This window comes from Aythya marila, assembly GCF_965140915.1.
Source record: "Aythya marila genome assembly, chromosome: 16".
NCBI classification, from domain to species: domain Eukaryota; kingdom Metazoa; phylum Chordata; class Aves; order Anseriformes; family Anatidae; genus Aythya; species Aythya marila.
Window position 1 is genome coordinate 10785690 of NC_139057.1, and position 72089 is coordinate 10857778.

Here is a 72089-nt window from a genome sequence, read left to right on the forward strand (position 1 = left end):
AATGCCACAGAAAGTGTCCCTGTCTGGAAAAAGCTGAACTGCCTGCTGCTGCACTGAGGAAAACCCCAGCTCTAACAGAAGGCTCTGTCAACACAGCGCCATATCGTTAGCTCCAAGTTTACACACTTGAGTTGACACCTCTGCCTTGTCCTACAGATGTTCCACTGCATTTCGGATTGAGCCTCTAACAATACAGCTGTTTGAACACATGTGCATTTTCCACTCAACAAACCACAAGAATATGGCAACAGGGTTACAACGTCTGACTCCTAGGGCGAGAATGAGAGAAGCTGAAAAGGTGTTTCTTGGGAAATCTGTGTATTTTCTTCTGTAGTTTCTTTCTTTCCTGTTTTATTCACTGACTGTGCTACACTCAGGCCATGGGGAAGGTAAAGCCTGATTGATATTGCAAGTGACAACTGGGGCCTTGAAACCATTTCCTCAGTTCATCTTCGGGAGGCGTTAAGCCCACAGCGTTTTGCTGGTTCTACAGAAGTCGAGTTATTTTGACTTGTATTTGCAAAAACCCACTTTATTCCAATTTCTGTTAATCCACTGTTACTTGTGAATAAATTAGAGTCTGCCCCAATAAAGAGGCTTAAAAAGGAATTATCAGATGTACTCAGAAGGGAAGGAGTTTATAACACTTTCCACTTCTGCCATTAAAACTGTTTAATGCCCTTTCTGGTAACAGTAAGGTACCGTAGTTGGGGAGTTTCAGAAGAATGAGTTTCTAAAGCAAAGGGAGATGCACAATGGACTTTTTGAGGAATGGGAGGCCTCTGCTACCATTATTCTCTCATTGCCATGGGCATTTAATCCCGGCACCTTCAGTTATCTGACTCCTGACTCCTGATTTACACCAGTTGGTGTAAGGCGTGTTGCCTTTCTTTTTCATCCTATCAACATCTGGTTTTTGAAAAACAGATGTGCACAAATCAATCTGATTAATGTGTTGGATTTTGCAATTACTGCAGGATAAATCAGCAATGCACTAAAATCAAGCTGATGTCAAATTTATGCTCCTACATCTTCAGTGTTCAACCTGACTTGAATTATATTTTTGCTTTGCAAAACTTCTTTAGGTACAAATGGGCCAGAATATAATCCCCCTTGCCGGGAACATTACAGATGATCCAATGTGGACTTACCACTAACTAAATGCATCCATTTGGGGCTGCAACTTCAGACAACTACCAAAGAACAAAAAATGCTATATCTTTAAAAAGGCTGGAGGCTATCTCATCTGTTAACAGGGCAGAAAAATCCCTTTCTCATAAAGTTACTCATGCTTCTTAGATATTAATTGCAGTTGTCATAGCAAAATACAGTCTGACTCCAAGGAGGTACACCTTTGTTAAAGAAAAGAGGGATACAATTGATTTTCTGGCAGAGAATCAGTCCTCGTGCTCTGCAAATCAGCTAGAAATCCCATAACTGCATGTTGCTATTTTCTTTGAAGGTCCCGCTGCTCCAGGAGATGGAGGCAGTATAGGAATTAAAATGAAAAGAGTTTTATTAGCAGATCAGGATGTGACTTATTTTGCCATCCATGTGAGGGGCAAGGTGAGGGGGAAAATCCACATGGCTCCTCTGCTGCTCACTCGAGCCTGTACTAAGGTGCTATTTGCATTGCTCTGTGTTTTGAAAAGACATGTACATGGACAGATGTTGTGTTCATCTCTTTTCTCCCATGAGGAAAGTCCATTTTGTACAAAGCCCATCTCCTCACCAACACCTGGGTGGGAGCTGGAAGCCCCCTGAGCACAAGTCCAGCCCAGCTGATGTTAACCTGACACATGTGCAGCAGTTACTCATTGTAGGTCCAGTGCTGGTACCAATTGCTAGCACTGGGATAAACACATTCTTTGTCCTTGATATATTTATACAGAAGAGTGAATAAGGTGAGGAAAAAAAAATAAGGAAGACATTTTTGTTTTTCTTAATCATTCTGCCACAGACGCCCTTTATATCCTGTAAATACAGTCCCTACAAACAAATTTCAAATCCACATCCAAACATGCATTTTCCCCAAATTTGGGGGTGTTTTAACTGAAATCCTTTACCTTTTTTTTTTTTTTTTTTTTTTTCCCCAGCTGAAACATAATAAATGTGCTCTATAAAGAATGAGTTCAGCCAACATCTGGAGGCAGATAAAAATCCTCCAAACTACTGTTCCACAATCTTAGGGATCATTAGTGCTGCAGAACGTCTATACAGAATATTTATCTTAAGCATGTAATAAAATGAAATCTACTGTTCCAGATTCAGAACAACCTCTGATGAAAAGAAATGCCTCACATCACCATTAAGTTAGAGCTTTTCTAGCCAGAAAGAATCTTTTCTCTAGCCAAAGCACAGCAACTTGTAGTTACAAAAACTTAATGCTAAACACAGGGGGGAAATTTATTATTTTAATTGTGAGACTTCATCACTGGTTAGTTTAATGTGTTTTTCCCCCTTTTTCTTTTAATCACCCTCCCCCTCTCCTTGGGATGGTTTATCGCTTGTAAATTATTTGTCACATCGTTGTAATTCTATCCAGATCCTTAACTTTCTAATCATGCATCTTTTATGGGGTCTCTTTTAAAGAAGCACTATAATTACTTGCCAAGGGTCCCTGTAAATTTTATCAGGCTGTAAAATATTATACTTTAATTATTTGAAAAAAAATAAATTGGAAATGTTCCCTCTGAAAGGCTATACGATCGATATTGCAAGGAGCAAGGTACCTTCTGCAGTTTTGCATTTGTTCCTGATGTACACCTCAACAGTCTTCAAAATTCTTTCACTTCACTCAGTGTCAGAGGAAAGTATTAATGGACAAACTTTCATTAATCTGAATAAATTGCTGAATGCATGTTTTAGCCATTGTAAAATACCCTAGGAGGATGGCAAAGGATTCACTCCTCTTGTTTTTGTTGGAGGCATAGAAACTCAGCTATCCTCTGCTTGGAGAATGAGGTGTGTCCTTAAGAGCAGAACTGTAATGCAGAATAAGGTGCAGACACAAAAATCACTTTAATATTTTTATAGGAAATGGGACTTTTTACAAGGGAAAATCCACTGTTTCTATGCATATTCTGAAACTATCATCTTGTCAAGTGTTAGTTTTATTTCTATACATGTAGAAATACTAATAACTTTTCTACTAATAATAACTGTACTAGCAGAAGGCATTTGAAACTCATTTCCGCCAACCTCTGCTACAATGACTAACATCACACTTTGCAGAGCAGTCCTATTCAATTCCATGACGCTGCTTTCTAGCAAGGTATGAGGAAGTTAGCTACCTGGGAGAGACCTGAAGCAACCTCTAGAACAGGGTTTACCAGGTACTGTTCCAAAAATAGGTTTGCAGTTAACTTAAATCCATATGTGTATCAGCTGTAAAATTATGTATTGTACTCATCACCATGTAATTGAATGTGCACAGTAGCTAAGCTCTGGCATGTTTCTGGTAAGTGTGTATTTCTTTTAAGTAGCATAACAGAAATGTGAGGAAGTTAAATGATGTAATCATGGAGCACAGTAAGCTGAAAGTGTAAGTAAGTTACAGACCTCACCTGAGCTCCTTGCTCTTGGGGAACACTGTGGGATGTACTTAAGAAGAAGGACACGCTGCTCTGTCTGTACAGCCCCTCATATCCTAAGAGGAATCCTGAGAAGATCCTAGGAGATCTTATCCTGCATATCTAGTGGTTTTCAAGGAATCTCACTTTGCAATACCCACTACTTTTTTTCCTAACAGCACCTGGTAAGACTTGCCAACACTCAGACAGCTCAGGTAAAGGAGCTGTTAGATTCGTGCACAATAAACTGGCAGTCCTGCTGTTTCACAGGTTTTCTGTAAATGCCAACAAAAAGTACTTTTCCTGAATGGTCTTTCTATAAAAGCACAGTGCTGCTAATAAACAGTCCTTGTTCTACCCAGCACCAGCTTTCACAGCAGGCTTTGGCTTCACAGTGACCAGTGGTGTTGGCGTACATTATATTTTAACATGGTGTACATTGCATTTTAACATGGAGACAGCTCTGTGCATCGATACACGTGTGAAGGTTGCCCATTCGCTGCACAGAGCTGTCACAGCTGTACACACGTTGTCTTAACAGTGGCAGCAATGTGCTATATCACACACCGGCACCCAGCAGAACGTAAGCTTCATTCATCATTCAGGCCAAGTCAACCAGTGATCTTTAGGATTGTTAATGAAGGAGACAGGTATTTACAGAGGCTGTTGACCATCAGAAACTGTTCAATAAATATCTCTTAATAACCATGAACAGATAAATATAAAGTTGGCTCAAGCTACTCTATGTTGTTGCTATTTTTAATAGCATAATGCTGACAGAAGGCAGTGGTAAGAGTGGTAACTGTATTTAAATGTGGATATAGTTATAGATGGATGAATTATTCATTGCAGGGGTTCAGATAATGTAACCTTTCTACCTTTTGGTAGACTGTCCACAAAGAGATGTGTTTGTTCTATATTAATCTGTGTATTGATACAGCCAAATAAAGAAACTGTAACAACAGGTAGCCTGAAAAGCATAAAATACATCCACTTGTGATTAACCAGGCAGGCTGCAGATGTTTGAAAATCAGTATAAAGCTGATTTCCACAGATGGACATCTGGTCCTAGAGGGTCCTTGGGGACATTGCTGCTGCTGTGTTAGCTCAGGGGTCAGGCTCATGCTCCAAACCCGCTTCCCAAACCCTTAAGTTGTTTACCTTGCTGCTTTGAATATTTACACCCCTGCTCATGTCTGGAGGGAGCGAACTGTCTCACTGACTTGGAAACTCACATGTCCTCCTTCAGAGCCACCCCTCCAGGCATGGCAGGTACTGCAGCCTGAACCCAAAGGGGTTCGAACCCGGGGATTAAAACCAATAAACAAAAAGAAGACAGTGTACACAGAGCTATTCTGCATCCCAAAGGAGACCAAAACCATGGGAATATGGCACTTTGCGGAGCCTGCAAAGTTGCCACTGCCTGCTCCAGTTGGTGCAAGCCCCTTCACAACCACTTCAGCACTGCTCTTTTAATCCCCATTCAAAACAGCTGCTTCCCTTTGATTCCTCCTCGCTGGGGCCAGCATTTATAATGCAGCCTGCATCTATCCTCCCCTCCTTGACTAAATCTCCTGTTTTTACCTGGAGAGCCTGGGAGCCCCGCTATTTTGCACCACTTACCTGCCTGCAGCCATGCGGCAGCGGCACGGAGCTGTGCTCCTGGTGGGACAGGTGGGAGTAAAGGCTGCTGGGGCACCGCGGCAGGCGTGCTGGAGGGCAGGCAGTGGCTGGAAAGCAAGCAGGCTCCCAGCTCGGGGGCTACAAGGTATCCTGCGGGCTGGCTGACAGCTACAAGTAAGCTCCGCTGAGCAAGAGGGGAAGGAGAGGCATTCTGCATGTAAACTTCACAGCCAGGGATTTGGGGACTTGTTCCTGTCTCCTGGCATGCCAATGGTACCCATCACCACAACCCTTTTCTGTAACAGAAGGAACAGCAGAAGGAATTAAGTAAAGGAGCAGAAATAAATGTTGTTTGTCTCTTTGGTGCATGTTTTTTTTTTTTTTTTTTCTGATTTGTTGCTTGCACATTTCGGCAATTACTTTGGAGGTGGTTAGCAAACTGCATTCATTTCTGGAAAGTTTTGCGATCAGTATCTACAAAACTGAGAATTGAGAGAGAGAAATATAAAGCATGTCCTCGAATGTTATTGCTATAGGCACACAAAATGAAGTCTTAAAAGCAGTAGAAAAATAAATCCACGACTTAACTTTTTTTCCTCTTTCCTTTTCCCTTCCATCCATGACTACAAAAGCATCTTAGCCTCTGGTGTGAAATCACCATACCCCAGAGCATCTCCTTTACTAGGATATCTCCCCTACAGAATAAAGATCCTATATTTTGCTTTGAAGATCATCAGGCCAGGAAGACTACTGCCAGCACGACACCCCTAGGACTCAGCCTGACATTTGTCACCAGGATATGCAGGGCACATGGCTGGAGTGCACAGGATTATCGCCAGCAATACCGAAATGCTAATTGGTTACTGGGGCAAGCTGTAACAGGTGAAATGAGAAACAAAACAGAAGCTGTTTCTCTAAGGCTTTTACAGTAAAAAGCATGGATAAGCTTGAGTAGTTAGAACCAATATCACTCAGATATTCCCTTTGATCCCATATTCCTGCATGTCCATTATGAAACCATCAATATCTCCCGAAGGTCAGAGGGAAGGTGGAGGTTCTCTGAGGATCAGCCAAATTCTACCTTTGCATCTCTCACAGCTTGTCTTTCCAATATTTATCTTCATCAGTGATTCCGATTCCACAAACAAGGACAAATTGCAGCAAACTCGAGGCAGCTTGGGGAAAGAGAAGGTAGAGAAGGTTGTTACGGAGGACACTGTCTCAGGTCTGTGCCAGGCTGCCTGGCCACAGGTTTCCTGTAAGGCTGCACCTCTAAGTACTGTATTTGCCTCCGGCAGTTTTCCTCCACATAATGCTACAGAGAAATATTCAATCAACAGACACTTATACACATCAAGTTAGGACTCAGTGAACATAAAAATCATTCCATCTCTGGGCACAAAACCGCTCAGAAGTTACTAAGAGGACAAGGATGGGCATAAAGGCCATGAGGCCTCCCATGCCTATTCTTGGCCCACTGAATTACATAGGAACTTTCTCAGTTTGTTTGGGATGGAGAGCAGCATGCAGGTGTGCAGGCTGTTTCCTTAGATATCTACCAGGATCCATAGTTTTAAGAAAACATCAGTAGTGCCTTGCCAATGATTCCCACAGCGAGGCTGTCACAGTGATTATTTGCCAACATAGGTGGGTGGAGGAGGTAATAGCCCACATGTGCTGTGCAATTAGCTCATAATTAAAAGCCTTAAATCCAGCAGAAAATGTGATAAGTTGGAAATGTGGGACTGTGGAAAAAGTGTTTGTGCCTGGTAAACTCCAGGCACAAAATATATGTATATATATATATATTTTTGCCAATCCTAAAAAATCCCAAATCCTAAAATCCTAAATTGCCAATCCTAAATGGCTAATCCTAAAAAATCCTAAAAAATCCACAATTTTTGGCCAATCCTAAAATCAATGAGACAAGACAACTAGTTTGCGTATCTTATTTACATGAGATCATTGAGTCCTTCTGCTTGTTTCACTGGAAACAGCAGAGTTTGTGCCATGGTAAGTCTATCATGTCTGTTCCAGCTTTCATGCTGCTAGTGCTGCCATTTTAAGGACAAGAAAATCCTTATCTGAGAACTTTCCCTGAATAGAAGGAAAGTGGCACAGACAGTCAAAGTCGCATGAAGACACTAGTGGCAGCTTGTTCCCTACTCCCATGGCAAACTTGGCATCACAAATGAGGTGCCTAAATTCGGGTGCCACACACCTCTGGCAGAAGCTAGCAGTGGATTTGGGGTCACATGAACTGCCAGGGGAATCTGGTCCTGGAAGTTCTGAGCTTTCAGACCCATTGGATGGCCTGATTCCCCAAGGAGCAGCATCTTTCTCATGCAAAAAAACTGCCAGTGCTGGGGAGGAACAGAGCTGAGAGTGTGCTGTTGCCATAGCAGGGGCAGGGGAATCTATGGAAACCCCTGAAAGGATATTGCTCTATGTCAATTCAAAACAGCATAGCCAAAGACAGTGCCAGGGCACTTACAAGGCACGCTGTGAAGCCAGGATAATTTCAATCCATTTAGCAAAGTGCTCCCAGTCCTCACTTCAGAACAGGTAAAAGGAAAATATAGTAAATATTGAACAAACATAGTTAATCTGTATCCACAGCACTTTACCCAGGAAAAAGCTAAAACCATCTGACTGCTGTCCAATCCTGGTTTACTATTCTCCTCTCAGGCAGAATGACATTTTTATTTTTTTTGACTGCTGCTGTGTGATGGTTAGCTGCCCTCATTCCTTTCCATATACAGGCTCACAACTAATCTGTAGGGCACAGGTGAAAATCATCGAATCATGGGATTGTCGATACCATGGCAATGGCAGACATTTTAGTATCATGATATATATCTGTGAGTAATCACACACTTTCCTCCTCAGTTAGGGTGGAAAAGTTCTCTTGAGAATTGCTTGCTCTCCCGATAAAGTATGCAGGATTTGTACTCTAAGGGACAAAGCAGAAGTCCAATCAATCACTGAAATCAGGAAAAAAATGAGTAAGGTTCTTTAAATTTGTCCTCGAACAAGAAGAGATCCAGGACTCAAATCCTAAAATTTTGCTTGGTACTGTATTATGCTGTGTTCTCTGTTACATTAATTTAAATGTCATCAGGTGTAGCTAAATTTGTTCCTGAAATTTGCAGCAGGGGGAGTGGGGATGAATTTTGCTTTCAAGGCTAATATATATTTTATATATATATATATATATAATATATATAATACTAGTGACAGGACCCACGGGAACGGGGTTAAGCTGAGGCAGGGGAAATTTAGGCTGGATGTCAGGAGGGGGTTCTTCACAGAGAGGGTGGTTGCACACTGGAACAGGCTCCCCAGGGAAGTGGTCACTGCACCGAGCCTGTCTGAATTTAAGAAGAGATTGGACTGTGAACTTAGGCACATGGTCTGAACTTTTGGGTAGACCTGTGCGGTGTCAAGAGTTGGACTTGATGATCCTTAAGGGTCCCTTCCAACTCAGGATATTCTATGATTCTATGATTCTATGATATTTATCAATCTGTTTTTGTCTTTCACCACTTACATCACCACAGTAGTCAAAAGCATCATAAAATACATGACCAGAAGTGTTCTGTTGAATATATCATGAAAAAAAAAAAAAAAAAGAAGAAAGAAAAAAGAAAAGAACAACTTCAAAAGGACCCCAATGGCTTGCAATGATTGCAAATCCTTTGTTTTCCAGAGAAAATGCTTCATTTCTCATTTTCCATTGAACTCGGGCATTTGGGACATGATCATCTTTCCAGTTCTCTTTTCTGGGGAAATCCTCATTGGATATAAATAGCTACAGCGCTCAAATGACTCCAGCACTCTCAAGTGAAGAAATTACTCTTGTATAGGAACCAACTGGTTATGCAAGGTTTGTTGGCCATTTCAAGCCACCTGCTGTTGTGCATGCTGGAGGCAGCTTTCATCCATCGTGAGCTACAAAGACATTTGAACCCACTGAAGATTTATTGTAGTTTGGGACCAACAGGGCCATTTTGATCACCAACTCTGAGCTTTTGTGTTTTAATCTTCTTAAACCCTGGGGCCAAGTAGGTTAGCCTGCTGAAAGCAGGGCACTAGGGAGTCTTGAGTGTGTGAAGGAATGATTACCAAGCATCAGCTAACCTCAGCTAGATAAACTGAGAGTCTTCCATGTATCTTCAGAGCAAATCTTGAACTTGCCCTTCTAATCGAGTAAGATAATGCTTAACAACTGCTCTGCCAGTATGTCTGCTACAGTATATGTCAGCTCTGTACAGTTCACAGAGGGCAGTCCCTTGCTTTGGGGGTGTTTTGTTGTTGTTGTTTTTCCTTTTCTTTGTTCCAGAGCCAAGTATGAGCAGAGGCAGCAGCAGACCTGCCTTGGTTCCATTCTGAAGCTGCAAGTAGCCGTGAGCTCTTCCTGAGGCAACTCAATCAAGGTTAGAGCTGGGTGGAAGAGCATCAGGTGAACATTAAGCGAGCTGTTTAAAGGTCTAATAGGGTAAGTAAGCCTCCGAGCAGAAAGACTGAAGAGGAGGGACACATCCCTTCAAGTCAGGCAGAGGTAAGGGGGAAAGCCTCTGGGAGCTGCAGAGGTTGTACTCTGAAGTTGTATCTAGGTTTACATTTGCAGAGTAAAATTCAGGCTGTGTTTCTGTTTGAAGTGTGAACTGTGGGTGTCTGAAGTGCTCCTTCTGAAAAAGCCACCCTCAGTAAGGGGAAAAAGGCAGCAAATATTGCCTGTGACAGGATGTTTGAAATGAACACAGTTGGCTGTACTACACTTAGCTCATAAAAGCAACTTTCAAGAACATGTTGACCATTGGACAGCCCTACCCAAATCAGGTCAGGTCATACAGACTACACTCTTACTACAATAGCCTTCATCTGCCCTGCCCTTACACAATGCCAGCATGAGCAGAGGAGAGCTTTGAATGTGAATCGAGAAAAATTGATGAACATTTGTCTGCTCTAGAGTCTGAGGGGAGGAAACACTCCTGACTCTGCTTGAAAGAAAATGGCATTTTGTTTCTTAGTTCTCCTGAAGCTGAGATGGCCATTAATGGAAGGAAGTACTTGTGTATCATACAACCAGAGGAACTATGATGCTGTCAGTCAGCCTGTTATTCTGGACGATCAGTGTCTCCAGACAAAATTTAATGAAAGACATTTAATAATTACCAGTAAGTAGAATGTATGTTGCACTAAGGCAAACCATAGAGAGCTCCATTTTCAATCAAGTCAAACACTGTGCAGCTACTTAGATCAACAAAGACAAAACATAAAACAAGTGCTTTTTACAAATGTGCTGAATGCAAATAAAACCTTCTACATTTCTTTCAGGCCTATGTGTAAAACACATTACATGATACCAGACACAATTTTTTGTGAATGCTACTCGTTATCTCATGTAATTTAGAGGCACTTCAGGGGCAGCTCACCCTTTCAAGAACATCAAGACACTGTGAGTACCATCAAGCTAGGAAATGATCTTTCTTTCTGTAGGGATGATTTTTTTCAAGCTGGTCAAAAACAAAGATACTATCCTGGATTGGAAGGAAAGCTCTCTCCCTTCCCTCCCCATTTCTCCAAAGGAAAGGAAGAGCTGAAAATTGCACTTGGAAGACATTCAATTGAGCAGACGGTCAGCCATTCTCATGAACCATTTGGATCTGATTTTTAGAACCATGCCAAAATGTACCTTATGCAAAATGAGTAAGAAGAATAGCACTGCAGCAGAGGAATAATGCAGCAATCCGTACAGACAAGTCAGGAACAACCAGCCATTAGGTGAAAGGCCAATATAATTTAGCAACTCACAAGTTCGTAAATGGTAGATTTACAGAAATTTAATCCCCTTCTACTCATCAGGGGATTTCACTACCAACCAGAAATAGCTAATTACAAATAGGAGCAATGAATTTAATAAATAAATAAAACACACTTCAGAAAAGCCCTTTGAATCCTTCAAAAAAGTAAAAGCACTAATTAAAAAAATATGTTTCTCTAAGAAACAGCCACAGGTTTACAGGGTGGGAATTGGCTAACTTATTAGAGTCTGCTCTGTGTGTCTGGCCACTGGTTGGCAACCACAGTCCTTTACTCTATAAAAACTCTTTCAGTAACACTTTGAAATACTTGCCCAATCATGTTTAGTTCACTTGGGAATCATTATAATACCATTAGATGGGATTATATCATTTGGTTTAATGTCAATTGCATTTCCATATTGTGTCCGGTGGTTTTATGATGTGGACAAATATTCCACCAAGGAATAGGCTAAGGCCATCACATTTAAATTCTTTTCCTGAGTCACAGTTGGCAGAAATCCTCATCTCAAGAAATCCAGGCTGTAAAACCCTCCTTGGAAGCAAAGGGGAGACCCAACACAGTTTTACACTATTCAGAAGATTGCTCCAACGGCGCTTTGTGCTCCTAGAGCCTGCTTAACACACCTAAGTGATTGAGTCAAATACAAAAGACATTGTCTATCTCTCCCATCCTATTGACTACAAAGTTCACAGTGAACTATAGATCTAAGATCTTTGCTTAACCCATAGTGGCCAGCCAGAGTGGGGACATGAGCACCAAGACACCTTAGCCCCCTCATATTGGAAGAGGAACACTGTCAGACATCTAAACTACCTGCAAAGCTGCGAACAAGCTGAAGCCCTCAGATGTCTGATCAAACCTGCTTTCAGAACCAGATCATTCAATGCATTCAACAGTAATAAAGCTCTACAGAAATTAAATCATCATCAACAGCAACAAGAAGGATGTCAGACTTCTTGTCATGTGTGATTAGAATGCTTTTGTATTATGGCCCTCATCATTGTTTCAAGAAAATAAGTAAAAACGCATTTTCTTACAAGTGGAGCAAGCAAACCTCAGTTGTATTGGATTGTGTAATACATTTTCAACAACAGTTTTGTTGCTGTCACCTATAATAGAAATTAAATGTATATGTCAATGACCAAGGTAACCAGAATGAAAGTTTTCTTTGTATGGGAAAAGGTGTTCTGTTTTTAAAAAATGTACAGTTCTACTAGAGAAGATTTGTTGTCCAAAGTTGCATATAAGTACTTTTAAGAAAACACATGGCAAAGCACAGGAGACACCTAAAGGGGAAAAAACAAACAAACAAACAAAAATGAAACAATACCAGGGCTTGATACAAATAATCTTAATAATAACAATAATGTTTATTGGGACTATACAGACAAAGAGTCAGCTCTAAAATTCATGCTGTGAGAGATTGGTTTTATTTTTCCTAGAGAAGACTGCATGTTGATGAAACTTGTGTTCCTGATCATGAAATAATCACCACCATTAGAAAGTTAGGTGTTAAAAATAATTAGATCTGGTCCAGAGTCAGCCTGACCATAAAAATGGCTATGAGGCTCTGATTTCAATGTGTGTGCCTGTGTGTCTTTTGGGAAATCTCTGCTCCCTAGCACTTACCGCCCTCAACCAGAGGCAGCATGTGGGCAGGGAGCCCAAGGTACCTGCTGTCTCCCACCCTGAGGTGATGGTGGCAGAAGACAAACCCCCGCAATGAACACTTACCCTCTTTCCCCTGTGCAAAAGCAGAACAGGCCAGAGCGTGGTGGAGGCTTTTCACAAACCTTGAAGGAATGTGATGTCTTCAAGGCCTCTTCTCTTCTACCTGATTTGACTGAACATAAACAGCTGGCTCAAAAGCAGAGAGTAAAGCACAATGGTTGGCCACAAGCACTTAGTCTCTTACAACCCCCATAACAGAAGATTCATTTCCAGAAATACATAAACTGTTTTTCCACAAGACACAGACCAAGAGGGAGGTAGGTGTTCAGAGTGATTATACCTCTGTTGGACATGCAACGAGCTTTGCAGATGGTCCTCTGCCCATGCTATCCCTGCTGTTAACCACACAGCACATGGAAGGGATGAAGAGGGTTTCTCTCAGCTGGAACCTGGACTATGGTGCTGTTCCTGGTGGAGAGCCTCCATGTGTCTGTAGGGAGGCTTAAGCCTCTTTCTAGGCACCAACAAACTTCTGGCCTGGGGAGAGCAAATGAGTCACATCTGCACAGTTCCTTGGCAAACAAGAGCCCTGTAAAACTCTGCTTTCTCTTAGTTAGGAGTTTCTCACAGGGAAGATATATTTTCATGGGAATTTACAATTTTTTGCCCTCAAGAGAAACTTCACCATTTCCCTTAATCAAAAATGGTGTCATTTTTACCACTAAACATCTCACTTCTTCCCATCTGGCCAAAAACACTCCGGTGAGACATGGGCTTGGAAGAACTTGCAAGCCTCAGAGGGCTAGATCCAGCGGACCAGGCTGACTCAGTTCCTTTATGGCTCTAGGCAGTGGACTTGCCTATAAACTCAGATCCCTGTGTGGATGTAACCCCAGCATGTGCAGTTCCTGGCAGATGCAGAGCAGAAGCCAAGAGACAGAGCAACCTTAAACCACACTCTCTTCTTCTAGAATAGCTAAGCAGGATTGAAGTGAAGATTTCGATGGTGTTTGAGCTGTGGTGAAGACAGGTCTGGCTGTGGCAAGCACAGAGCCATATGCTGTCCTGTGACCTAGGTACTGGAAGTGATGGATTTACTGGGGAAAGACCTCAGCTGACCATGGGTGCAGTGTGGAAGAGCCACGCACGCCGTCCATGCAGCACTTCCCAGCAGTGCTGGGTGGCGGCGTACTGGGAGAGCACTGGAACTGGGATGGGACCATCCGTCTTATTTGGGACTTTGGTTTTCCCATAGTTGAATCTCTAGATCTCAAGCACACACAGAATGATGCAGGCTATGCAACCTCGTATGACCCCTGCACAGAGAAACAATTCTTGGGTCTATTTGAGATGTATTTTGCCTGTAGGTCAGGTGATCAGAGGAAGCTACAGGGAGCTCTGAAGAAGAGCTAGTTGAAATTTACCATTAGAAATATTTTTCCATCATTAAAGTAGACGGAAACCTCAAGGAAAAAGATGTCAAGTTTTTAATTACTTCCAAAGAAATCAAACCCTGGTAATTGAAAGTGTTCAATTTGCAGTAGCCAACAAGGGAAACATTTTTCTACTTTTTTAACAACCGAAAAGTGAAAGTTTGCAGCCTGTCAGACAGATATTTTCAGCAATGTCCATCTGGACAGCTTCTTCACTTGCTGAAAACTGGAAAAAAAAATAAAAAAAAAAATCAATGGATTTTTTTTCTTCCTGCAACAAAGAATTTTTTTAATTTGAGCACACTCAAAAAGTTTTGCAGTGGGGGAATATTTTCTTGACTCATCCTGTGTCCTGCATGACAACAGTAAAACACACACTTTCTACTTCCCTCTGAGGTGTTTTGCTGATGCTCCTCACCCTGCCCATTACAATTTCAGCTGCAGCTCCCAATTCCAAACCCAGCTAGATGGCCCTGGGCAGTAGAGGGACCATCTTATTCCACAGTAGGTTACCAGCAAGGATGCCAGTGAGACGGTTATCATTGGAAATGAGGTCTCAATATGCTCTTACATGTACTACCATGTGTTTAAACATGAGAAGTATGCATAATCCACCTTTACCAGCAGGATAAGATGTAGCTCTCCAGCAGCAGGTTTGCTAGGTTAGGCTGTTTGGTAACCCCAACCTTGCGACACTGGCATCAGCATCCGCTGCCCTCTGCCACAGAATGGAGGTGGCAGCTGAGGGAAAGAAACTGAAGGCAAGAAGTGCTTCATCTGCTTGTTCTGATAACCTGAGACAGCCTGGTAGTTCTCCAAAGCCAAAAATTATCAAATGGAGAGACTGAAGTCTCTCCTACCTATCTGAAACAATAGGAAAGGGGAAATTAAATGAGACATGATGGCTTAGAGTCTATTGAATTTATATAGACACTCTTGTTTTCTAGTCCTTTAGGGATATATTCTCCTTTTCTTTTGTTAGAAAATACTATGACATCTCTGATAATTTCTGTTGAAGAGGACATCTCAGAAGCAGAGCCATAAATTCCAGCAGGTTGTGTGAGAGGTGTTCTATCTTTTTGCTTGTGTATTGTTTGTTTTTTCATTTTTCTTTTTTTCCTGAGGTTAAAAACCAGTAATAGTTAATACTGTCATTTTACATGTTCCTTCTGAAGAACAAACCTAATCTTCTTCTTCCTCTGCCTTCCCTTTGTTGTGTTATTTCTGAGAAGTGCTGAATGAAAACTGAAAGTTACGTTTTCTGAAACCATATTCAATATGGACATGCACGTTTTTGCTTGGTTTAAAAATATTCTCATGCTTCTAGACACGTTCAGCTATTGCCTTCTTGAGAGAAGACCTCAGGTTGAGTTTTGGCCCACATAAATGTGAGATGGATCATGAGATGGATGGCAATGCATGCTAGTGGGTATGTGAGAGAGATAAGGTGAAAAGAAGGAGGAGAAGGAAGGTGTGTTTTCATGGACAGAGAGATCTGAATTATGGTGCTGACATGGCTGTATTTAAACGCAGAGGGATGGATAGGTGGCATATTTAATGTAGGGACAATGTGCTTAAGCTCCTCTTTCAACAGTTTCTTCAGGAGACAGAACCTCTGCAACATGGAGCTAAGGGCCAAGTAATGTCAGGGTTTAATTTGGTCTCTGATACTCAATCAGCGCATGCCCTCAGGCAAGTGACTTATCTTTTCTCTATCTAAACGTCTACATCAGTGAAACAGAGTTAAAAGTGCTTTCCACAGAAGTGTCAGTGAGTTTAGCATAACTCATTAATGTCTGCTTGGGGCTTTAAATCCTGCAGCAGAATATGCTCTGTAAGAACTGGTGGGTAACACACTGCAGGGGTGACAGGCAGGAGAAACTGAAGCCCAGCACCCCAATTTTGTGCTCTGTGATGTCTTTTAATATGGTCATAGGCAGATGGTTGGTGTGTAAGCATGGTGCCAAGCCCAGGTCCCCATCAGTGTGATTAGAGGATGCTCCCACTGGGTAAGGTTGTATGGCTGGGAGGGTGCCAGCAATGTCTGACTGAGAAACAAACAACCAATGAATCAGCCCTGATCACTGCATTCAGCTAATGAAAATGTATGTAATTGATATTTTATAACTATATGGAGAAAAGACTTTTTTTAGGCCTTTAATGGTATCGATTGACGGAAGAAAGCCAGATAGATGTCTCTAAGCTGCAGTGCTGTAGGGCTAAAGTGCCTTCGAGTCAGGAAATGTATACTTGTTTAAAATTCACTTCAAATTTTCACATCATTTGCAGCTTTTAATGGCATTTTTGGGCCCTGACAATTAAGCACGTAGCCACTGGAGTCAACTGATAGTCTCATTTCTGATCAAATACTGCTGTCAATCCCCCTCCCCCATATTCTGCATACTGACTGGTATCAAGGTCTGAAAGAGAGTAATTGCCAGGAGACCCTGGGATAGGCTTCAGGGTGCTCTCCTGAAGGGTGGTCTCTGAAACAGAACCATGGTCCTCATTTTTTTACCATGTTCCTCACTGTTCATTTCATATGATACTCTTTGGAGTGGCCCGTTGGGGGGACATTGCTGTTTTAAAATGTATGCAGATATTGATGCTTTATATTTGCCCTTCAAGGTAGAGATTGTCTTTTCTTCTGTGCTTGCACAGTCCATGAACTTTTAGTATCTGATATGATTAGGAATTTTACATCTGTAATCTCCAATGGCAGCAGGAAAGGTATCTGGAACACATGGAATGGGACTATATGGGCAAAGAAATTTGTAGAAATAGTAGTCAATTCTTTTTTATGAAATAGAAAGATTCAAGAGCAGGGGATCTGCACTCACAGGCTGCTGCTGCAGAGAAAAAAGGAAAACCTGGGTTCTCCATTCAGGCAACTCCTTGGAGGCAAGTAAAATGAGCTTAGTGCAGCAAAGGCTGATTAGAAAGATAGTTACTTAAGACAAAGTTACTTAAGACAAAGGGTTTCTGTTGACTTTAACAAGGTTTGGAAAGTCTAACATTACCAGGTTAGGTTTAGGAGTCCAGACATTGGGTTTGGTAGTTGTAAATAAGATTCTTTCTCTGCTGCAGTGGAGCCTCACTTCCCAGGAGTAGAGAGTAGACAGCAGTACACTTTGAAGATCCAGTTTGCAATCTATGCAGTGCATGAATCTGTGATTTGGTTTGTGTGTTCTTTCTCTTTCTTTCTTTCTTCCTCTTTCTTTTTCTTTCTTTCTTTCTTTTTCTTTCTTTCTTTCTTTTTCTTCCTTCCTTCCTTCCTTCCTTCCTTCCTTCCTTCCTTCCTTCCTTCCTTCCTTCCTTCCTTCCTTCCTTCCTTCCTTCCTTCCTTCCTTCCTTCCTTCCTTCCTTCCTTCCTTCCTCCCTCCCTCCCTCCCTCCCTCCCTCCCTCCCTCCCTCCCTCTTTCTTTCTTTCTTTCTTTCTTTCTTTCTTTCTTTCTTTCTTTCTTTCTTTCTTTCTTTCTTTCTTTCTTTCTTTCTTTCTTTCTTTCTTTCTTTCTTTCTTTCTTTCTTTCTTTCTTTCTTTCTTTCTTTCTTTCTTTCTTTCTTTCTTTCTTTTCTTTCCTTCTGATTCTGTTTGTTGTTCATACTGAGGTATTTTTACAGTGATCTTGTTCTTTCCTTTTCTTTTTTTCATTCTCACTCATTGGAGAAATCGATGGAAAATTCACATACAGATTATGTGAGAAAAAAAAAAAAAAAAAGTAAAAAAAAAAAGAGCAAAAGAAAGCAAGTAAAAGGAAGAGCAGTGCATATTTCCTGATTTACTTCTCTATGCAGTCCCACACACATCTTGAGGGGACCTGACTATGACCGCAATGTGAGATTTCATTTTCAATTCTTAAAAATGTAATGGGTGCAATAAGAGAGAAAAGAAATGGGTTGGACATGAGAGGAAAGTGCAGAGTCATTCTTTCTCTTTTTGTGGTCAATGTGTCATACCTTGGTTATGGCTGTGCTTGGGACACTGCTGCAGAAGGAAGATAAAGAAAATCTGATTGGTTTGAGCACTATTGGTAAAACTGTACTGTCACTGCATGCAAGACTCACGCAGATATCAGGTCTTAGAAGGCTGCCTCTAAAAACATAGCTGTGAAAGTGCTACTGTTGTCTTCTCTTCTCCAACTACTTCTGTTTCCAGTTCCTCTAATTTTTATTCCATTTTTATTCATTTGTAGGAGCTGGCTTAGACAATTCAACATTACAGAACAGCATTTATGGAGATTGAAAGTTGTGGTAATTAATAGGGTGAAATTCTATCCCAATTAAATCAGTAGAAAAACTCAACATTTTAGACTGTGGCATTTTTGTGCCATGATTTATTTGTAATCTGGCTGTCTTCTGAAGCTTTGAATACATTAAGGGAAAATATTGGGCTTGTGTGTTTGGACATTAGGAGGGAATAAACAATGACTGCAAGTTTAAAAAGTTATATGGGTACTCACAGGGTTTTGCATTTGTTTAATCCCTGCAGATCTCTAGCCCAATACAGTTTTTCTAAGTTTTTGTGACTGTTCTGCAGTCAGGGTTTTAGGAACTGAGCTGTGTTCTTTCTGACTAGCTGTAGTCATAATTTAGCTCATGAGTGTGCTAATGATAAATGAGACACAACCTAGAGTTCTCCTAAGTTTCCCTGGTTTGCAGGACTAGCCATAAAAAACATTCTTATATTTATGGTGTTTTAGCTGCAGTTCACAGAAATTAGTAAAGAGCTTCCCTGTTGATGTCTATGAGCTTTTGGCTCAGATCCACAAAAATCTGATTCTCCCATTTGAACTGGTATGACTCCATTATGCAATATTTAAGTGCTTGTAACACTAGATCAGAATACATCATAGATACATTGCAAACATGCTTATTTAATCCATGTAATAGAAGAGGATTAATCTATTTTTCCCCAAATAATTTACTAAAGCTAAGGGATTCCTCAAACTCCTGGGACCTGCAAAAAATGGTTCTGCTTTCAGTAATTCTCGTTGGACTCCAGAAAGAGTAAAAGTCTCAAATATTATTTATGAACATCTAATTCCACACTTTTGCCCAACCCCCATACATTCTTCCTGAGGTTGTTACACCTCCAGATACAGACAGAAAGCAAATAACCTTCGGGTAAGTTGCAGATTTCCCATTTGGACTCTGAAATATTTGGTCATTCTGTTTAGCAACAGCAACTTTCTCAGCAATCTTTTTTTTTTTTTTTTTTTTTTTTTTCCTGAGTAGTTGAGATGGGACCATAGGTAAGAAAAATGAATCCAATTAATGAGCAGCAACATTGCTAAATATTATTGCGACCAGTGCAATGCCCGAGTTACCACTTGCAGTAACTCCACATTCCTCACCCTTGCTAAGAAGAGGTTTGCCACCCTTTGACATACAGCACGAGGAAAGAATCAGGAAGGACTCGCATGATTTGCCCATGTTACAAAAGTCAGTAGCAAAAGTCATAAAAACCTCTAGTAATGGAATTTTTTTTCTCTTTTCTCAGACAACTACAGCTTTTCTAATGAGAATTTTTACCTCTCATATCAGTGACAATGTTGATTTTCCACAGTTCAGGGGGAAACTCCAACTTGCCTCTGGCCATGCAATAAATCATCCAATATCACTCTTAAGAATTGATCACCCGTAAGGGGCCATGATCTCATCATTGGCTTGGAGAAAGGAACAGTTGATACAAGGCAAAGCACTCCTTGAGTATGTTGTATAACTTTTTATGTTCATTAAGATGCTTCAGATACAGAACAACACTCTTTGTTCAATATTTATCTTTTCATCTGCCCTGACCTGGCAACTGCAAGCACTTGGAGAAGTTAATCGAAAGCTCACTTCATTTAATTTTAGCTTTCAGATCTAAAACTTCACTTCAGGTAATGGTCCTGAGAACACTTTTGTCCTATCTGCAACAGCTCTGAAACCTGCTCCAGTAACAGCTGGGAATTCATTATTGATCACTGTTGTCTTACTCCAGGAATTCTCCACTGAGATGATTTTACTTATTGAATGGCAGCAGGAACCCCCAGCCGAGGAAGGGGATTATTTCTCTAATATTTCCATTGCCAGAAGGATCTTTCAATCAACACATGCTATATACAGGATTCCCATATTGCCTGTCCTAGAAGACTTTTTTTTTTTTTAATTCCAACTTCCTCACCTGTGTCCATTACTTGCCAATGGGGTCCAAGGGCTGAGCAAGGATTTTAGAGACCTGTATTCAATCCCTGAGCTCTAAGGGCTTTTTATGGAGCTTTTGGGAAATATTTGTGCCTGAACTGACATCTTTGTAAATTGGCAAAAAATATGACATTCTTTTGTGTTATTAATATAGGCCATAAATTTCTTCAAGCAGGGACTGTTTCTAGTAAGATTTATATATACTACTTTGTACAGTACTGTTTGTATCTGCTAGCTGAGAAAAGAATTAGTGGGGGCTTATTGGTATTTTAAAATAAAGGTATTTAAAAATATTTAGCAGCATGCCCAGGATCAGCTGTGACAACTTGCCAATAGTTTCAAACTTCAGGGGTTAAATTCCCCCTGAAACCAGGACACCTGTTCAAAAAAACAAAAAAACAAAAAACAAAAAACACAAACAAAAAAAAAAAAAAAAACAGAAATAAACAAAAATAAACACCTAAGTACTGTTTTTGTGTATAAGCTGAAGAAGCACTGTTTTTGTGCTCCACCTTTTATCTGCCTTACAGAGTTTGATCCTTTCTGTGTTACATCCTTGAATTCTTTTCCACAAGCCCATGGATGGCACACCCTCTATTTCGTGAATGGATTTGGGGTATTTGCAAAAATTGGTAGGGTCCCAGTAATGGATATGAGAGAAATGCACTACTCGTAGGACGCCTTAGATCCATTCTTCTCACCAGTATTGGGAGCTGTGGAAAGTCTCTGCCCTAGGTGCTTTGTCTCTTGGTATTGCCTAAAAATGTAAAGATACAGTATTTAATTCAAATGCTTTATTCATTTCAGTCCAGAAAATATTAAGATTTATATATATGTATTTATCCTTAATTAATCCAAATCTCTACATGTCTTAGTAGAATGAAAGACTAAAAATAACGACCTAAACACTCTCACCCTGCCCCAGGCACTTTTTTTTTTCAATCTTTTTTTTTTTTTTTTTTCTTTTTTTTTTCAAGGGGGTTAATTTTAGACTTGGCATCTTTGCCCCATGAACTTCCCACATGTGGTTAAAGCTACAAGCCAGGTCCTGCCACCAGCCATATTTACCAGAAACAGCAGCAGAAATTTCCAGCAGAACAGTAAAGGGGCTGCAGTTCCTGTTGTTCTGCCAGTATATTTCATCTAAAAATATTATTCATCTTGCCAACCACTTTAATGCAATTGGGGAATGGCAGAGCTGGGAAGTCAGAAGAAAAGCTCTTTGTTAAAAAAAATACAGCTCAGAAGTCACTCTATTTTCTCCCATATTGTCTGTTCTCTCTCTCTTTTTTTTTTTCATGTCCTTCTTTGCTGTTTACCATATCTGTTTCTCAGACTTTTCCCAGTTGTGTTAATTATCAGTCACTAGAATACTAATCATTTAAAATATCTGTATTTTACTTTTAAACAAAACTTTTTACAGCCCTGCAAGAAGAGAGATGATGTAAAAAATGATCCAGCTGAAAGGTCAAAATCCTTCTTAATGTAAGTACGTGGCTTTACAACCTGGGAGTAACCTGGAAATAGTTACAAGGAGCATGGCACACAGGCAGTGCTTAGCTGAGCTGACAGCCAACCACAGCTCCAATCTTTGGCTTTCCTTCGTTTCGTTGACGCTGCCATTTCTTTTCTTTGTAGTTTTCTGTTGCTGAAGCAGAAGCTGGAAGATGATCAGAGAGGAAAACAGAGACACTGAGGTCAAGTGTCCTTGAAGTCTGTTTGTGACTAATACATTAATGAGCTTAGCTGGGGAAAATCCAAACCCAACTTGTTCTGCACCTGAGCATGATCATACTGGAGTGGAGAATCACAGCATTCAAACCAGCCTGATCCTAGCAACAGAGAAAAAAAATCACTTGTAGGTTCTTTTATGATAAATAAATAATAATAATTAAAAAAAGAAGTTTTACATGCTTTTGATGACCCAACAACCTCTTTTACAACAGCAGTAACCCTTTCCAAAAGCTGCCCAGCTTCGGGCTGGCTCCAGATCCCAGGATGACTGGAGTGCCATTTCTGCTGTGACCTTGCTGGGAGGGGACAAGAGGGTGGCAGTGAACTGGGACTGGTGGCTGGCAGCAGGACATGATGCCTTGTGTACCTGCAGGGGCTCAGGATGAGCCTCCTTGCAGTGCCCCAAGAGGATAGTCATGGAGGGGTCTGTGGTGTTCAGGTCAGCTCAGCATGCTTGCTGTGTCCTGTGAAGCTTCGTGGTATTTCTGCAGTAGAAATAACCCTAACCTGCCATCTCCACCAGTGGTTGATGCTCCATGTCCACCAGTGTTCAAGAAGCATGTGGATAATGTCCTTAATAATATGCCCTACCTTTTGGTCAGCCCTGAAGTGGGTAGGCAGCTGGACTTGACCTTTGCAGGTCCCTTCCAACTGAACTGTTCTGTACAGTTCCATTCTCTTTGCTCTCCTACATGGATATGTGAGGATACAAAGACAAAGCAAACAAGGCTAGTTATAAAACAAACTGGGGTTCCAACCATCCAGAGGAAAGTTTCTATCAGTTGAGTTTTAACCTTACACATACTTTCATTCATAATAATTATTTATGACTATTACTACTATTAATTCATTTAATAATCTGAGATAATAGGTTATGCTGACAAGAGCCAAATAAACAATCTCTTAACCCTCCAAATCCAATAGCCTAAAAGTGGCAGGATACTAACCAGATCTAGCACAGACTGATACAGCCATTACAGCCTGAGCACTGTATAGTACAGGGGAGACTTTAAAGAAGGTTTCTGGTGGGAGAACTTGAGGGGTGCTGACATACATTAGTAGGAAAGCTGGGGTGGGCAGGGCTGGCAATGCAGCCTGGTGGATCCAGCCCACCCACTACAACTGCCGTGCAGGGGAGACTTCACCTCTGAAGAAGGTGCAATCGGATCTCTCATCTTCTGGCACGGAGCAAAGGAGAGAGGACTAAAAAATGAGGACGAAGAGGAGGAAATCAGTGATGGGAAATCCACAGCATCCCTATTGCAGGCTTGCAAGGTGAGCCACTTGCTTGCCATCAGCGTGGTGGCATCCGAGGATTGCAGTGAGGTCGCTCAGGTCCCCTCTTGTATCCCACGTCCTTCAGGCTCTGCGGACAGCACTCACCTACACTGTGCTCTCTTATTTGCTATACAATCCAAGATGATTCAGCCATCCTGCTGTTTATTTTTTCTCCCCCTGCTTGTTGTTTTTGGCACTTCTCAAGGCCTTTTAACCCTCCACTTTGCTTTTAGTCAAGGCCTGTGTTGTCTTGGCCAAGTAGCAGTTATGAATGTACACACAGGAATGATTATTGCCTCCTTGTATACCTTTCTAACAGTTATTTATCCAAGGGGTAAACAATATTGGGTCAGATTGTGCAATATCCAACTGGGAAACAAACCAAAACAAAAATCTCAAGTAAAAAAAACATCCCTCTATTGTGTTCTGGTACATCCATCCCAGCTGGAAGAGCTTGTTAAAACCTGAGTAGTGGTAAAGGAGGTGTTACCTTTGAGACATATGATTTGCACAAATGAATCTGTGGGCAGCTTGCTCCATGTCAGGCACCAAACCAAGCTGGTCATGTCTGAGAGCCCAAGGAAGCCACCACCCAAACTGGAAAAAGAAAGACATTACTTTGTCTGGAAGAGCAGCAGCAAACAGAAGGGCCTAAATCCTACTTTCCAGAGGTAGAAATGGACTGGGGAAGGTAATGGAGTTTTAAGAGCAGTGCCATTTCTTTACTGGTTCTGCAGTGGAAGAAGAATGGCCTTGGCTAAACCTCTTGCCCCTCTCTCTTGACAAATCACATTCCTCACTCCCTTCCAGCCAGATCTCAGATCTCTTCTGAAGCAGACCTCCAAATTACAGATAGATGGAGTTTCCCATCCCCAAAGTCTGTTCCTTGGGGCTGACTTGCTCTTTGCTATATGAAGAGGATCTGGTTCTTCATATCAGTTCCTGCTCACCCTAATATTGTTGTGTGAACTGAAAGGGAGGGGAGGGACTGACTCTCCTCTCCAGTAAGGTACTTTACACCCTGGGAGCAGCATCACAGGTTGTTTCTATACAATGTAATGTATTTCATGTCCATATCTGAGCCTTTCTGCTTTGCCAGAGCACTGTAAAGCAGGAGAGCTGGAGCTTGCACTTATTCAAAATTAGGTGTAAAACACAGAATAGAAAGAAAAATAAGTGACTGTACCAGTGTTGCAACTGATGGATTATTTGCTTTCCAGCCTTTGAAAGCATTCCATTGGATTTGGGGAAAGCAGGAAAGGTTTGTGTGTGTGTGTGCCTGTGTCTGTGAGATGGTGCTGGGGTCAGGAGAGCACTGGAGAGAGATGAATTCCCTGACCCTCTTCTCTGGAATCTTAATAACGTGTTAAGTTATTGTGCAGCGGAGGAATGCAATTAGTGCAGCGGCCAAAACCTCCTCCAGCAGGTCATTACTGCATTAGTAAATGGAGGCTGTTAAGGCACCCAGCATCCCTAAACATACCAGAGGGGCTGCTGGCCCAACAGGACCCAGGATTGATGAGAAAACTCCCACTGCTCTCTCCCCTTCTCCATCCACTTTTCATTATTGCTTTTCTGATCAAGCGTACGACCACATCCTTCCCCATCCTCCTCCGGACCTCACTCCCGAGATACACTCCCGGGAGGCCTCTCTGGCAAATCAAATCACAACCCACTGAGAGGTGTCTGTGATAGATGCAACCTCCAGCTGGGGGGAACTCAGCCCTGCCAGCGGGAAGCTTCCCCGGTGAAGGCGAGGGGCAGAAGCGAGGCACGGCAGTGTGCTCTGCCGTGAGCTGGGGAAGCAGAGCCAGGCTGCTGTGTGCCTGGGGCTCACCCGCTCGCTCTTTCAGGCTGCTGTGCTACAGGGAAATTGCTGTTGCTCCTGCAGAGCCATCCTCCGCTGCGAGCACAAAGCCAGACGAGCAGCATGGGCTCATGCCCTTCCTCCAGCCCTGCCAAAACAGCCTTGCTGGGGGCTTGCTGGAGGTGAGGGTTAGCAGTGCTCAGCTTCTCGGGCTCAGGGAAAAGCAGGGAAGAGGTTTTTCTACTGAAGTCACTGGACATAAACTGGCCTTGTGGTTTTCTGGGTCTGACAAATGTTGCCATGCTTTGTGCAGCTCCTGCAGCCTCCTGAATGAGCCTCAGCAGCTCCAGAGAAGCTTGATGAACCCTTTAAGACTGCATAATAAATTGCTTTTACTTCTATATGTTTTAAGCAATTCTGAATATTTTGGCACTGTTCTAGTTAGAAGAAATGTAACTTGGCTGCTTTTTTCCATGCTAAAACTTAACAGCCTGAGGTTGGGCATAAGGGTGATGAGAAAATCAGTGTCTTACCCATGGTAAGGGTGTTCTGCACACCTAGGTCAGGACAATGCCTGCCTGGTAACCGGTAATATGTTTTTAATTCCATGCCACGTGATACCATGCCACGTGAGCTCTCCAAGGATGACAATCACTGTTAGCATTTCTCCTGTTCACTGAGACCAAGAGTTAGCTCTAACAGAAATCTGGTTCCTTTGCTACGATAAAAAATGTACCCAGACCTCCTACAACACAATGCAATGCCTTCTCACAAGACAAATTGAAAAACAAGAACAAAAATAAACAAAGCTCTTTTTTTTTTTTTTTTTTTTTTTTTTTTTTTAGATTATGGCATTCTTATCCCATCTATGTCTTCAAACAAGTGCAGCTATCACTAGTAATCACTGTTCATCCAAGACTGTTGCAAAGCAAATGCTCCAGATTTGTTATTGCGTGTGCCCAGCAAATGTGCTTATCTGCAGCAGCAAAGTGCTTATGTTCCACAGTCAGGAACCTGTGAATTAGAGACCATAGTACGTGCTTATAAATAAATAAATAGAACTACAGTTTAAAACATATAAAAATAATGATTATTTTTAAAACCTGAATATTGTTTCCAGCTTTTCAGCATTAGACACTAGGTTTATATTGCTATGCAAATTATTCCTCATAGAGAGTTTACAAATTTCATGTTCATTATTAATAGTGCTATGAGTTTTTCCCCTTCCTGTTTGGTGCTATCTGCAGTGCTTGGGTAATACATAATTAATGTTAACTGCTTGTGCTCTGGCCCCTGTGCCAGTTTACATTAGGTTATTTTTCGATGTCTTTTGTTTCTGGATGTTGGAAGTCAGTATTCAATGGGAACGAAATAGCCAGATTACTTTGTGCTGTTCTTTCCAGGCTTTTCATCTTCCTGACTGAAGCGATGCTGGTGGATTAAATCACTAACCTCTCACCTTTTGCAGACTTGGGTTCAAAAACGTGTTTAAGTGCCAAGCCTTGACAAGTTTTGTAATTTCCCTTTGGGCCAGGTCTTGTCTACAATCTATTGATAATACAGTCAGAGTGGTTAGGGTTGTGATTCTTCAGTGTTTTGTGTTCTTATTTTTTCCATACTACAACAGTCCCAGATAAATGGAAGCATAGCAGCAGAAACCTCTCAAAAAGTGCCTTTCCAAATGATATCTATTTTTTCCATGAAACTGCCATAAACTAGAATAGCAAAAATCATAGTAGAAGCTACACCTACATGCTTGGACAAACAATTCCCTTTAATGCATGCTTAATCTTCCAGGACGATTAGATTATTTTGTAATAGCCACCAGTTTAGATTAACTGGCAGTCTCCACATACTTTGTTAGAGCAATAGGGCAAGGATGCATTTGTGGTTGTAGTGACAGTGACGGAGAGAGGTTTCAGGTGAGGACAGAAGTGCTTTGATCAAGCCGTCAGCAGCAGCAAACCTGCCCCTCATTTCTGGGGCCAAGCTGTTCCTCCTTGCACAATGTGGGATTGCAACTTCTATCTGCTGAATGCATCTCCCAGAGGTGTAAACACCCACTGCTAAGAAAGAGCAAGAAACTCTGCTTCTAAGTGAAGAATGTCAGCACAAATGAAAGATGGGGAGAGAGGACTCGGCTCTGTCAATCTCCAAAATGGAGCCTCACCCATCCTCACTCTTAATGTCCAGGGAAATTGCAGTCTCCCCTCTGTGTTAAAGCAAGACAGTCACAGAAACATTAAACTCTGCAACCAACTTTTCACCGAGACATTTCCAAGGCAGCAGCTTTTCTCCCCTGTCAAACCACCAAGGTTGCCAATAAAACTTTGTGCTGTTTGCATCCTGATGGCTGAAGTCCCAAAGACTTGCGACAGGCTGATAGATCTAGATGGCACCAGCTTCCCTATGTGTTAAACCAGTTATTAAACAGGAGAAGTTCAAGATGGAGCAACTGTGTGGTAATGGGAGATTTGAATATACTAGCTTCAAACCAGTCCCACCTACTTGGAGAGGCATCAGGAAGAAATAACACCTATTTTTGTTAAACTCATTCGCTGGGACAAAGTTCTCCATGCTCTGTAGCCCCAAGGGAAGAAAGAGCAGAGGAGTTCATACCCAGAGCATGTCAAGATCCCATTTCTGCAGACCAAAGGGCTCTGCACACTTCTTTATAACCTGAATTCATGAGCTGAGACCCGTGTCTTATATGTAGAAGCAGGGTTCAGTGTAGAATAAGGTAGCATAATATATCATATCTGTAGAATAGGATATTGAGTGTCATTTAGTTGCAACTCAAAGGATTTTAAAAGTTCCATTCCTATATCTGTCATTTATTTTAGTGATATACTTTTGATTTGGCTCAATAATAGAAGACTTAGGTGTTGTTTCTATGTACCAGCAAGTGCTGCTACGAACTTTGCAAGTTTCCTTGCTCTAGGAAAATGGGTTTGGGGGGATATTGGAATGCACTTGGAAAACAACAGTAAAAATATGTTTCCTCTCCTCTCTACCTCAAATAGAACAACAACAACAACAAAATAATAATAATAATCATAATCATGAAAATATTCCCAAGTACCTTTCAGAGAGGTAACAGCCTGCTCTTTTGAACACCTGAGTGTTCAGAAACCAGTTGGATTGGAAGTTGTCTTATTTTAGATTACCATCTGTCTTTGTGCAGATCTCTGGGTCAGCTTTGCAGGTATAAACTCAGCTCTGGGAGACTATTCCTTTGTGGTGCCACCCCAGCTTCATGATACATGGGAATCAACAAAGCCCTCACAGTTATCTGTGCCTTCTCTCCTTGTCTCTCTCCCTTACTGTCTGTGTCATGTTTGCTCAATTTACTACACAACAAGTATTTCCACTTCCAGCAGGGTCAAGTGAGCTCATAAAAAAAAAATCCATCTGTCTCCATGCATCACCACTAAGCATGCCCATCAGGCCCAAATCAGAGTCTATTTTCTGTTGCCAAGTGATAGGTGATGGTGTATAGAGGAGACAGGGGTTAATCCACAGGGTTGAGAGAGTATCAACCGCATGTTTTAACTAGCAAAGGGGAGCACCGATTGCTGGGAAGCTGGTGAGTCAACAGCGAATGTCTGTGTTTGTGTATGTAGGTGTGTGCAAGAGAATAAGAGGCATACCCAGGCATACACGCCAAATTACTCAGGACCAGAGTTCTTTGGCTTCAAGTGGATGCAGCTCCCACTGAAATCAAGGAAAAATTATTCTGTCCTCCTGGCCAAATGCACTTTTGTTGAGCACTGCCTTGCCTTGTGCTGAGGATGCTTCTGGGCCTCTGTCAGGATGTGTCACAGCAAAGCTGATATGAGGAATGGGACGTTTCTGTTTTTCAAAGGAGTTATTTTATATCTGTAACATCTGATTCTATTGCTTACCACTGATCTCTGCCTGCTGGCCTCCCTATGAGAATTTAAATTCTTCCTAAACCCCCTAAAATCTGGGTTGGCAAAGCTCCAGGATTTTCATTTCATTAACATTTTTGCTTTTCTTTCTTGCTGGCATGATATTGAGACCTTTTCAACACTTTCCTGAAAAAAAGTCACATACTCTGACCAAGCTATAACCCAGCACCTTGAATGTTCTCAAGGGATGAAGTTGTGGGTTTAGGCACCTTTTATTCATTCCTTCTTTTTTCTTCCCATACTGTAACTACCCCAGGTGGAGCTTCTGAAGGTACAATTTTGTTTAATGACACCGCCATGCATGCCAGTATCACTCATATCATAGCTTGGTGTCATCCAAACTTGTTCCACTTGCTTTTTTGCCCTGTCCATCAGGAAGCACAATATCACCCTGAGCCAGGCTATTAAGAGATTTGCATGCCATCTCATTCATTTTAAGAAAGACTCTGATTCCTTTGATGCATCCATTGAATTTTTAATCTCAGGGTCAATAGATGAAACATGGCACTATGCACATATCTTACGTATAACTGTAAAGGAAACATAAATCTGTCATTGAATGTGCTTCGGTGCTCCCCTTCCTTCCCAACAGTGGTATTCAAACACTTCATAAATGCTACTGTGTGTGTCCTTCCAGCACACCTCTCAGCCAAGGAAGCTACTAGTCTCATTTCAGAGGTAGGAATTCAGGGTACAGAGGAGCCATGTCACCTCACAGTCACCTAGGAGGTTCCTCTTGGAGTGACGAACCCTGGCTTTCTCAGCACCCACTCCATTGTGCTTCCCCTCTGGAAATAGGTGTAAACATCCACTTTGAAAAATGAAACACTGAACAAACACCCATGAAGCTCCTTTTCCAGTATGGACAAGCCATTAAATAGACATCACCCTGCCCCATAAACCTGTGACTGCATGAGAAGCCTGGATGTGTGGCAGATATGGTCCAGCTTATCTCTGGGTTGGCAGTTACCTGGGTGGCACCAATGGGTGCTGGAAGAGGCTGAGCCCGTGGGTGGGGTGTGGTGTTCCTAGAACGTGCTGGCTCAATTGGGAAAAGCAGCCGTGCCCCCCGGCGGAGGTGCTTCTTGCAGCACTGTGTCTCAGGGAGGTGTCAGAGCCAGACTAACAGCCTGCTCCTCCCAGAACATGTCTGAGTCTGCCTCCTCCCAGAGAAGGGATATAAAAGGGCAGCTGCAGTAGGCGGCTGACTTTTAGCAGGCAACGTTGTGCAAATCAGACCTCCTTGGGTTAAAAAAGGCAAAGTTGCTACCAGCAGAAGATGGGTCTCCCTTGCCTGAGAAGCTCCCTAATGCAGCCCTCTCAGCTTGAGGATATGCCATGCATTAACCACCATGTTGGTTTTAACCCTGGCTCCCAGAGACATAATTAATTAATTACAAAGGAACTTCAGCTTTCCTGTAAGAAGACAATCCTCCCCCCTCAACTTTCCAGACCTGCTGTGGTGTTCCTAATGTCACTTAGGCCTCAAAACTTTGAAAGAAAAGAATGAAATATCTCAAGTTCTTATTGGTTTTATTAGTAGCAATACATCTCCTGATTTTCTGAAACGTGACTCATGCTAGTTGAATTTATGGGGCTAACAGTGTTGGGGTCCTTTCCTTTCACAGTGGGACTGAAAAATTACTTGTTGGTGTTTGAAGAGCAATTGCACCATCAAGCAGAGGAGACTTCCTTTGAGAATTGCTGGGGGGAGGGCTTGAAGAGGAAGAGGGTATTTTTGCTCTCTGCATGTTTTGGTTTGTGAGTCCCTCTTATCACTGTGCATCAGACCTGTGTTTATTGAATCTCCACCAGTCGCTGAGATCTATGGCATGATTAACAAGAGATGCACGCAGGGAGTGGAGAGGGTGGCTTAGGAAAGGGGAGGTGCCCGGGGTAAGGATGTAATGATTTTCTTGTCCTTTCCACAGAAGGAATGCACACATTGAGCGTTTGTACAGCATCCAGCACAGCGAAGCCCTGATGTGGTGAGAGACTCCTGACTAATATATTTGGAGTGATAAAAGTGACTACTATCTGCTAATGAGAGTGGTGGGAATGAAAAATGAATCCTTATTTTCATCATTTTCCAGGAATGCAGTTCCTTCTGGCTACCCAGGAGTTCATCTACCATCCAGCTGCTGTGTGGGCTGTGACTGAGCATGCGATTAGGAGAAGGGAGATAAGTGGTTCTTCAACACCTTCGTAATGTAAAAATGGTGTATTTGGATATACGATATAGGTATCTTCAGATATGCTGACCAAAATGTGATACTCTACAAAAAAAAAAAAAAAAAGAATACTGGTAGGGTTCTCTAAAAAAAAAAAAAAAAAAAAAAAAAGGTGTCTAGGATATAGACAAAAATCTTTGGGTTCTAGTGCTGTGTTCAACCAGGGCAGGAAAGTACACAAAGGACAGATGTTCGGTATCAGTGTATTCCTTATATTCTGGAGTTTGAGGACATCTCTGGCTTGCATGGCTCATTAAAATCCAGACCTTTCAAATCTGCAGAAACCAACAATAATAAAAGTCAACCAAACTTGTGACTAGAGGCAAAGCCTAACACCAGACCTGGGAAAATAGGTCTTACGAACTCTGTCATGATAGCCACCCTTCAGGAGTCTGTTTTTCCAGGACATCTCTCAGTCATCTTTTGCTTCATTTCTTTGGAGTAATATGGCCTTGAAGTTCCTAAGATTCTGTGCTATAAAATTTAATAGAAAATGATTTGCTAGAAGATTTCTCTTTTACAGGGTAGAACAAAGAAGAATCAACCTATAAAAAACTTGTATTGCCTCTAAAGATGGGAGGAGAACCAAAGCCCTGGCATAAAATAAAAGGATACATCTTAAAATAAAACAAAAATGTAATTACGAGTTTGAGTGTATCAGCAATCAGCTGATGCCACCCAAGTGTTCAGTGATGTACTTAGCATCAGTGAAGTCTCAATCATTACGTGTCAGAACATTACGTAATAATTGTAATGTGGCTTAAAAATATCTCTGCAGCCGTGTAATGTAAAGGAATTAATTACAACACCAATTCATGTCTGAAAAACTCAGAGATGAAGCAACTTTCTATTTGGTTTTAAATTTAAACCAGAAGGGAGGAAATCAGAGATATAATGAATTATCCTGTCATCAAATTTTGCATATATAGGTGTTCTGATTTTATTTTCTCCTGTAAACAGCTCCCACTGATCATGGTCAGGAGGAAGATGCTGAGCCAGGAATTTTCTAAGAAGCCCACAAACCATGGGGTACTGTCCCCAGAGCAGACTGGTTTCTGATCTTAGTCCTTCCTATGTTTTCTTGGAAATTAATGTCAATCAAAAGATCCAAGATACATTACTCGCTTTGAAAGTAGTGATGGAGCAGACCGTTTAGTCTGGGCAGTGCTGGATGGAAAGGGAAATGTGAACCAATACTTAAAAGCAAGACAGTGGAAACTATGAAAGAATTGGTGTTTTGTGATACTGGAGTTGCTCAATTAGAACAGACATAATTTTCATCTGCTTTACCAACGTGAAGGGAAGTTTCAAGGGAAGTTTCAGTTTTGTTGTTTAGATATGAAATCTGTATTGAATATATCTATAATTTAGAATTTGGAAGAAATGGTCTTTTTTTTTTTTTTTTTTTTTTAAGCTCTGAATTCAGTATATACATTTAAAAAAAAAACAAAGAAGACAAGAAGAAATGAAGTTCAAACATTCAAACATAATTTTGTGGATAAAAACCTGTTTGGAAGTCATTGCATTCTAATTTCTTATATATCTTGTGAGTGCAGAAAGGTTAACTTTGTATTTAAATAACAAAAGAGTAACACAAATGCACAAATTTTACAATAATGAGATACAAAGTCATAGTGTCATGGAAAAACTACTATTTCTTGTATCAAGAGGCTGCCTTAAATTAGAAATCCAATGTTAGACAGCTTTGTCACTGACTTTTCACAAAGGAGCTATGCCTCACCTATAGAGCAAAACTATTATTTCCCACATCATTCTACTTTCTCAGCTAAATGAGCCACTACAAAATAATCATATTTAGTCATTATACAATGTTTTTCTTCCCATGTTAATAGCAAGAAAAGCTAAAATGGAGTTTGAGGCTAACATTTTCCGGAGAGACTTCTCATTCTGGAAAATTCAGGTTTCTAACATGAGGAAACCTTGGACTGATTTTCTGAAGACGTGAGTACCTACAGCCTTATGTTGACCACATTTTCCAGTCATGAATTGTCAAATGTGTTTTCTCAATTTGAAAAGCTCTTGGCCTGATTTTTAGAAACTGCTGAATACCCAAACTCTGGGAAAACTGGGCTCAAATAAAGCCACTGATCTCTCCCCACCAGTTGCTTTTGAAAGTCTTGGCAATGGACTTCAACTCAAGTTATTGAAATCTCCAACAGCAACCACATGACTTCAGATTTCTGATGAGTGACTGTTTTCAGGAGCTGGCATATGGTCCTTTACTTTTGCTACTTTCAGTACTTGCATCCAACATACTTTAATGATAGTGAGGCTTTTTTGATTAATGAGGGGCAATTTTTCTCAGGACTTGGCTGACCCATACCTCCCAACACCCAGGTATATCTTTGGTCTTGGTGAAATATCTACGAGGCTTACAGTCAACCAGCTTATAACTGGACTTCCTTCCACTCTTTCTGATATTGCACTGGGCAACACTGACAACACTCTTTAGGAACATGAGGAGCTATCTCCCAGGTATGTCACAGGAAACCTTGAAATACTTGAACAGAAAGATGCAAATAAGATTGTTGTGGTTCCTGTAGAATTCCCTCAGGGGAGCTGGGATATCATATGCTCAGTTATTGCAAAATTGAAATGATTCTTCCTGCAGATATGGAATGCATTTGAAAGTAACAGGTTTTCAAGGAACCCTATCTCTCTTTTTTTTTTTTTTTCTTCCTCCATTTAAATGCAGTTTTAAATAAAAAGAGACTGCAAAGATTCCATATTGTGACTCTTACTTATTTTTCTTATCAATTTTAGCTCCACATTTTCTGATTTTTCAGGCCAAAGAATGATATACAGAGACAAAAGTCCTGCAAATTCCTTCTGAGACATTGAAATCAAAATATCTATTTTACTTTTTCACAATAAAGCTTCTGCAACACAGATGTTGATTCCACTTCTAACATGCAAAACAGACCATAGTAGTTTACATTACCTTTTCAAATCCTGTTGCTCTTGTTAATTAATACATTCTTACAAGACTCAGAGTACAGGAAGAAATAGGTAGTATCCCTTTCAAAAAGAGTCTAGGCAATAAGAAAAGACTTCCTTTGGCTGAAATAGGAGTTGGTTAATGTGTAAGATGGAGGAAATGGAAGATGACTACAGCTTGTTTTTTACCAGGCAGCCAGAGAAAGAATATTTTTCTCCCCTGAGGAAAAGAGCAAACGTGAAAGACAAATCCAGGTAGCCCACAGCTACCTGGTGTAAACACGAACAGCTTTGGTGTGGATAGATGCATTCAGAGACCCAACCTTAACCTGGCTTATTTCCTTATGAAAAAACATCTCAATTAAATGCCAAATTTCTGTGGGTAATATCTTAAAAATGGGAAGAACGGAAATTCTCTGTACCTGAAATCCCAACAATGTGATACTGAAAACTGAAATTTTCTAAAAAAATATTTCTCTAGAAAACAACAACAGTAACGACAACAAACCAACCCAGCAACATTTTCATTGAAGAACAAACAATGAGCAGGAGGACATGTGCTGGCTCAGTGAGGTCAGCCATGAAGTTGGCAAGTTCTGCATCCCAGAATAAAACACACTTTCTGGTCAGAGCCTAATTTTTTCTTTATGGAAGGATATTTTTTACATGACCTCCTACTCCCTCTTTTATCTCCTCATTTCAGATGTGTATACATAGGTGTCTGCTTTTACATACATTTCTGGATGACCTTTTGGGCTTTGTCTTATTTAAGCACCAATTCTCAAACTAGAGGAAACCATTACACACTTTCCATTTTATCGTAGCACCTGCAAAGCCTGCTGATATAATCCAGTGTAAGTGGGCCACTGTAGAAGAATTTGGTGCTCAGGGAGAATGTGTTTCCTGTTCACTGAAGAGGTAAAAACGGAATCACCGTTCTGACTCATTCAAGAAGCAAGCTTCTCTGAAGATCACATGCCTGCCGAGCCAATGTTATTTTTGGCAGCTCTTCATGGAAAGCTATGGGTTTTGTTCTGCCACATCTGCTCTCTCAAGTAGATTTTGCTTTAGATGAGCCTGCTCCACCTTGTATTTTTTTTTTTTTTTTTTTTTCTCTTGGTTTGGGGGGGTGGGAAGGTATGAGGGAAAGGGTTTTAGTTTGAATATTACATTGCAATAGCATATTTTCATAGCAGAAAAAAAAAAAAAGGTCTCCCCTCTGGGCCTTAAACAGTATTTCCAGCTATTGTGTGTACTCCTCGACCCTTACACTGTTTCTAAGAGAAATGATTTCTTTTGCAGATGTTGAAAGGAATACATTCACAAAAGGCTCTGAGGACCATTATAATAACTAGGGGACTGGGGCATACAGATGTGCCACAGACAAATGGGGGCAGTGAAAGAAGAGAGTATTTTACATGGTGGGGAATACGTGTAGCTTTGAAAATCTGGTAGACAGTGAGGGTGCCTATTTCAAGGAGCAGGGCTTGTATGGTGGGTTCAGAGGCCAGGCTGCGTTAAGCCAGCCCATTGTGTTACCCAGCAGGAGCCAGAGAGACACAGTTTAGTGAAAGCCACAGGCTAATCTTCAGCACTGCTTTGAAATATGATTTTCGTTTTTAGTGGTACTTGGTTTTGACTATGCCATAGTTGTCAGTGCTGGACCGGGGCACTTTTCAGCTATTATAAGGCAAATATTTGGAAGCTTCACATCAATGCTTTTCAGCTATTATAAGGCAAATATTTGGAAGCTTCACATCAATGCTTTAGTGATGCCTGCATTTATGCAAGAGAAAGCATGCTTACGTGTATGTTTGTTAACAAATGAAGGTTAAGTAATGAAGTCCAGAATAAGTTTGGTTTTCAAATTGATGCATTGCTCTGGTTCACTTTGCATATGTTTGTTTTTTTCTCCCCTATCAATTTTCTGATTTGTACTGGGGAAGAATAACTTTCTGAGTTGTAGTGGTTTCTTTTTTTTCTTTCTTTCTCCTTTTCAAAAGGAGACCCTGTACCTAACCCTGTACCCCTTTGCTTGATGACTCATTCCCTTCTCCTTCACACAAAACATCCTTTCAACAGTTTAGCAGTGAAAACATTAGGCCTGTCTCTTGGTCACAAGGTTATTGTTTTCATATCTCTCAGAGCAAGACCCTAGGATAGCTCCACTGACAAATTAGCAGCTGTGTTGAATGAGCAATTACGTCAAGGCAATATTAATCTGGGGGCCTAGGTGGAGTGGAGAAGGTGCCTGATTTCAGCATAGGAGGAGGTGCTGAGAGGACAACCTATGCGATCTCATTAGATAAATGCACAGCACATACTGGTGGGATCTCATTAAATCTTTAATGGCTGTATAAGTCTTATACAGAAGAAGGATCAGCTAGGATCAGTTTTCCTAGCGGTGTGCCTGGTCCTCAAAGATAATGGAGCTTTTCTCAATAAAAATTGACTTTCTCAAATAAGAAAAAATCTCATGAGGTAGACGCTTTTTTCCCCTTTTTTTGTCCTAGCATAGACATGCACATAGGAAATGGGTTTACATCCAAAACAATCTTTTAAATGAATGAATGTGTTATTGCAAGCCTCCTACCACCTCCAGGCTGAGGGGCCTCAGGAGCGTTCCCATGAAATCCTCCTGTTTTCAGAGTATTTTTATGAAATGCTGATGAAATGAGAAGCTTCAGACATTCTAGCAACAACTGCTCCGGAACAGGAAAGTTAGTGCTTGCCTTAAATTTTCACAAGCTGGAATCATCCAGGAAAACTGACACCGAAAATATTTTCCTATGTACCCTCACAAACCAAAACTGCTGAGTTTCACACGGCTGCTCTGCTCAAGAGCTCTGCTTCCTGCGTGGGTGTTGTACTTGCTGACTTACACAACAGGGGAAAACTGAGCCCACTTTTGACCCCATCCTGTGCACAGCCTGCACTCTCCAAGGCACCTGAGGAACAGTTCCCAGGCCCACTACACCTGCTGAATCTCCAATACTAATGGTCACCTTCAAACCAGAAAGGACAATTCCTGTTCTTCCAGCTTAGGGCTGCAGACCAAGAACAGATGGAAGCAGGAAGGAAGGGAAGTGGAAGACAAACATGACTGCTGTTGGACCAGGAACATCTTTTAAATCATCATAAGTCAACATGCATTAATTCATTTGCTTTATTCTGACAGGGAATTAGCGCAGCTACATGCAGAGCAGTTACAGGATGCCACATTGATATCCGTCACATAAATCCCTCATACGGAAGGTAAAGGCTTTGTGCAATACATCTGAATATTTTAGTCACAGACTGGCTTTTCTTAGTTGCAGTCCTAAAACCTCCCCCAAGTTGTCCCAAGGATGTGCAGCTAAGTGGATGAAGCCCTAGCTGAAGACTCACAGCAAACCGTAAAGAGTACAGAGGCATCTAGCTAGACAGAGAAAGAAACCTGGACATCAGCCTGAGTGGGGGAACTAAAGCAGTCATGGTGGAAAGGTGCCTCTTAAACTCTCTGTTTTTGGAGGAGCAAGGCTTGGCTTACCAGTGGAACAAGCACAGGAAATTTTGTTTTTGTGTACAACAAAACTTTGATTCTGTGTGTGTTTTGTGTAATTTTGCACTCAGAAAATAATGCCTGCCATCAAAGCTGTGTGCCTGAACCTCCAGGCTCTTCAGCTCCGTCCCAGACACCCATCAATGTGCACTGTTGAGACAGCATCTGTGATGTTTGTTCAAAGCATGTCCCCGTTCTGGGGTAAAAACTATGCCTTTTAAACGGAAAGCCACCCCACTGAAAATGCAAACCTCAGCAATGTCTTTCTAATACTCATGTATTTGATCTCTTCAACACCCATGCAATTCACTGTGTCACAGGTATGTTGGTCCATAGGCAGGAGCACACTAATATCTATTTCAAGACTTTGGCAATTTGGGCTGGTTCTGTTCTACTTATATCCTTAACCTCAAACTGAGATTAGAGCCAGACTCACGTCAAGTGTCCCACAGCTAACCTCTAAACTAATTTTTATTGCCTTGAAGAGAAGGATTGAGAAAAATATTTATAGGCCCTGGAAGAACAGTAAAAGTTTGCAAGCATTTAGGGCTTTTACTCAATAAACCTTTATGTGCCCTTCATGCACCCATTCAGCTCTGAGAAAAAGTAAAATAAATAAATAAATAAATAAAAAAGCACAGGGAAATCGTGCTCTGACAGTAAGTCGAAATCTCATAAATTCCAGATAAAACCAATACCCACATGTAAGAACCCATCTGCAGCCAGCCTATTGTACAAGCCCAAAAGCAAGGATAAGAATTAGGATGGTTCATGCCTTTCTTCAGACTTCTCCCTTATTCCTTTCCATTTCAGTCAAAAATACTCTCAAACCTTTTTATGCTATTTGTTACTCTGTGCCCAACTTCTCTGTGATTCTTCTCATTTGTTTCCTTTTGATGTTTTGTATTAAATGAATGCTCGTTCCTAATATCTGCACTCCATGAGCAACCATATCTCCTCTCCTCCTCCCTCCTGAAACCTGAATCCCATTCTTCCTATCTCCTTTCCTGCTCTTTCTCCTTTGCCCCATCTGCCTTAATGCTCACTTTTCTCTCTCACAGACTATGACTTCAAAAAACATCTCTTCCATGGCATCCTCTATGAGCTTTGCCTCATGGCTCCCTCATGTGCTTTCAGTATTCAATCCTAACCCTGTTTGGGGGTTTACTGTCTATTGTGCATATAAGGACCTTCTAATCTTTTTGCATGCAAGCTGTTAAACCATCCAATTTTCCAAATAAATTGACAGGATTGGCCCAGGTCTTGGTGCAAAGGATGGACAAAACTTTTCTTCTGTCGTCTCAGCAACCACCCCTTTTCTTCCACTTCTCCACATTTCAAATTCCTCTGTTGTTATAGCCCAGCCCACGGGCTTCCTCAGCCTATGAGCCCATACTGTGATCGTGTGACCGGATCACTCAGATAAATAACTTTGTTATTACCAGTAATAATAGAATTAAGAGTAAAAGGCTTTGTAGATTCTCTGTTAGATAAGGCTCTGATTTCCTATGATGAATAATGAGCAGCACAAGCAAACAGTTAAAAAATGGCCCCATTGTTATCATTGGTATTTGATTGTGGTTTTGTTTGGAGGTTGAAACAGAACATGTGACAGTACTTTGCTGGTACTCGCATGAAACACTGTAAAATAAAAGCCTAGACCAATCAGGACAGGTAAGACAAAGTACAGAAGGAAGGAAAAATCAATGCTTCGCCTTGGGAAAGGAGAGCTGAGAAGCAGAGAGATGAAATGTCTCACAGAGCAGATCTCATGGCAGAACCAAGAACCTATCCCAAACTGCTGTTGCTTGATCTTTTTGGTCTAATTCATGCAAAAGCTAGGTCATAAGTGAACATAAAATATTCAGTAGCCTGAGAAGCATTCACTCTGCAGTGTTGGCTGTGGAAATGTTGACCCGTCAATAAATTGTTTGGACAGGCTGCCCCAGACCTTGCCCATGTGTTGAAAAGTAGTTTTCATAATAACATGCCATTTCTAGCATGGCAACATTCAGGACAAGCATGCTTATGCTGCCTCTTCTTTAAAAGTAAATTTGGTCTAAGTCCAAGCCCAGGGATACACAATGTACATTTTAGCAGCCAAGGAGAGTGCATGCAGGAGAGCCTGGGTAGAGCAGCCACAGGTCCATAATTTGCAGCTCTTCAGTGCACAATGAATTTCTGTAGTTTCACTGGCTGCAGCTTGTCTGATCCAGTTACAGTCCCAAACATGATCTGATTCCTGGGGGGATGCTTTTTTTTTTTCCTGGGTAATTTCTCTACTCAGCTTTATACTCTCATTTGTCATTTGCAGTAAATATACTGAATTTCAATTTTTATTTCTTTGCAAAAATATGTCCAGAAGGCTGCTGCACCAACATGAATCTTTTTCTTGAACCCTCACTGGCTGGGAGCTGGGTGAAAATATCATCTCTTCTAGGAAGGAGCTGAGGTTAGACTGTGATACTGGACACTGCCATGCCAAAGCTATGTTTGCAACTTGAGATTCATTTCCTGGCCTGGTAGAAGAAGTATGTCCATTGCAAAGGAGGCTAAATACAACATAGTCTGTGCAGGCTTTGTCCTTCTCTGATTCAAAAATAGAGGAGTGTTAAAGCAAAGCACAAGAAACAGAAGAACTGCAATGGAGACACCTCTCTACTCACCATCTCTCTGCACCCTGTGGCAAGTAGCAAAGGAAAACAAAAACAACAACAAAACTTGGAAGAGAGTCCTCATATTTTTGAATTTGTTTTGTTGAAATGGTTCCTATAAAGCTGAACTAAAATTAAAAACAATGACTATGACTATAGCTACTCCAGCAGGAAACCAGGAGCACATTTCCAACAGGAAAGACAATGCATGGAACCACCTACCAGGGAAGAGGGAGATTCTTCATCCCTAGCTATCCTTTACACTACAATCAAGAAAAAAGCACTGTGCAATTTTTCAAAAAAACATCTCCGCAGTTTAGGCCTTAGAGAAGCATGTTGAAAACCAACATGCTTCTGGGGTAAGCCACGGCTTACCCCAGATGCCTAAACAAAGTGAGGAAATTGCTGGATACCAATATGCTGGAGCTCAGCAGAAGCACTGAGATGTTCCCTTTTGAAATTCTCACCATCAGGAATAAGATCCACATCGGGGATTGCTCTAGATCCTGTTTCCATAGACATTCAGGCTCTTGAGCATGTTTTGGACAATATGGAGATGCAGGGACTTCAGCAAAAGGGTGAGCTTGCAGCCACAGACAGAGGTTGCACGGGGAAGCCGAGGCCACAGCCAACCAGGTCAGCAGCAAGAGAATTTCTCCCCAAAACTCCGGATTCATTTTCCACCCAAGTAACACCAAAGAACATATAGAAATGAGAAAAAAAAAAAAAAAAAAAAAAGCATAACTGCAGAGAAAGAGCAAGAGAAGTGAAAAGGAGCAGTCAATAAATCCAAAGCAGAAGTACAAATAGAGATGAGGAAATTCAGGGAAAGTTGTGTCTCTCCTGCTTGCTTCTTCCAGACACAGCAAAGTGATGTCTGAAAAGTGATGAATCAGGGACCACAGGCAAGGACAGGAGCAACAAGGCTCAATTGTATGACCTGAGGCACAGATGGGAAACTAGAGCAGAGAGAGGGAAAGCAGAGAAAACTGTCAGATTTCTGTGGGCATTACCATGCTGCGTGTGCTCCTCATAAAACATTTATCGTAGAGGATGCCTTGCTCCTTTGATTTGGGATTCAGAACCTCAACCAGATTTAGACCAGGCATTTTCTTTCTCTCTTTTCCTTTGTCCTCTGTCTAATATTAATATAAATTAGGAAGAAATGTACCTCTCCCTTCCCCCAGATATTAGCCTACAGAAAGCAGATAAAGAGCTATATCGTGCACATCCAGGTCCCTAGAATTTGGGTTTCTCCCTAATTTTAACAGCTTAATTTGAAAGGCGATTAAAAAATACATGAATCCTTTACTCATCACAACAGCATTAGCATGTGAGCATGAAGAAGCGCTTATTTGTCTTGGCAAGATCCAGAGCTGGGATAAATGATTCCAGCTGAAGATAGAATTATGTCTTTCAACTCCCAGCTAAATTTGGGGCCAAATACGTACTCCCTTCACTGCAGTAAATGTCACTTTCCCAATCTTAACACATCAGTTCCAGAGTATATTGATGCAATCCACTGCAACAGCAAAATCACTCCCGCTGTAATATTGCTCCCATAAAGCTCTGGATGGAGGCCCGATCGACTGCATCAGATAGCAATTACCTCAAATCAAATTCTCCCTTTCTGGACAGTGGTGGGAATGGGAGGTATCTTCACTGCAGGTCGATGGAGCTACCAGAGAGGACGTCTGGAAGGAGGGGGTGTCAGGCGGAGAGATCACATTCATTTCCATTTCCGCCCAGGGAAGCACGAAGCACCTCTGCTGCTCCCCAGTTCAAGGAAAAGCACCCATACACCCAGCAACTACAAGGCTAAAAAAGAGAATCAGTGGCCAGGTGGCCCTCACAAAGGCAGCTCAGGCTCCTGTCCCCATGCATGGCATGTCTCGCCTGGAGCACAGAGCGCTTGGCCACGTCCCGGGGGCAGCCAAGTGAAAGGGTCTCACCTGCTACCTGCAATCAATCCTTGCCTACAGTGTCAAGCCAACCTCGCCGGGGTCATTCGGCAAGGCTGAGCCATTGCTCTGTGTTTGTCAGGGGGGATCGGTTCAATGCTTCCTGCAAGGGTCACTGGCAAAGGCTGGCAGTAATTTTCAGCTAGGTATGCGGAGGAGCAGGGGAAGCCTGAGGCACTACTGGCTTCAATAAATACTTAAGGAATTTAACAACCCAGTGCAGACCCTGTGTCAGTGGGTGATGATGATGTGATGGAGCTCATGCTCAGTGTACCAGAGCCCCGCCATTAAATATCTTTGCCACAGAGAGCAGCAGGGCAGCCATGCCATGCAGGCGATCCAATGCACAAATGGTGTGCCTGATCTGTTGGGTTCCTCCAGATAATCGGGATTGGGTCCCACGAACACCGTCAGTGTCCTGGATGCACAACACTGAACTGACTCATGTGAATGGAAAAAAAGAGGCCAGTGGTAATGTTCTGGCCAAACTGCACCACATCACAATACAGGCATTACTCATGCTGGGTCATTCCTTAAATATAGTACAATCATGCAATGTGCCTAGGCCTATGGGGTAAGTAAGGGCTTCTTTGTATTTTTTTAAACCCAGGAATTATTATTTTTTATTTTATTTTATTTATTTATTTATTGTAGCCTTAAAGGGCTAGAGATTTCAATAGAGGCTTCCATTTTGCAAAATGAAGGCACAATAACTATAGGAAGAAAAGAAGATTTTCTGGGCATAGAGCCAAACCAAGACACAGGTCACCTGGCTCCTATAATCTTCTGTGCCATAGACTCCCCATCTGCCTTCTGGCAAATCATTTATTCTACCCTCATCCTTTGTGCTGCAGCTGTAAGTGGGGATAATAACACATCTTTACATCACAGGGCAAACGTGGGGATAAGCATGATGGTATCAGCACTACTATTGCATAATGTGTTGGTGGGCTAGATGGATTACTGTCCCTAAGCACTCCCCATGAGCTGCACATCTTGCTGCTTGTTTGTACATTGTTTTGATCGTCTTGCTGCTTGTTTGTACTTTGACAAGACTAAGCTGAAACTTCAGCATTATCTGTCACAGGTTTTACACATACCGAGACATTCTGCAGAGTGATCAGGTTGCAGCATGCTACAGTTCTCCACTGAAAGTTAGAGATCAGCCCTGCAGGAGCTGATGGGTTTCAACAGAGTTAACTGATGTGGTCCTCACACAGACAAAGAAAGAAAATGAAGAATAGGGGTAAGCTAACGTGAGCAAAGAAGCTTTGTGTCCCAGCACCAGATGCTTCTGGTGAGGTTTTCACTACCATAGATGTGCCAGCAGAGCTGGTTGTGGGAAGGCATTTGGACTTCTTTCAGTTCAAATGGGCCAAGTTAACAAAAATCTCTGATCTTAGTAGCATAAACAAATGGAATTTAGACTGAAACAGGCCTGGGAGTAAAACTTGAGCAGGTCAGTGTGCAGACTGGTTCTACTGCTTGTGATGACCAACAGCCCTAAGGACTCTTCTGAATGAACTTGCTCTCTGTAGGAAGATGGTACTACCCATGAATCCCCCACCTCATGGGCCAAAGTGGAAAGCAGGAATAAGATGGAAGCTACACATTGGTATGTATGTCTCAAAAAGATGATATTAGCCAGTGTGACATACAAGCTGACGAGGCCAGAAGCAATGGCAAATTACAAAGAATTTTTGGCTTGTCTATACTAATTTACTAAATGAAGCTAAACCTATTTAAACAGGGCTTAAACCATATTAAGTGTGTTGAGTTGGCACCAAAGTAACTTGATCCACTTTACATTGATTTAATTACACCACTGCAATTTATAGACCATGCTGTTGTCTCCTACAGCCTTAGACTCCCCTAACTTCACCTTTGAATTGGGTTCTTAGGGGAAGAGCTCTCCAAAATACTTGTTCTTAATGTAAATTTTTAATGCATTTAATTATGGATGCCATGGGAGTGGGCAGCCAGCATCCCCCCAGGCATCCCACACTATGGAGATTAGATCTTTAATGCTACATTGAGAATCCTTCCATCCGCTCTTTATCACAGTGCTGATGGCATCACCTCAAAAATACCCAGCCTGAACCCAACAGGAAAGAAGAAACAAAATTTGCACATGGCTTTTTGCACAATAATTCATGATATTTCATTAGACAACATCTCCATTAGGAGCCTGACATTTATATTCATGGTTGAGCAGAGGTATAACTCATGAGTTATCTCTTCTGTCTTTGTGAGTGAAGATTAATGTCATAAGTGTTCAGCAATCATGTATCATATATATACACACTTACACACTCGATGTGCATTATTTTTATCTTCTATGATCTTCAGGAGTGAAAGCACTTGAGACAACAGTTTGGGGGAAAAGCAGTTTCTGAATGTTGTCAGACTGTGCACAAAGCAGGGGACAAATTGTATCATCAGTTAAACAGTCCAAATAGTGGGCATACATCAAGCCAGGGGAAGCAGGCTGTGGTGAAGTTGTCACACACATGCATTATTTAATAAGCTGTGCATAATTCTAGGGCTTTGTCCTAAATGCTGAGTTTATTCTTTGTGCAAAATGGGAAGAAGATGAGAAAGAGACAATTATCTGCCTTCTTTCTGCTCTCAGAGGGACCAAGCCCAATAGGATCCAAAGCCTGTTCTTGCTCAAGTTAGAGGAGTTTGTATGAATTTCTAAAATAAAGTAATTGCAGCTAGTGACTGATGTGGCTGAGCTCCTGGTGAAGCACTGTGCACTGTGCTTCACCCCCTTACTTTCTCCTATGCCAAAAGGCCAGGTGGTAAAGAAAAGGGAATGCCAATCTTGTGCTACCTGGGGATTTCCCTGTGACAGCTTTCTGTCTGCTTCAGATGAAAGCAGCTGAGCTCACAACGCAGCTTGCATAGTCCAGGACACTTTTCTAGTGAAAATCCATTATGCATATTGTATAATGAAAGTATACAACACACACAATTTATCACATGGCTCTCAAATTCATTACTGAGCACTCACCTATGAGCCTACAGATTTATAGACACTGGGATGGTTGGCCAAAAGGTGTTATGTAAGTGCAAATGGCTATGGTTGTTGGAAAGATCCTCCTGGATTATCCAGTCCAGCCACATGCATTCCTGTAAATGCATAAACTGGTTGAGTGATTTGATACAAAAAAAACAGTGCCCCATATTGTCTATGATGATTGATGTCTCTTGAATTATCTTCTTGACTCTGATTTTCATCTTAATTAAAAAGGCTGGCTGGACCATGCTATGAGATAGATCAGGCCAGATTTTTATTATTCTGGTTAGTAACATCTCTTCCAACACAAGCGGGTTCAGCACAACCCTCTTATATAACCAAAAAGACAGCCTGCTATGGGATCTGAGTGCACATTCACCAACTCAAGTGCTCTGAATCGCTTTTTTACCCGTACCATGACATCCCTACATCCAGCTTGCACAAGACAGCGAATTTCAGGCAGTTTAGACGTAATTTAATTTCACTTGCTGAACTGCACAGCCATTTCTTTGAAGAATTTGAAATGAGAAAGACCAGAAAACAAACACAATATTCAGATTAAAGCCGTATTCTTTCCCTAATTTGTTTGTCACTTGGGCAAAACAGTAGAACAACAAGCAGCTGAGAAAGAACAAGAGCTCAAATCCAGGCATTTCAAATCATCAAATCAGCAGCTAGTGAAGGTCTGGCCCCAAAATGCTTTCTGGTTTTGCCTGACTCAGTGCTGTGCCACGCAGAAAAGCCCAGCTCTGTCTATAGGAAGTAGTTTGGCCCTTGTGCTGCATCCTTTTGCCCGGGCAACTAACTGTTCATTGTTCTCTCTGGAGAAATTTCTAAGCCCATTTCCCCATATGGGCTTGTGTGAGTGGGAGATGTCTCTGTGCAAATCCCTCCTGCAGCAAGGTCCAGAGGCTGTGAACACTTTTTCTGCGTGAAATTAATTGAGCTCCTGGGGTCAGGAGGTTACGAGTAGGCTCATTATGACAAATGATTTCTGTCTGAGTAGGAAGACCTTTGGGGTCAGTTCAGGATTCTGCCTAAATTTTGTAATTACGCCTGCCTCAGGCCTTAAACAAACTAAGTGTCCCTTAACATGTGGAGGGAGGCAGCCTGGAGATTAGGGAATAAGCAGCATCAGCCTAGCTTAGTCTAGCAGGACAGATTTTTAGCTGAAACTTGTAAATATAAAAAACCTGACAAGCTCAACAGAGCTGGAGACAGGCTTAAAGCCTGATGGGGAAAGATCTGGAGTCTCGAGGAACTCTTTATCCCTGCAACGATTACAAGAAGTCCAGCTGGGAAGAGCTCGTCATAATTCCTGCTTTGCTTGCGACCGAGACACTTCACATTGCCAAACCCCAAAGGATAATATGCGGCAAAATATGCAACTTGATTGTACGTGGAGCTGTATTAGTAACTTTGGGGCTTAGCTTGTGACTCATAACTCCGGCTGGACAAAGGAGCCATATGCCAGAAAGTCAGGCCAGATCCTAATGTTGAATAAAGGGACTTAATTCAGGCTTTGTATGTCGCTTTTCCTTTGCAAAGAGCACTGGGGAGCTAGGGGAGAGAGTAGCCCCTTGCCCAGGTTACTGCTGAGGATCCTGGCTGCAGCTGTTGGTAACATGGAGAGGGATGGGACTCTCCCCAGGAGGGGACTCACTGCCCATAACTTCACTGTCTACAAGTTATCTGAACTTAGTCAATGCTCTCCAGCAGAGTAACTCAAACAAGAGGGGTGGCCGCATCCAAAGCATGATTCAGCCTGCCCTGAAATAGATGGGAAGCATCTGCATTGGGTGAAGCTTCTCTAGAGAAAATCTGGACTTCCTACAGCTTGGAGAAGGATCTTTAATTGAGGTGAGATGGAGGCACCCAAAGCCCTGGAGAGCCCAACCTGCCCAGCCTGAGGGAGGTCTGGTGGGACTGCTGGGCATGCTCAAGTCCCCCAGCAACATCTCATGTCAAAGCGCCCCTTTCCAGTTACTTTTCATTATGAATCCTTGCAAAAGCTCTCTGCATGTGATTCCTCAAGCCCAGAAGGGGATACAAAATGTTTTCTCATGTTGCTGGCCAGACAGATGTGGGTAGATGGAGAAATGAGCAATAGGAGGAAAAACATTTTCCTGGAAGTCTCCGTTGGAGTACAGTACCTGATGGCCCATGGCCACATGAAATATCAATTCATTAGTTTAATTAAATTGTATATGTATCTACATAATACATATTGCTACATTTTTAGATATCTCTGCAAGATTCTTCGTGAAGCACACAGCAAGTATCTAATCTTGTTTAAAAACATTCACTCTGAAACCTTTATTGGCTATGAAAGCTAAGTACAATTATTAGGATTTAAATCTGAATTTCTCAGACACGTCTCACATTTTTTCTCCTCACTGAACAGTTAAGTTAGATGTTTGTATAACTCAAAATTGGAGATGAAAAATGAAAGGACATTCAGGTATTTGCTTCAATATTTGTTTGAAAATCAGGCTACTCATTTCTCCCAAATTAGGCCCCCTGTTATGATTTGCAGCATTTTATTCATTAGTCTGTTCTTACAGCACATTTTCCTCTAATCCTGAAAAACCATAGGAGCATAGGATTGCTTGAGTATATTTTAATTATTCATGTAAATTAAAGAGACAGAAAAAAAATTACATATTCAGAAAAAAAAGGGTCTGTCTTTCTCTTAACACCCTTTATAAAAGCAGAGTGTTTTTTATTTCATCATTTTTCACTGGTCTTTTATTATGCTTTATTGCACTCTGATCACCATTGACACTTAGAATAATCTACAGACAAGCAGATTCATGGTTGTTTTTGAATACGTCTATAATAGTGTCTGTGTGTCTGATTTTTATTTTTTTTTTTGCAATGATTGCACAATTGGATTTGAAATGGCAACACGATATTGGAAGTGTTCTTTTAATCACATTTAGTGAAATTTTTATAAACTCATAACATTAATAATAAAGTAAAATGAAAATGTCAAATTTATTCTTAAAAATTGAATTGTGTATGTTTCACAAAAAATCATTCTAAAAAAAGTCTAATATCTGACTTTTGTGAAACTTCTAGTTTTATTCTATTTTAAAATAATACTGGATACATCTTATGTCTTAGAAGTAACTTTTCAATCTCATTTTTGAAGCTATTGGATAAAAAGTCAACTTATGTACACAGTGAAATGACAACTGTTAAGTAATACTGGCCAGAGTAACCTAGAGAAACACTCTGTAAATATGCCTAGGACTTTTTCCTATGAATAAAGATGATCTCAGTTGGTTTTGGGTTTCTCAGAGAATGCAGTTAATAATGTGTGATGATACTATTTATAGTGTCTTCCCTGTGCAGATCCATAAAATAATATTCAGAGAAGCTGGCCTCATCTTTGTTTTGGATTTCAAAAGCAGTTCAGAAACTTAGGTTAGGCATGCAAGCCCAAGAGGAGGTGCTGAGGACAGGATTCAGCCTACTTGCCTCCAAGATAGACAATGAGGAGATGGAAAACATGAGGCGAGAGGCAGGAGGTGAGCACATCCTCCAGCCCAGCCCAGGGATGGCACTGCTTCTCCTCTTCTGAGCAGAGTTTCCCTGTGGTCTCTGGCAATTACCTGTGCCCAGATTTTTAGAACTGGGCACATGCAATTGCATGTTTCATTTGCCCATATAATTACCGTAATTGTGACCACATTGTGGTAATCGTACATGCAAACAATCAATTAGACATCCAAAGTGGAAGATGGCACTTCCTGCACGGTCCTCCAAAGACCGTTTTCAGCTGTACCTTGATGGCTGAGCACCCACAGCACCGTCTCCTTAGCACATGCAGCATTGTGCAGTACACACTATCTTCCTCTGGCGCAGAATTAGTCTACACAACCTAATCAGTCATTTCCCATCAGTCCCCCTAAATAGTGCCTTTTGGAGACAGCAGTGCAGATAGTGATTGGCAAGTTGTCTAGCTTGTGATGTGCCAACACTTGAAGCACGAAAAAAACAAAAATTACCAATGAAGCAGTTAAGGCAGGAAACTCTATTAAGAACCCAAGGGAGAAGTTGCTTCCCTGATTACATATAATATGCACCATGTACTCTTAGTGTACCCAGCAATTGTAACAGAACTCCCTTGGGAATGGTGTCGTTTGCTGGCCTGCAGCCAAGGCTGTCATGCTGAAAGTGCCATTTTACCCTGAAAAGTGTCTCTGAAAAAAAAAAACAACAACAAAAAACAGCATCATTGGGTTTCATGTTTATGGTCTCTTAATGATCCAGCATCAGATGTGCTCAGCCTACATATGAAAAAAGTTTTGGGGTCAGAGGTTGTTTAGGTTTTGGAGTGGTTTCTCTCTGCCCTGCTAGAAATTGTGATGGAAGCATGGAGCAAAGCTTGCTCTTTCTAGATAAAAATAGAAAGTATTCGTTTTTATTCATGACAGGAGAATTGAATAAACTTCTACTGAATTACACAGAATGATTTTAAAACTTCACATGATTGTACATTTACATTCTGTATATAGGCTATTAGATAAATAATAGCATAATTGATTAAGAGCATTCCCCAAACCCAAAGTCAATAATACATGAAGGAGCTCTCATTGATTTCCTCTGCCTTTGGATCAGTCCTTTTAGTCCTAGCTGAGGAGTTTTCCAGAGGTAGGAAGGGAACCCTATCTTGAGGGACAGGGAGGTTGAAACCTTGATCTCATGTGATTTGTTCTGATGACAGACATTGAACTGAGCTGAAGAGAAGTTTGTTTTATTTTTGCAGTTATTATTGCTATTAGAAAATACAGTTTCAATTAAAAAGAGTTGTTTTTTTTTTTTTTTTTTGGGGGGAGGGAGGAAAAGGTATTAATCTAATGAAAGTGCTCAAAAAAAATAATAATGTGACACTTTTCAGAGCACAACTATTTTGCTTTTTCATTTCATTCAGTCTCAGTTTTTGACATGGACTTTATGTGAAATAGTAAAAGGTAGAAAAAGAAATGTCACCCAACCAACTCCAGTATATCAAAACAGAATTTTTCTACTAACTCTAATGTTTCCTTTGTGAAATGCAATTTTGCAAAATTACAGAAGAAATAACCTGAGTCTTTCAGAAACTATTGAGGCAAATATGGAAAAACACATTTTTAACATGTTAATTTGTGATTGTGCAATTTGCTGTTCAGTCTGTACATTATTTTGAGACACATTACTAACTTCAAATGTCATGTTTTAAGGTACTCCTTGGAATATGGACCATCATTTACCATGTTTTAAGCAGTGACACTGAAAGGTGAGTTCTTACCTCACCGTGCTGAAAATTGCTCTAATGAAAAAAAGTCAGATAATATTACCAGAAAAGAAGAAACATTTTCTTATAAACTTTGGAAAGGAAAAAATAATGGTTATTTTTTATTTTCATTACTCTTGAAGATTTTTGCCCTCTTCCTATTTTCCCCTCCTTCCACTCTCCCCTATATTCCCTCTTTTTCTTTCTTTTTTCCTTTTCTTTTTCTGTTATGAAAGCATAAAGAAAATTAATAATCTGGAAGAATAGCCCTTTGCTTTCAAAAGCCAAAAGCTTTGCATTCCTCACCTCTATTTTTTTAGAGAGAAGACAGCCATTGAAAAGAAAAGAAGACCTATTCCTTGGAGCAATATTAAATTTTTTAAGACAGTCCATTTTGACTTAAAGTATGTTCTTCAAAGCCTTTCAATTCTCTGCAGTCTTGTGAGAGTTAAAAGACAGGTTAAAAAAAAATAAAAATAAAGATCTAGAGGAAGATCAGCTAAAACCCTATATTGAGTATTATAAGCACAAAAACAGTGATGCCAGTGCACTGTCTTGCTATAATTAAGAGCGTCTCAGGAAAAGTGACATGAAAAGGAGCTCAGATTAATTACATAAACCTAAACTAAATGGGCTGGGGGTACCTCTCTGCCCTGTGCTCAAGGCATGGAGGACAAGCAGCTACAGGGCAGTGATGGGAACAGAGAAGCCACAGCTGGAACCTGGGTCCCTTGGGAGAAACTGGGGAAACTCACAATCGCAGCTTCATGGGCACTCTCCTTAGCACTTTCAAACTCATCTCTGCCTTGTCCCACTGACCTGTCTCACTGCTTGTGGCGTTTTAAGCAGTCATACAAAGGAAAGGTGGTTAAAAAATCTCCTACCTTGGCTTTCAACCACTTGCTATCAGAGAAAAACAAAAGCAAAACTTGATCTTTTGTTGTTGTTGTATTTTGCTTTTTTTTTGCTTTTTTTTTTTTTTTTTCTCCTTTTGAAAAAGGGATTCCTCGTCTTTACCACTCCTTTATATTCTAACTGCCCCAGCTGGAAACCTTCTAGGCCTTTTTAAAACAGGATTAAAAACACAGTTTTCTGCATTAGCACAGCTCAAAAGGATAACCTCAGCTCTTTTCTCTGCCAGCCAGCTTTTTAATCCTGAATCACATGTCACTTCAAATTATGAATATGATTTTCATGTCCCCCTCGGGCCTAAATTTCACCCAAGTAAATCCTCTCATTCAGCAGCTGGAGAAACGTGTCAGAAGCAGTGATCTTCAAGCACTGAGAGTGCTCTGGGAGAGATCAAACTGTCCCAGCCTGAACTCTCCCAGTGCCAGGCGTCTTCTCCCCTCCCGCTTATTGTTGTTGACAACCTGCATCCCTCCTTTCCCTCCCAGTCTGAAAGTCTGGGATGGCAAGACAGAGAGAGCAATATCCCTTCTTCCTTCAAAATATTCCTGGGATTGATCCTTCGTCCACTTGCAGGAGCAGAAGGAGAACAAAGACGCTCATGAACCGGTGCTGGGTAATGAGAAATGAAAGCACCTGATAACGTGCTGCTTGCTTTCATCTCCTCACACAGCTCACTGCCGATATGAGCAGCAGCCAGACAAGTGGACTGGCAAAACGGCCCTGATTTCTGAGCCAGCCAGGTCGCTGTGCCGCTGTCATGCTCCATTTAAAGCAGGGAGCACTTCCTCACCCGGCTTTTGCTGCTCTCTGCAGTTCCCCCTCTCTCAAACACAAGCTAACGTACAACACCTCTGCCAGAGCCAATGTGCACTTCCAGCCATGGTCTATAAACAGATTGGGACTGTATCTGGGGCAAATTATGTAAAATCTGAGCATCAAGCCCAGAATGACAACTCTAGAAACCTGCAGACAGTCTTGGTTATTCAATCTGAGTCAGCTTTGTTGAGCTTTCCTTTCCTACCCTGTCCCTCAGACAGTTTCTTACTTCCAAAAAGAACTACTTTATTTTTTATTAATATATTTAGGTATTTATACCTTTCCCAAGTTGACTATGGCCTTTGCTTTTGCTTACTGCAGCGGTAGATGCAGCAGGTGCCAAGGCTTTGCTCACCTGTTGCTAACAGGAGCTGTGAAGCGTATTGCTGTGGTACTAATGAGGGCCACCTCCATCATACTAGGATGAGTGGGTAAGTATAATGATCCTCATTCAGTCCACCCAAGCAAGGAACAGAGATGTTTGGGTTTGGTATTCAAGTTGCTCCGGTGTTAGAAATAGCAACCTTGCTGAGGCTTTCTCACCACCAATCTAGAGCCCTGAGTTCAGCTTTCTCCACAAAGAGCAGAGACAAAGTTCTGTTTTGAGGTTACCTTGTTTGAACCCACTTTTCCGTGGCTTCCCCAGACTTCACCAGCAAAGGTGTTTTGGTTTGTTTTGGGGTTTTAATTTTCTTATGATTTCTCCGGTTCTGTAAAAATTGGAAATGGCCAGTAGGCCACTGCCAGTCTGAAATAAACCTCACTGTTGTTTGCTTTCAAAGGCGTTAGAGAGAAGATCAGAGGCTGGAACTGAAATAAGAAGTCACCCCAACAGCTTTGTGGTATTACTGTTGTTATCCTCATGGAACTCAGTAAGGAACAAGGACAGAAATAAGAGATCAAAGGGAATATACATGGATACAGTCTCTATTTTGAACCTCAAGCCTTCCTTGTACTGGAAGAAGGCAAAGGCAGACCCAGGACATCATGGAAGGCAGAGAGCACCTGAAACCACATTGCGCCGCACATCCCCGCAGTCGTGTCATGTGGCTGCCGGGTGCAATGACAAGGCCATTTCCCATTGGAAACCCAGTCAGACAAATGTTTTCGTCCTGCAGAAGAGCAAACACAAATGCGGAAAGGGTCTAGGAGGGCATATTTATCACTCGCTTACCTTCCCACGGTGAAGAAGCCGCAGAAGTTATTAGAGAAACCTCACCTTTCAAAACATTCCCATAGCTACGGACATGTTTCTGAACAAATGTACATCCTGGGAGGGATTCTCGTTCAGAATATCAACTCTCATCCAACCATTGACTGTTGCTTTTTGAAGTTTCAACAGCAAAACAGAAACATAGTGGTTTGCCAAGAGAGGTGGGCAGGAAACAATTTTTCCAATCCACAAACAATTCTCAGTCTAGAGATTTTCCATCCTCATATAGAGTGAAAGGTAGAAAGCTGAAACTTAAAAGGATTCCAGTCATATCCAAATCATTTTTATGAACTTCACTTTATAGCATTTCAGCGAATAGATGTTTTATTATTATTATTATTATTATTTCAAAATGTTTAAGGTAAATCACAGCACATTTGAAAGCAAAAATATTATTCTGTTTTTATTCACTTCCCTCCCCCTCCCCCAAACTAAGACATTCAGATCGCCATCTGTATTTTCAATCAACTGGCATTTTTCAAATCAAAATATTTGCCAAGAAAACCCCTCCAGTGTCCAAGACCATACTAATGACTGCCTTACCTCAGTCTAGAGGTGGCAATAGCTTATTGACAGCTGAGCTGCATGTACAGAGTTTGTAATCCCTTAAGCAGTGCTTTGAGGCTTCCAGTAGCTAATATATGCCCACCACCACAGCAAGGAATAAAATGAATATTTCCTCCTTTATCCCTTTATGTTTAGGATTACAAAAGCTTGTAGAACTGAATTTCCAGAGTGGTGATTTTTTTCCCTTCCACCGTTGGATGATAAATTTGTTTATCTTTGCTTTTGGCACCATGCTTTGTGAACATTTCTAATAGAAACAATGAAAACTCACTCATGGTCTGCTAAATCAATACTCCCAGTGTCTTGCTGTCCTTTGCCAATGCACCTTGTATAACCATTCACTGCTCTGCCTGTTAGCATCCATTTTGCACTGGTGGAAATGACTAAACCAGCCGCAGAGCAATGGAGAATCAAAGCTCTACCTCCTTCTTTAGATGTGATCTGAGCATCAGCTCTAAGAAATACATGGCTGAGGACAAGCCTTCTTTCCAAGACAGTGATAAAAAAGCAAAAAGGATGGTGTCAAAGTGAGTGAGATAAAATGACAGGTGTAGCCTCTCCACACAATAGGGACAAGTCACAATATTTCTGTACAGTTGCTCCCTTAAACACAGAGCACAGAGACAGACTGGAGGAGACGTGATTGCAGATGGTGTGGGTAAGAGGATGCAGACTCAAATTTGACAGTCATTTTATAAATGCATTCCTGACCGTGTGATGTCCCTTCAGGTCTACTTGCTGCTGTGGACTGGCAATAGTTTTCTGTGGGTAAAAATACTGAGTTCTCCAAAGCCTGATTTATGATTATTCTCTGCTAAAGTCTTAAAAACACAAAAATTATTACAGCTATTTGTATCTCGTCCTGGCATCGTTGTTCTCCATTGCAGTAAGTGGAACTATCTTTTCTTAAAATGCTGGATCAAATCCATATTCTATTTATTACGTCTGAGGACTGCTCTTCTCTATTTTATAGTCTGTTGTTTACGAACTGTGCCAGGGGATAAAAAGTGCATGATCTGAAAAAGTGCAGAAGAGTCGTCATCATCCTTCTTTTTCCATTTTTTCCCAAAAACCAAACAAAACAATAGTGGCTCCCAAAGGTATTTGCTTTTTAGACCTTTACAGAAAAGCAGAACACAAGAGCAAAAATAGAAAGCTCTGGTGGACGTGCTTGGCTTGTCCCCTAGGCCAAAAAGCCCGTGGCTCAAAAAGGCATATGACAGGGATATGAAGGGCTTGAGCATATTCCCTGTTCTACCTCTATGTGCTTTTATTGCTCTCTGCATTCATTTATTCTCTTTGCAGTTTAAGTTCAGGGAAGAGAAATAAGCATTTGGAATGGGGAATGGGGAGGGTCTTCCGAAGGGACAGCATATATCCAACAACATTTCCATCCATTTTTGTTCTAAGTCCTGCCTGTCATGTACAAAAGCTTCATGTACATACTTTACACATGGCTTGAACCAGCCAATTTCCATCCACCTCCTAGAGCAGCTCTGCCACTGTGCTTTGTCCTTTACACAAAAGTCCCTGACGGTGTGAGTGCTGGCTTCCCAAGTAGCTACAAGCTATTCTTCTGAACTACAAGGGGTGGGTTTCCAGATTTTTAAAAAAACAGCTTCCAGTTGAGTATTTGTCAGTGTCTGTTTGTTTTCTGTGGGCCTAAAAAATCTTTTTGAAGAAGAAAACCAAAACCCTCTGATGGGTTGGGTGGGTGATCCTGGATACTGGCAGTGTCAGCGTGAGACAGTGTGGGATAAATCCAGTGATAGCCCACTGGAAGGCACATATCATCTCAATAAGAGTGAGTGCACATACAGGTTTTTGGTACTTGTCCACCTTTCACCCTCTGCTGGACCATGGCTCAGCAGTGCAGCATCTGCAGTATGCAGCACTGGTGCACAGCCCTTCACATATGGTGGGTACCAGAGGTTCCTAGGCTACATCCTCCTCCAAAGAATGAAAGAAAAATATGTTAGGTGCATAGTAACCAGTCCTCCTTATGCAGATTGAGTTTACCAACTTATTGATCAGTATGAACATTTTTCTTTGTAGATAATAGGTGGCTCAAAGTACCTGAAAGGGCTTCACAAACTGCACTGTTTCTAACCATGGTAATCATTAACATCAACTTCCACTGCAGGTGTAGCCAGGTTATGCACAGTATATTCCCACTTTGTAATAGTATATAATACTGTCTTAATATAAAGACATGAATAAATTTCTACTATGGTGAAGTACAGAAATCTTTTGAATCCCATCACTGACTTGCACGACAATGTCCCTGCAGGTACACAACAAAATTACCATGTTTTTTGCCCCTGGTTTGATGAGATCATGAGAATAAGTCTGCACTCTGGCTCTCAAGCCCAGCTGATGTCCTTTGCTGAGATGAAATAATAAAATATTTGTGTTTGAATCTTTCCTAGAAAAAGACAAACTACAACAGAAAACAGAGTGGTTTTGCTACATTATTTGTATAATGGCTTAACACTCAATGTGGTATAAGCAGCGGTATCACGATGATAGCCTTGCATCAAACAGATGGCTAGGGAATTACGATGTCTGAAAACCCAGAGCATCTTCCACTTCTAGCTGCAAGTTAATGCTAGAGGTGGTGCTGTATGAAGGGAAGAGACTTTGCTACAGCTCTGGGGCTCAACTAGTCCACAGGGTCCAATTCCCAGTTCAGTTGTAGTCCTTTCCTCCTCACCACATAGACATCTGGTGTTATTAAAAGTCAGTAAAAGAACAGTTTTCAGAGCTAGCTCCCCAACACTGCATGTGTAACCATATGTGGTAATATAGCATTACATTAGAAATAAAAAAGGCCTGCTTGTTGAAGATCAGCAGCTTTGTAAATTTTTTTTCAGTATCCTTTCTCTGCTTATGTGGTTATTGGTTCTTTTAACAGTTCTCATCTTTTGAAACTTTTCGATTAGATGCAATGGCTGGATTTATTACATGTTCTTGACTGCTCTGGTCTTCAGATAGGCAAGATCTAATCATGGAAATCACCCCAGAACTAGCAACTTGAAAAGAAAAGTAAAATTTCATTTTTCCATCTCTGTAGTGTGTATGCTGCTCATACTCTTATTGTGTCAATGAGGACAGTTTCTGCCCAAAAATGTCTAATAGAGAATACAGAAAATATTTTGGGATCATAAAGCTGGTATAAATAACACCACATAGATTATTGATTTTCCTGGGCTTTGGCTGTGGCAGGACTAAGGACTGTGCTCATTAATTCTGTGCTCAAATTAAAGACATAAAAAGCATGACAGAAAAAGGTAAAAGGGAAAAAGGAGATGAAAAAAGGGGCTGAACCAAATGCTGCCTCCAGTGTGGACTCACAAGGGTGTCTGTAATGTTTTAGCGAGAACAGCCAACTTCTGCTATTTACTGAACACATAGAATGGCCACTTTGCAATACAGATGATGTTAGCTAAATATGGAGAGAGAAACTGGAAAAAAAAAAAAAAAAAAAAAAAGAAAAAGTGAGAAGAGAAAAGGTAGCATAACACTGCTCCAGCACAACAGACATTCTCCTCTGAAGTCAGTGGATCTCAGTCTGGACATACCCAGGGGAAACTGAGACTGAAATTTGGCCCTTTCTGCCCAATAGCAATGGCAGGAAAGAAATAATGCCACCTTCAGTCACCCTGACTTGAAGAGTGTATCCAACTCATCAGTAATATCCTGCAACTGACAGTCCTGACACTAAATCTCCAGGGCACAGGGTGCTGGCCTCAGGAATGGCACTTCAGAGCTATGGTGGGCTGTGGAGGAAGGTGTGCCTGCTTCTCTTCCTCTCTGGGCAGATAGAAGAGGTGAGCTTGCAGTGCAGAGAAAAAAAAAAAAAAAAAAAAAAAAAAAAAAAAAAAACAAGGAAGGGGAAAAAAAAAAAGGCTTATTTCACTGAGAAGCCTCCTTTTCTGCGGACAGGATGCATAAAACAGGAAGGATGTGGACACCAAATAACTCATCTAAGGATTTCTCCATCATTAAGGAAATTGAGGTATTGAAGCGTGGGTTTCCTTCACATGCTATTCTAGTGAAAAGCAATTTAGCAATATGGCAAAATGCTACTACTAATACATTGCTGCTGCTAAAGGAGAAACTTTCCCTCTCTTCCTCTCCTTGCCCTATTCGTCTGCTCATCTCTCACCATGCACCTGCTTATGGGGCTTGCAATGCACAAGCACTCAGGAAAATTAATACTTATTTCATTCACAGTTTGTTCCATCACCATAGACACAGAAGCATGCGGTGTATCCACCAAGCCACTTGGGCAATAGTTAGTTTAATGCAGCTGGTAAATGTGGAAGGGGAGAGAGTAAAGCAAACCTACCCAGAAGCTTCAAGGTTAATCAGAAATGAGGCTGAAGCTGGATTTTGCTACCCCAACAGCTGGAGGCCCCCAAGCCAGGCTGGAGCTAGGGAGTCCCTGTCATCAGAGGGGCTGAGATGGGAACAGAGCAATCCATAATTCGGTTTGCTGCTCCTGTTTCCACTGGGAAATCTGTGTTGTTGCCTGTGCTCCCTAAAGCTCACTAGCCAGAGATATGCAAATATTTTCAACAATCTTGTTCCATGTTTTATTTTCAAATTATTGCAAGAGGCAGAATGAAGGGGAACTTTATCCAGCAAAACAAAGGTGGAATCTCTCATAGACATGATAGACGCAGCCAAATCAAGATTTAATTGGGATATTTAGCATTTAAAAAAAAGCTTAAGAAATTCTTTAGTGACTTAAGTTTCATTATGCATCGCCAGGAAAGACCTAACAGTAGGTTTGACCTCCACGGTGTCGTATAAATAGAGGAGGAAACCTGAGAAGCATTAAGATGTAGCCTTCCTCAGGAAAAAAAAAAAAAAAAAAAGCCAACAAAAAAAACAGTCCCTTCATTAATGACTCCCATTATAGCTATTCATTGTATCCTCTTTTCCTTAACAAAGTCTCACATTGTCAAACAGCCTTCTTAAACATTCATTGTGTGTCCATTATCAAAATATAATTTTCAGCTTCGCACATGTAGGAAATGTAGTAGTGTAGAAAGGAAGAGTAGTAGGGGAGATAGCACAAGAAAAAAGAAAGAGAAAGATAATAAGCTTAGCCTGTACTTGTGTAATTACCCTCTCTAGAACAATCTTCTGAGAAAAGGATATGTTTAGCTTTTGTTATGTCATAAATCTTAAACTCACCAGTTGTCACTGATTAGGTTAGTAGCTAAATAACTGAAAATGGACACCGGAAGTTTGCCTTCCCCACCACTTCACTTTTAATAAAGGTTGTTTTACTATGAATGGAGAGAGACCTCTGTGGTCAATTTTGAATCTCTTTAAAGGACTGTTTAATAAATTTTATATGTCTAATTGGGAAACCACTGGAGGTTTGCACAAAATAAAATTTGCACCATTTCAGCAACGTGAATCAAATCAGCTTAGCAAATGTCCAGCAAACACACCAACCCTTCTCTTTCCCTTTCATGTTCTCTGTCTTCTAACATTTTTGGACTTTTAATTTAAACTTAACTCTGGTCTCAGGCTTCATTCAAGACCAGGACAAAACTGTCACTGGCTAGTTCTAGTCACCTACTAGCAGTAGGATCTGTATCTCAGTACAACATTAAATACTTGGACAATAGAATACAGGAATTGCTCCACAACCAAATGCCAGAAAGGCATTCTCTGACCACGGCATGTCCCTCTGTTAACCTCCAAGAAGTTCTCTGCTTGGCATCTACTAATGCTACCAAGTGAAATAAGAATCCTGTTCATTTTGAACTGTGGAGAGACATCAACCACTTGCCTCACATCCAGCATTAAGCACTCATCTGCAGGCAGGAAGGCTTGATCACTAACCCACGGCTTGATGTAAGTCATCCTGCACTACTAGATTAAGCTGGAAGGACGAAAGCATGGATCTTAGGTAGAAGGCCAGCTGAGCAACCTGCTCCCTGAGGGCAGCAGGCTGGGCAGTGACAGCAGGGAACTGAATCAGCTTGTATTCAAGGTCAAATTTTATGTTGCCTTCCATGGCTTTTAGAAGTGTATCTTTCAGTGACTTGATTTCAGGAGACAAGCAGTCTTAGAGCTGAAAAGCACAAATTCTATTACCCACTTGCTGTTACCCTGAACTGGAATTGGTATGTTTTATGTCACCAGTGCTATGGAGACACCGTTGCACACTGCCCCCTGTATTGCAGCTGTCATTGTATGTACATTTGTTACTTTTTGCACCCCTAAGTAGGAATACTTGTATTAGATTAGGTACTATTTAAAATGTTGATGGGCATTTGGCATATTGCGTATCCATCCACCCACCCTAAGAGTCTTTTCCTGTTTCATTTTTCAATAAGATGCTGAAAATTTGGAACTGTTTGCACAAAGTCAATGGGAATCTCACTAAAGGCTCTGCCTGAGAGTCACAGCTTTGCTGTTTCTGTCTTGGTCAACTGCTTTCTTCGGAGCTTTCAGCTGGGCCAGCAAACAGATATATCTTGTGCACAATTGCAAGGCCATCATCCCTGGTGGATGGAGCTCTGCCAGCTGGCAGGGAGGACACCTGGCAGCATGCAGGCAGGAAGGGTACGTCCACATTGATAACACAGTGGGGTCTAACAGCTTGGTGACTTTGCTTTTCTTTGTCATTAGCATTCACACTCTCACAGCAGCAAGACTTACACAGCATTTAAAAGCCAGACAATGAGGAGGGTGCAGCCTTGAGAAGTTTACAGCCTTTGGGATTGGTTGTACCTCGCTGTTTGACCTGAATGGGGTGACAAGCAGCTGCATTTCCCCAGGAACAGAGCAGGGCATGGCTACGCCTTGCAGGGTCATGGCCCATTCCTTAGCTGTCCCCTCCCTGCCAGCTCATAGCTCTGACTTTCTCCTTGGGTTCACTCCTCCCAGCAGAGCAAGGTGGTGGGTCTATGCTGGGCAGCATTACTGCAGCCTGAACTTCCCCTTTAAGCTGCAGATTCAGTGTCAGTTAAATGAATATTTAGTACATTCACAATATATATATATTCCCCACTTCTCTCTAAAAGAGCAGAATCAAAGCTGAAAATATATCCTATAAATTAAAAACTGAAGAGAACTAGTAAAGTTGTGAAGTGTCCCCATTTACAGGTGGGGAGTGCTAGCTATTACCTGGTTACTCTATCTCAGTACAACTAAGACCCTGAAAGAGATGAGCACAACAGAGCTTTCAGGTGCCAACAGCACCTGTTTCCCCCTGTGGTGGCCATTTGCTGGGGTTGCAAAGCCCACGTTAGAAGACACAGACCTTCCTGCCCCACAGGCCTGGCTTTTCTGCGCACCTCTCCTATGACCCAGTTGGGTGCGTTGCTGACGTGAGTCTGTCTGCTCACGCGTGGTACGTGCAGCAGGTTCCTGGGCATGCCAGAAGGATTGTGCTGACTTTACTGGCGACCTGCCCTTTCCTTAGGAGAGGGCCTCACGGAAGGGATGATGGCCAGGAGCTGGCTGCTGCTGCGTGTGCTCCCTAAAGCTCACAGGCCTCTGAGGAACCGCAAGTGGCACATGACTAAAACTTGGCTTTGTCCCCTCGGCCAGCTGTGCCAGCTGGGTGTCTGCCTGCCCCATCTTGCTCGGGAGTGGTATGAGTGGGTGCTGCTGAACAAGCTGTATTCACACCTCCCAGCAAACTCCGCATGGCCCGGCCGGGTGGTGAAGCCAGGCTGTGTGGAGAGTGGCAGCAGCGAAAGGCCAGCCTTGCAGGAGAAGGGAGGCCTGCCCTAGCTCATGGCTCCGGAGCTTCCCATGGTATCTCACCACACAGACAGCAACCTTTCCTTGCCTGCTGCTTTGCCAGTTCCCCTGTTTTCACTAATTCCTTCTGGCTTCTGATTGGATTTTCTTGTGGCTTCACATCATTTATGGCTGCTTTGAGTCACGGCCTTGTTAACAAAGGCTTGTATGTGAGAGGGGCAAGCCATGATGGGAAGTGCAGCGGATGTACTCCACACACCACCACAACTAGTGAAAAGCCAGCGGGAAAGCCCACTGTGAGGTCTGCATTTTTTCCACGGTGTTTATTTAGTTTACTGCACCGTTCCTTGGACTTCCCCTCATGCCCAGGCTGTGTTTGCTGGGGTTTAGTCTAAAAATTGCTGGCTTAGAATGTCCTCTCCTCTCTAAAGGGACAGCTAGACTGAAAAATGGTTGTGGTCAGAAAAATGAGCGTGCACAAATGACATAGTGCCCTTCAGTATGTAGAAATGGGATTGTCAATCACCCAACAGCTTCTTTACACCACTTTGAATGCAAAACAGTCTTTGAGCAGGGAGAAATAATGGCTGTATTCACTTTAGAGCCACTTTATGTTACCAGAGCAATGAAAAGCAGTTTTGTAGCTAAAACCATATTCCTGCCTTGCTAGCAGTGGTAGCAATTTAGGTTGTTGATAGTGACTGAGGGTCAGATTACCTTCGAATCAAGCGTAGACAGACATGCTTATGCTGGTCTTGTTGCAGCAGGTGAGGGTGTAGCTCCTCCTGGGGATTCCCCATCATCCATAGTCCTCCAAGCAGAGCCAGGAAAGTGCTGCGTAAGACACGTCTCACCCAGCTGAATGGCAAACTATCCATCTTTACGTGGAAGACAGCTCTTCACCATTGTCAACATTTCTCTAAATCACATTTGATTAAAATTAAGGTGTTCCCCTTGCCAGATCTGTAAACCTAACCACTATTTAACCAAATAAAATGATGACTCCATTCTAGGCCTCCTCACTTGTACTAACTGTTGATGTATTAAGACTCACAGTCACCTCAGCTTTTCAAGACTTTGCCTTTAAAAGCGAACTATAACCTCATCTGATATAAATCTACATTATCTTATTGCCTTCTGTGTTGATATATATCGGTGGACCAGCTATTATACCAACATCAATAGCAATCTGCATCTCTATTGGTGGTGATTAAGGGTAGAAAAATAGCTTGAGAAAGGGAGAAAGAATATAATACTCAAACTCTGACTAAGCAACTGAAAAGTAGAAACTTGATCAATGCTCTTAGGAGTCTGCTGGGTGTAAGCTGCACTTATGATTTGATTTAATCTGAATGGAGTAAGAGGGAGGCTACAGCTGTCATCAAGCCTCCACCCTGGTATTCCACACAATTAGTGGCTCGGGTGAACTGGGTGCAGTTTTACGCCCAAACACATCTACACTGGTAACGTTAGGTGAGGAGGAGACCTAAGTGAACCTTAAAAGGCCCATGTACTGCTTTGGCAGTCTCGAATTTGCAATAGCACCCAGGACTTGGGTTTTTCCTTCACAGCATCTAACATGGGAATCAGATCCCTGCTTCCACCCCTAGATTCAGCTGCTGGTGACTTTCAAAGTGATGTCAAAAAGTGCATTTTCTGGAACTCAGTTCCCATTGTCTGAGTTCTTCCAAAAAATCTACCTAAGATGCTTCTCAAAGCTGCTGCCAGGGAGCTCTGCCACTCCCAATACCAAAACCAAGCCAAAATAATACAGAATACAACATATGTTTTCTTAAGAGCCAGGTAAGATTTGCCTATGAAAGAAGCAATCCAGGGACAAGCTCAGGGAGCCTCCATGCTGAGAAGCTTGTCTTGTTTTTGTTTTACAATTTCACAGCTTTGAGTCCTTTCAGGTTCTCCCAATCCTGCTTTAAAAGGCTGAAATTCTCTGTAGTGCAGCCACAAATATCACAGCCCTCTTGTCAACGTCCAAGCAGCTCAGAGCTGCAATTTATTTAAAGCTAGCCTGAAGTGAACCAGTTAGTAAGAGCTGGTTTCCTATCACACCTCATTCCACCTTCTGCCTTTGAAGCCCACTTAACACAGCCCTAGTATTCCTCAGGGACTTCAGGGGATTAAGGTAGGCCCCTTGACAATGCACTGACTGTTCTAGCGCTGTTGCCTTTTCTGTTTATCAACTAAAATGAGACAGAGAGGGGGAAAAAAAAGACAAAGAAGGAAAGAGAAAGGGGAGAAAGAGTGAGAGAAGGAAGAAAAAAAAATAAAGAAAGATTGTTGATGAAACAATAAAACCCTGCTGTTCAGGGCTTCCGTTAATATTAGTAAGCTAAGTAAGCTATAAGTGCAAACACTTGTATCTTAATAATGTAGCAGAGAAATAATTTCTGCTTCTGCATGTTAGATGAGTTGCATTTATTCCACCAATTCTCCTTTCCTAGTGAGACACAGGTATAAAATCCCAACAGAGCATTCAGTTGCCAGTGTCTGAGGAGCTCAAGGATTGGAACTCTTTTTCAGAGCAGATGATAGCAATGTTTGATCCTTACTTCTTTACTTTACTAAAATCCTTTTGCTGCTGGCATCATGCCTAGGGCATTGTCTACCACAAAATCAGCAGCATTATCTTCCTGATAACAAAGCTTGGATAATACCCTGAAGAGATACAATAGCACACGCTGAATGAGATCTACCTGAACTTGTTATTCTGTGATCTTGGGAAGGTTTGCTGCTGGATGCTGAGCAAGAGCTACTTATCACTGTACTGTCCTGCATAGACCCCGAACAGTGAGACAACCACAGTGAGACAGGCCAATGTTATATGCCTTCTTGTAGAAGGTGCAGAAGATGTCTTCTAACAAATTCCTTATTGAAAAGAAGGGATACTCTGGCAAAGGATAGGTAGAGGACACAGGTTAATGAAAATCCCAGCTGCTCAAGGCAACAATGAAATACACAAAAGTAGTGGGTGGTTGGACTCCTCGACACCAGGCCTGTGAACTGTGAACCTCCCTTTGTCCTTCAAGCCACCAACGTATGGAATACACATGAGCCAAGCAGGGAAAGAAGGTCTATTAAAAGCTGTTTGAGGCTGCTTGAAAGTTTAGAGTCCCTGTGGCCTTTGTATAGAAAAACTCTGTAGAGGATTAGCTATCTGCCACTGCAGCTCGTAAACCTTTTCCTTATCTCACTCTCCTATGTAGTACACGTTTTGAATAGTCTCTACGGGACTTTCTTGCCTTCATCACTCTTCAGTCATATGCAAAGAGAGAAGGAAACATAAGAGAACTGTATAGCAAGCTGCCCAGCAGCCCCCGAGGATGAGAGCATCCAGCCTGTGGTGAGCACAGAGACAACAGGACAGGGGCAGGTGGACAGGACAACACCAGGGGCAGGTACCAGTGCACAATTTGTCGCCTTCAGATTTCTTTGCATCTTGATAAGGCCATCTGCTCCTGGGGTGAGTACAGCAGCCCTTGATTACTATAGCTGCTAATTAACAATACACTCCAGATGAGGGGTCACACTTCTCCAACTGGTTAGGACCTACTGCCTTCTGCTTGTGTAGCAGATTCCCATCATTCTGCATTTCCTTTCCCTGCAGCGGAGTTACACCTGCTCTCCATTGCTCTGTCCCTGTTTTGGATTTCAGCAGCAGCTGTCTGACACAGCTCGAAACTCCATTCATGGGAGTGAAGAGCTGAGACATCGGCTCAGAGGAACATCCTGTGCAGTCAGCAGGTGCCACAAAAGGACTGGGGTTTTGAATGCTTTCAGATGTTTGCATGATTTATTTTGCTTTGGCCCAGTTGTGGGAAACTCTGATCAGTTTTCTCCCCAGCTAATGCCAAGTGGGAAAATTCATTTCCTGCCGAGCGGTCCCTCTGCCCTGCAAAAGACAGCAAAACCTCTGCCACCACACACCCCTCGGGCTGGGGGCAGGATGGGGCATTCAAAACCACAGCTCACAAAGTAACCTTGTCAAATGTGAGCGGGTGGGTTGCTTTATACTGGGGTTTGTTTCCTCTTTTAGTTTTATTGGTTACCTTCAGCAATCATTAGAGCTTAACTAAGCTTTTCTGGCTTCCCCTTGTGCTTCTGAGTTTCTTTTGTTCCCACAGCGGGAGCAAGGCTCTAAGGATCCCAGGCCTTCAAATCAAATCATTTTATATCCCTGAAATTCGTGGTCAAGGCTTAAAGTTCAACTCAATGCTGGCTGTTTGCTCTACTCTCTTATGGAAAAAGGACAGAGAGCAAAGCTGGTGTCTTCTAATGCTGAAATCTCTTTATGTTGGCTGATTCTTTTGCTCAAATCAAAATAGACTGGCAGTATTACAGTATCAGCATGCTTTTGTCACACGTCCCACACTGGCCCAGAGGGAGGGCACAAGCAAGCACCTGTTATGAAGACATCGAGCAGTGGAGAAGCCCAAAGACACTCTAAGGAATTTAGCATGATTAGTTTTAGACAAGGAATACCCTGCACCTGGAAATAAATAAATAAGTAAATGTATCTCCAAGAAGAAGCAGAGTCCTGACTCCAGGGGGATAACGCAGTGCTTGATTTGCTGGCAAGTGATCCACTGCACTGCGTTGCCATCACTAGCTCGGTGCCAGCCCATCAGGTTCAACAATTTTCCTTCCAGTCCCCACAGTCATCACACACAGCCCCGGATGAGATCTTCTCACCGCTGCCTAGAGCACCACTTCATTGGCTACTATAGAAAAGTCACTCTTGCTGCAAATCCAACTCATTTTTCTTCTAAATTAGGCTGAACATTACTTACAGAGCTCCCCGCAGTGAAGAAGGCACTGACAGTGACAGCCTCTGATGCTATGCAATGTTCAAGGCTTCAGGAGTTGCTACAAGCCATCAGTCTCGGGCACAAATAATCCTGCTCTGAGCTCTGTTACGGCACAGTGAGCCCTTCCTGGGTGCGTGAGAGCAGCCCAGATGTCTGGCATCAAAATCTGCTTCAGAGCTTACGCTGAAAGCATTTAAAAGAAAATGAACTGTGTTCAACTGGATCACGGTTCCTCCTCCCTGAGCAAGATTTTTTTTAAAAAAGGCCCTGAGTGGCTATGCAAGGTGCAACAGTGTGGGATGAGAGGGTTGTTATCTGCTAGCAAACTGGCTGGAGTTGGAACATTCTGATGCAAACATAGGGTTAGGGCATGGATAACAGGATGCTTCACATCTTCAGTGATTGCAAACACTCAGCTGCTCCCAACTCACTCATTTTGGGCTTTCTGTCAGGCTAAGCATGGGGACAGCCTTCCTTGCAGCACAACTGCTTGCAGAAGGAAGCAATCCCTTTCCTCCAAACTCACTTTAATTTCTGAGATAGTCAAATACTGTCTGCACCACAATGTTTCAGTGGTCAGGTCATAGGACCACCATGACTCTATTCCCCTCCTCTCCGCCCCCCCCAAAAGGAGGCAGGTTTTTCCTCTCTCCCATACGATCTGTGGGCTCGAGGCAGAGGAACCTGTTACTTTGTGCAGCCCCCCCAGCCCTGCAGTGAAGACAGAAGCTATTCCAGAAAGGGCTCCCCTGGGTGTCAGCTGTACCAGGAGGAGATGCAGCATAACGCAGGGTGCGCAGCCACTGTCTCTGCCTCAGCATCACCTCTCTGTCTCCACCACTGCCAATGTTGATCCCAAGCACAGGCACCAAACTCTGCCAAACCTCAGGAGAATTTGAGTCCAATTCTAAAGTGCCCAGCACAGACAAATTTGGGGCACAGTTATATACCCCTCCAGGGTCTGTTAGCAATAAAGACAAGCTCATTTCTAATAGGAATACATGTAGGTAGGCATCCAGCTGAAAGTCTGAAGGCATTTAAGGGATCCTACTTTGCTAGAAAGTAATCCAAAAGCAGTTGCTGTGGCTTCACTGACACATGCTGACTTCCTAAATCTCAGTAACTCAATCTTAACTGTCTGGCCATACTCTGCAGTGCCTGGCAATCCGTACACTAGCCAAGGAGGGCAGAGGCAGAAGAAAACACATTCCTTGATCACACAGAGCTTTGAAAATAGAGAGTGCTGTCCCAGCATTTCTCCTCAGGGCCACCTTGAACTGGCCTTGGCAGAGCCAAGGAACATGTGCAGTGGAAAGTTCATTTTCACCAGCTTCATCTTAGCAGATGGCATCTCTTTGTGGAGGAAAAGACACGGAGTGTGGATAAAGGCTTCAGCAAAACTGACTAACTACATACATAAAATTGCTGGCGAAGTAGCTATTATAGATATGAGCAAATTCTTGGGAGATTTTGCTGAAAAAAATGCTTACTTTTCCCCCCACCATCAGAATGTTCATATAAACCTTATAGGCAATAGAGGAAAAGGATACAGTGTCTATAACCAGTTCAGGCTGTTTCTCCCTCTGGGAGATTTCAAGTGATTTGATTCAGCTTTCTAACATTGTTCAAGGTAGACTTCATCTCCCCTAGCACTCATCAAAGCTGCTAATAGGTACTTCAGAACTCATAAAGAGATGACCAAATCTTGGGCATTGGGGACTCTGGCTCATTTATCTTCCACAGGCAGAATCAGATCTGATTTTTTACACTGCCTGCTCAGATGCTAATGCAGTGCATGGTCTCTGCCACTTCATGGAAGCTTCCCTTACAATAACAGTCTGCTGTGAAAACATGAGGAAAGCAACGCAGGCTTCATATGGCTTCTACATTTAACTACATACAGATGGAGAAATGAGGAAGAAAAGAAGAAGAAAAAGAAAAAAAAGTTTGACTTCCAAGTTGGTTTTCAGAGACAAGGGAGAAGAGATGTTGTGTTTGGATATATACCAAAACCAACACAAACTTTTTTTTTCACACAAAACCTCCTAATTTGTATAAATAGATACAGCAAAGCCCATGAAGCCCAAATTTCACATACACTATGAAGATCTGTTGAGATCTCAGGCTCTTAGTTAACATGGAACAGGTGGATCCATGCCCCTTTCAATAAAACTGGAGTACTCCTTGTTTGGATCCGATCCCATGAATTATAGTGAAATATTCTTCATTTTACAATGAGAATCTAATTATTATGCAGCTCCTCACATCATGCAACAATTAGATTCAGGTTCAGATATACAAGAGGAGTTGTGCTAGTGGAGTGACATTTATGTGGTACTTGAAATATCTGCACATATTAAGGACAATTTCATGGCTAACTAGCGAGAAGTGACACTTAACAGTCCTTTTTGTCAAAATGACTGTTTTGACATAAAACTGCTTCCCGCTGAAGACAAAGATGTGCAAACCTACACCATGGGGATTACATTTAGGATGGTCTCTTGTTTTTTTTTTTTGTTTTTTTTTTTTTTTTGACTGAGCTCAGTTTCACTTCATATGCAAAACTTTTCGAAGTGCTGCTGCTGTAGACTGTACTGTAAGCTGTGTTTGAAGGCAGTTCTGCAGTCCAAAAGGAAAAAAACAAAAACCTCTACATAGTGTCTGAGAGCTGTGGTGCAAGCTGGCTGTGGTGGTTGCTGGATGCTTGAGATGAGCAGGTACAGGGCTTCCTTGTTCCCCAAGGCCATGTCCTCAGCTCACAGTCTGGGACTATGGGTAACCTGAGAGTAAAAAATACAATCTCAGCCTAGCAGAATCCCCAGTGCCATTATCACAATCTAGAGGCAACACTGTTTTCTTCTTCTCATCAGGACCCTTGGGGATCAGACCCTGTTTGCCATGGTGCTGTGGAGTGGAGATGAAAAGGGATGCTTCAGCTATTTCTTAGAAAGCCAAAGGAACATTTAACTGCACCAAAATGCATCATTAGAAAATCCTCTCTACCATCTCTTCACATTAGGTATCTAAAAATTAGCCACTGAGGCTGCTTCTTCATCAAAAGAGAAAGACAACCTTTGGTACATGTCACCCTATGCGTGATGCTGTGGGACATCCTATGGGGACATGTGTCTCCTTCCAGTGATGGCAGGCACAGCCCAACCTACAGGCACTAGCACAGGCAGCTCGCATTAGCCGAGATGGATTCCACACTCCCTGTCAGGTCTTCAGCTCCTTGTTTTTATTATGACTTGAATTGACATATTTCATTACATACGATCACCCTCTGCCCCATCGGACATTCATCACTCGTGTCAGCTTTGCTTTTCCAATCTGCTGCTTAATTAGCCTTTGTTAACAGAAGTACATGAACAATATACATGTAGGTGCCTATCTTTTGCTTGTCTATTGGAGGACAGACACCATTGCAGAAAGACTACGGAGGCTATTTCCCAGATACAAATAACCAGAGCAAGGACTAAGGACATCAGAAACCCGTCTCTGTTCTCAGCGCTGCTCCTGGCCTGTGGCGTGGCCCCAGCTGAGCCACTTCTCACTCACACTGGGTGCTTGCAAACACTCTCCTCATCTTCCCTCTGGAGTTATGCAGCTCATCAGCTGTCACCTTGCTGCATGCATTTGCGCCTACTCTAGGAACTGTCACTTGTGTAGAGGCCTTCAGGAGAAAAATTCGCTCTCACCTTCCTATTGGTGACAAGAGATGGTATAAGGGGGCAGTTGGCTGGAGGAATGACAAAATTAGGGAAATATTATCCTATATCCCCTAGCATTGGCAAAGATCGTAGATACCACACAGGCTCTTGCAATGGCAAGCTACAGGGGCAGTCAGCAAGATCCGTTTATGAAGAGTAGGTCATCCTCAGCAAATATGATTAACTCCTTGGAGCGGAGGTGGCAATGAGAGCTGACAGGGCTGAAGCAGCAGACATAATTGACTTGGACTTCCACAAGGCTATTTTTTTCTTTGCCCCCCCCCTTTTTTTTTTCCATCCAATACTACATAGAAGACTGAAGGTTAATAAGTCCAGCATTGATAGCAAAATTCTCAATTGGCTACAAAAAAAAGAATGACTTGGTAAGTGAGGTTAGACAAGTTGGAAAGTGGTGATAAATGGATACAGATGGGGTACCGGCGAGAGGTGAGAAGTGGAGTACCGCAGGGAGCAGAGGTGGGGGCTTGTTCGTGCACCAGTGACCCGGCAGGGTGGGAGGGGGCCGGGAAGTGAAGTGTGCACCTCATTAGAGGACACAAAACTGCAGGCAGAGAAGACGGAGGCCACTTTTGTGGGGAAAGAGTTAAAATAGGCAGGGAAAGGACAGTCATCTCTGTGTCAGGCAAACTGCAGAAAATGTTAGAATGGCTCAAAAAGGAAAGATGTTGGGAAAGGACAGGTGGAATTGTTTCTTTTCTGGGAAATGGTGATTGAGAATAGGATGTGAAGCGACAGCAGAAAGTCCCCCACAGGTAGAGGGGGATAGAAATTTCAGGGAGTAGGAAAAAGCTGTGATTGTGAGTGTTATAAAGCAGGCTTCTCTGTTCTGGGCACTGGCACTACAGTCAATTAGTGACAAACCCAATTTCTTTCAAAATTTCTCTTTTATTGTATGAACAATTTATCCAGAAATAGACTGATGTGTCCATTAACCGATCAACATTTTAATGTCTACCTACTGTGTAGCCTTCATCAGTTCAATAGCTGAGAACCTTGCAGGTTTAAATGATTTCATCCTTGTATTCAGCCCTTTTGCATTAAGGAAATATTATCTCCATTTTACAAAGATCAAACAGCATAAAGATATTAAATATAGTTAACAGCTGTCATAATTCTATCACAAATCCTGTAAGACTTTGAGATTTTCTTTTCCATTTCTGCTGGTCAATGAAATTTCATGATAATCAAATAATTTTATTCTATTAGTCCATATGTCCCAGACCTCTGAAGGACCTTTCAAACAGCCAAGTGAACATAGGAAGAGTATGGTCTTTGCAATACTTTGTTTTACTGTGCAAACAAAAGGTTGCTTATGTGAATGTTTGCAGAAAGCAAGTATCACTGAAGCAAACACGTGGCCTCTCTTAGATAAACGCTTTTTGCAATATTTGCCCAGCTGTAGTGATTTTTCAACTAGCAGTTGGAAAAGTGACCTCTGACTTGACCTTAAGAGACAGGTTCTCAAGCCACAAGCTGCTGCAAACTCTGCGTCTCAGCAGATTAAGATGAGCCAACACACGCTGAAGGTACGGATTTTACAGTAAGAAAACTCTGCCTGTGCACTGAGAACAAGAGCG